The sequence below is a fragment of the Nicotiana tomentosiformis genome, chromosome 4 (assembly GCF_000390325.3).
Source record: "Nicotiana tomentosiformis chromosome 4, ASM39032v3, whole genome shotgun sequence".
Classification (NCBI taxonomy): Eukaryota; Viridiplantae; Streptophyta; class Magnoliopsida; order Solanales; family Solanaceae; genus Nicotiana; species Nicotiana tomentosiformis.
The window spans coordinates 131,776,600-131,848,688 of record NC_090815.1 but is presented as its reverse complement, the minus strand read 5'-3'; the positions used below and the strand labels follow the sequence as shown (position 1 = coordinate 131,848,688).

General features: G+C 38.7%; 1 protein-coding gene across 1 annotated transcript; it reads left to right on the top strand.

The window, feature by feature from the left end:
• Positions 1-25,920: 25,920 nt before the first annotated feature.
• Positions 25,921-26,673, top strand: LOC138910533 (uncharacterized). The gene is made up of 2 exons (XM_070201776.1): positions 25,921-26,439; positions 26,491-26,673. The coding sequence occupies exons 1-2, from the start codon at positions 25,921-25,923 to the stop codon at positions 26,671-26,673; spliced, it is 702 nt and encodes a 233-aa protein (XP_070057877.1).
• Positions 26,674-72,089: the final 45,416 nt, after the last annotated feature.

Here is a 72,089-nt window from a genome sequence, read left to right as displayed (position 1 = left end):
AAAGGTTTTGGCACCTGGAGGTGCGATTGGTGTGAAAAAACACAAAGGAAAGTTCTATCATTGCAAGCAACCTGGGCATCATAAAAAATAATGCCCTGCCTATCTGGCAAAGTTGAATAATCAAGGTAATTAAAATTTAAATATCATTGAAACGTGTTTAGCGGGAGTCTCTACCATGTTTTGGTATGTAGATTCAGGAGCCACTAATCATATCTACACTACTTTACAGGGGGTTCAGGAAACGCGGCGACTAAGTGAGAATGGAGTTTGCATTTTTCAAGCCAATGGCGAGCCAGCACCAGCTTTAGCATTAGGAGATATTAGAGTTTCATTTAGTAGTGATAGAGTTTTAGTTTTGAAAGATATTCTCTATGTACCTTCTATTAGAAGGAATTTGATTTCGGTTTCGAAAATAATGGATGCTGGTTATAATGTTTATTTTGCTAATAACACTGTTGTTATTAAGTTTAATAAACGTTTTATCTACACTGCTGCTAGAGTACATGACCTTTTTATTCTTGATATATCTCCTCATGTGCTACAACAACCAAAAGAATTAAATAACATTAATCTGCCACATAAAAGAAAATATATTTCTGAATTGAGCCAACCTTATTTGTGGCACTTACGTCTAGGTCATATAAATCTAAATAGGATTTCGAGATTGGTCTCTGATGGACCTTTGAGTTCATTGAAAGTGGAGTCACTGCCGACATGCGAATCTTGTTTAGAAGGTAAAATGACCAAGAGACATTTTTCCTCAAAAGGAAATAGAGCCAGTAATAAGTTAGAATTAATTCACTCTGATTTGTGTGGCCCTGTGAATATACAAGCAAGAGGTGGTTTTGAGTATTTTGTGACTTTCACAGATGATTACTCAAAATATGGATACATTTATCTGTTGTGCCGTAAGTCTGAATGCTTTGAGAAATTCAAAGAATTTTAGACGGAAACGGAGAAACGACATGATAAATATATCAAAACATTGCGATCTGGTCGTGGTGGTGAATACCTTTTTGCGAAATTCATTAAATACGTATCTGATTGTGGAATTACATCTCAATTATCTGCTCCAGGAACATCACAACAAAATGGTATGGCAGAAAGAAGAAATAGGACTCTTATGGAAATGGTTAGATCAATGTTAAGTTATTCCGATTTGCCTTCTTCCTTTTGGGGATATGTTTTAGAAACAACAAATTGCATTCTAAATTTGGTTCCTTCAAAGTCAGTACCTTCAAATCCAGTAGAATTGTGGACTGGGCGCAAGCCAAGTTTACGGCACATTCGAGTTTGGGGTTGTCAAGCACATGTGCTGAAAGGGAAAACAGATAAATTGGAATCGAGGACAGAAATATGTATTTTTATTGGATATCAAAAGGAACTAAAGGCGGTTTATTTTACTGTCCCAAAGAAAAGAAGGTAATTGTTACGACAAATACCAGATTTTTAGAAGAGGACTATTTAATGAACCATATTCCTAGAAGTAAACTAGGTTTACAGGAATTAAGTAATGGAGTAACTAATGACTCATCTCTGGATCGTATCCCGAAAGCCAGTATTGACATACCACTGCATTATCGTAGTGGGATAAATGTCAATAGGCAGCAGAACGCACAAGAGCAATTTCCTGACATCTCATTACCCCAAAGTAGTAGGAGTAATGTTGAGCAACCTCAGATTGTTGAGCAACCTGAAATTGTTCTGCAACCTGCACTCCAGGAAGAAGTTAATGATATCCCAGCGTCACAAGGTGTAGAGGATAACATTGACGCTTCAGTTCCTGAAAAGGATGTTGTGATTCAACAACAAAATACTGCACATGTAGTGACTAGTCGTAGTGGGAGAATTATTAGAAAACCTCTCCGTTTTGCACTCTTGGGAGAATCTTATGATGGAATTCCTGAAGAGGCTAACACAGAACCTATTAATTACGACGAAGCACTACAGGATACAGATGCTGATAAATGGGTTACTGCTATGAAATCTGAAATGGAGTCCATGTACTCTAATCAAGTCTGGGATCTTATAGAACCACCTACTGGAGTCAAACCCATTGGTTGTATATGGATCTATAAGAAAAGAGAGGAGTGGATGGAAAAGTGCAAATATTTCAAGCTAGGTTTGTTGCAAAAGGGTTCACTAAAAAAGAAATGATCGATTATGAGGAAACCTTTTCGCCAGTAGCCATGCTTAAATCCATTAGGATTCTCTTATCCATTGCTGCTCATTACGATTTTGAGATTTGGCAAATGGATGTCAAGACTGCTTTTCTTAATGGAAGTCTTGATGAGTGCATCTATATGGCACAACCAGTTGGTTTCATAAAAAGTGGTAATGAGCACATGTTGTGTAAATTAAAGAAATCCATTTATGGATTGAAACAAGCTTCTAGAGCATGGAATACTTGTTTTGACGCATCGATTAAAACCTTCGGTTTTGATCAATGTGAAAATGAGTCTTGTGTCTATAAAAAGTGGGATGGAGATACAGTTATATTTTTGGTTTTGTACGTAGATGATATTTTCCTCATAGGAAATAATGTGAGCATGTTGAATTCAGTAAAGGAATGGTTGTTCACACATTTCGATATGAAAGACTTGGGACAGGCGGCACATATCCTTGGGATCAAGCTTATGCGAGATCGCAAGCGAAGGATATTAGGATTATCCCAATCACTTTATATTGATACTATTCTCACCAGGTTTAGCATGTAAGATTCCAAGAAAGGCTTTCTCTCTTTTAGACATGAAATCTCTCTATCGAAAGATCAGTCCCCAAAAATGACTGATGAGATAGAAAAGATGAAGGCGGTCCCTTATGCTTCTGCTGTAGGGAGTCTCAGGTATGCTATGTTATGTACTAGACCTGATATCTGCTTTGTTGTTGGCATGGTTAGTAGATTTTAGTCTAACCCTGGACGAGAACACTGGACTACCATTAAACATATAATTAAGTACTTGAAAAGGACTAGGGATTATATATTGGTTTATCACTCAGGCGATCTTCCACCTATTGGCTATACTGATTCAGATTTTCAGTCAGATAGGGATTCTAAAAAATCTACCTCAGGATATGTTTTTACCCTAGGAGGTGGAGCCATAAGTTGGAGGAGCATCAAGCAAACATGTGTTGCTGATTCCACCATGGAAGCTGAATATGTGGCTGCATCTGAGGCAGTTAAAGAGGCTGTTTGGCTCGGAAACTTTCTAAAAGAGCTTAATGTAGTTCCTTCGGCTCAAGCACCGATTGTACTTTATTGTGACAATAGTGGTGCAGTTGCAAACTCGAAAGAACCAAGAAGCCATAAAATGAGTAAGTATATTGAGCGTAAATATCACTTAATTCGGGACATAATTCAGAGAGGTGATGCAAGAGTGTTGAAGATTGCGGCAGAGGAAAAGTTGGCAGACCCGTTTACAAAGAGCTTGCCCCAGAAGATTTTTGACAAGCATGTAGAAGGAATGGGTGTTAGAGTTGTAGACGCATGGTTATGAGTCTAAGTGGGAGATTGTTGGGATATACTATTAACCATGAGGTTTAGACATAGTATTTTATTTAATTCTTTATGGAATAATTATTTATTTAATTTATTCAATAAAGTACCTTTTCAAATAGATCATTTGTTACATGTGTGTCCTTTTAGTTATGTAGTAGACAATTTAGTATATGGAGTCTTTGCTCATGCACATAAGATTAAATTGTCGGTTCACATAATTAATAAACTATATTCATAATCGAAGATATTATTGGACAAAATATCTTGATGATTGTAGAACAAGATTATAGTATAATATTTCTTGATTATGGGAGTGGTTTTACTTCAACTTCTTGTGCTAGTATACTTAGTGTATATTGAACGGACCAAGTAGAGAAAATGTTTTTGTACGGAATATATATAAAATATTTTCTCTAATTCATTAAAATGAGCTTATACTCTTAATCTTGATAAAATTATTATGATCAATGTGATTTGTTTATTATTTTAATTTATCAAAAGGTACAACTCTATTCAGAGTTAGTGTATGCCTAATAGATTAGACAATAACGAATAACATTTGTGAAATAATAATTAGTAGATAGAATCCAAGATTCGGTTTTGAGTTTGATGATACCCCTTTCATGTAAGCTTATAAGTTTTCATGTGAAAACACGACCGATGAATTTTGTATCCGTCACATGAAATAGTTTAAGAAGAATTATAAAGAATTTAATTAGTTGATTAAATTAAATTTTCAGTGATTTAATTTAATTAACTGATATTTGGCATCTTAACATGGGGAGCTAAAATAAGTGTTAGTGAATTTTCGAAATTCATATTGAGGAGTTTGCAGTTTTTTAGTGGAATAAACTGCAATTAATTATACTAAGAATTAATTCATGCAAAATTTCGAATTAATACTATAATTAGTAGCCTCTTATTATTTCTGTGGTTCCTGCTATGCCTAGTAAAAACTTGGATTGACTTGGGAGAAAAGTCCTCCGGTAGAGTTAGATTAGGATTCTACTTGTGCAAATAGAATCCTACACGTTTTTGAGAGCCTTATTTTTTGCTGAAAACGTGCCTACTTAAGGAAGACAATTTTTACCCAATAACTCACTTTTAGAGTTGTATTATTTTTGCCCACTCATAGCAAATTCGTCCAAGGTCTTACTAGGACCATAGAAGAAGACTGCATCCCTGGATTCTTGCTCTGTGGAGGATTTGTGCAACGATTTTAAGAGGTTAGTGCTTCTAATCGAGTAATTATATCATTGTCTAGTTTATATGTATTTGATGCCTGATTTTTATGCTTGCTTCCGCTGCGCATGTTCTAACAGGAAGGACAATATGTTTACCATAATTGATTTTTTCTTTTACGAAAAGGAAATTATAATTCTTCCATGTTTGGCTAGTCCTTTTCTTGTAGGAAAATATTTTAGACTTCTATAAATTTAGAATTCTTCCTTCTCATGCAGTAACATCCATAATGTAGTCATTATGGAGTTTGAGAGTCGTGTTTAGGGGGAGAACTTTACGGGACAAGTGTTACTGTGTCACTTGTGTTTGCCTCTTCGTGAGATTGTTCTCTCGATATTTTGTACTTTCTTTTATATATTGGATTGCTCATCTCCGCTGTGGACGTAGGTCAATTGATCGAACTACGTAAATGTTTGTGTCTCTTTTGATATATTTCTCTTTTGTTGTCTGATTTATCGTCGTTGAGGGTTTGTTTTACTAGCTTTCGCATGACACCTGATTATTTCGGTCCTAACATGGCGAGAGGAAGAGTCGTTAGTTTACAATTGAAGAATAGACTACTCAAGGAAGATCGAAATTTGCAAGAAAGAAAATATAGAGAATCGAAATAAGATCTAGCGAAAAATGAAGGTAAAGAAATAAATAATGAAAATGTGAAAAAAGTTAGAGAATCAAGGCGGAGGATACCAATGAAGCATCTGAAGAAGTTTTTGAAATGACCAACAATCAGTAAACAAATACTCCTTCCATCCCAAAAAGACTGTCTGAATTCGATACGAAGGTCAAACTAACTAATGTTCAGTGTGAATTGAGATATATAATTTTTAATTTTTTTTAAAAAATAAAAATTATATATTTTAAAACTACACAAAAGTACTACAAGTCACAATAGTTTACAATTTTAAATATTTAGTAAGTATCCGAAAAAATTATGATAAAAGAAAATATATTTTGAGTGTCCAAATAGTAACTAAGACAGTCTGTTTGAAACGGAGGGAGTAATATATACTGAGGCTCGGACAAGGTCTTTCTCCCTTATCAAAGTTTGTATTTTTCGTAAAGAAGTGATTCACTTATTATAATTCAATTTCATACATAATAATTAATTTAATGAATTTTTTAATTGTTTGTGCTTAATCTGCTCATAGAAAATATTACATTTAAAGTATAACTTGATTCCTAAAATAAGAATGTCTTTGTGCAACTTATAACCTTTACTTTCAAGTAACCAAAGAAAGAGACACAAAAAAGTAACTAGAAAACCAAAGAAAGGTCTACTAAAGTGCTACAAAACATTACTATTAAAGAGGAAAAAATGGGAAGGAAAATGAAAAGGAAAAAATGAAAATATTGTGAAGAAAAGAAGAATGGCCAGATTTATTTGTTTCGTACTTTTGTTTTCTTTGTATATCACTTTTTTTGTTTGTTTGTTATTTTTTCAAAATATGGTAAACATCATAGAATACTTTAGAAATATGCATACACAATTTTTAGAGATATATATAGAAGATTTAGTTTATCTTTTCTATTTAAAGATTTTTGCAAGAGGGTCATTTCGTATATTTACTAAGTATCATTTTTATTTCGTGCGGACAAATTTACTAGTCCAATTATATTAGCAGAGGTCAGGGCTGTTGGCCGGGAAGATTGCTGCAACGGTAATGGCTTTCCGTCTCGTAGGGTGAGTTTGGTTGCCTAAAATTTGTTGATTTATTCTTAAGAGGCTTTCGTTTGATTTATCCTTAAGAGGCTTTTGTTTGATTTTGGTTTAATTATTGTTTTTTATGGGTTTCTTTAGAAGACAAATGGCTGCCGGTGCTGGTAGGGCTTTGCTTGGAGCACCACCAACACAAATCAGGTTTATAAATCGTCAGAAAAATCTCATATACGGTAGAATTTAAAAAAAAAAAAAAATTTGATTTTTGATTCAGCAGGCGATATTGCCAGAAAGTCTCCTCCAATTCCGAATACTCAACTGATCGTACTGGTATATTTAATCACCCACTAAATTGTTTAATTCAAGTTTCTCTTATTATGTTAATAATAATAATAACTCAACTCACTCACGTCTGGTCCCTCACCTTTGCAGTTGCAGTTTTTGTTGCTGGAGCTGTATCATCTCTTACATTCTTTCATCTCTGGTATTGTACCCCTCAACTTTTTGTACTTTTATCGTAGAAATATCCCCACTTTTTGCTTGAAAATCAACTCTTTTTAATTAGTAAAGGGTAAGATGAAACATCAATAAGTAGGTGTAAGTCATATTCAGAATTGAATCTGATCTTGTTTCTTGGCACATTTATATTTCTAACTGTTAATTTCCTCTAAGACTAGTTCATTTGCAGAAATTTTTTCTTTCCTCTGGCGCTAATATCTGAATCTAATTTGGCTAATTTCTGAATTTATCTTGGCTGGCTTGGCACACAGCTGAATGAATTCAAGGCGAAGTAAGTTGTAAATTTGTCACTTTTGCTTTATTCCCATTATTAGATGTGGGTATAACATATTAGGTTATCAACCTTCAGTGCCTCGGGGGCATGTGACTTCTTAGTCCAGAATTCATGGTGCTACACTAAGCTTGAGCTGAGCTACCCATGCTGATCTCGGCATTGCTTGAATAAGCTTCACGAGCATCTTCATGTCTTATTTATACCTCATAATATCCCGCCCATATAACAAATCTGTGTAATAGATGTATATCTCTCTATCTTCATGTACTGTTGCGTGAAAATAGCACCTTTGCCACCAAACCTGTAAAACATTTAGCTTGGTAGGTGCACTATTTTTCCATATTGTTCTCCACTTGTTCCAATAATGACTTCGTGGCTGCATATAAAGATGTCGCAGGCTGTAACTGAAACAACACCCATGCTGTTCCGTTTCCAAATTAGTATACCATGCGTGTCTCAAAATAGTAAAGGAATCAATTAGCCGGATGAGATTGCAAATTCTTCCACGGCCTAATCATTTGGAATACTTCTCAACATCATGACCAATCCGTCCATTGTGTAGTACTCAGTGATTTGTAGCCATTTGGTTGATGCATAAGTAAAGATGTTTGGTAACCTGTGTTTTAGAGGGAAATGACCCAGCCCCAAGTATCCTGCAAGAACTAAATTCTCCTTCCATTCAAAATGTCTTAAGAGTCATTTTGTTTGATGTAAGAATTAGCAAAAATTCCCCTTATCCAACTTAAAAGAAATTAACACCTCATCCAAATCTGTTACACTGCATTATGTATCATTTTACTGAGGCCTTCCATCATCAGGATAAAAAGTTGGGCCCCCCATCTAAGTTCCCTTTGTGAAGGGAAAAAACCATTGGAGTCCATTAATCAGTAGTGAAAATTTTACTATGGAATCACAAAACTTTACCCACTTGTTCCACTTTGCTCCAAGTCCCATTTCTTTCAAGATTCCCAGAAGGTAGTTCCATGTGACGTGATCATACCTCTATGTCCAACTTCACCAAAATACCATCTTTTCACTGTCTTAAGTTTGGAATCCACAGCTTCATTAACCATAGGATTCTTTGTCGGCGAGCAATTGCTTGACTCTCAGTACGGATTTCCCCATCTTCTCTTCGCGGAATTGAGCATGGTTCTAGTGAATTGATGGAAGATGAAAATATAGAAGTATAGAACAATACTTTTTAGGAGGATGATTTGGTGGAAACGTTTTCCTCAAGGGTTCAATGGGTTCTAAGTTTCCCCTGGGTACCATTAGCGGGAGTTTATAAGCTGTATCTTTGAAAGTGAAAGACATGAATCTTGCTTTTGTGGAGTCTAGAATTCATGTGTAAAGGATGTACACGTAGGGGTAAAGTCTACGTACACACTACCCTCCCTAGACCACACTCATAGGATTACACTGGTTTTTTGTTGTTGTTGCAAGGAGTTTTTGTTTTCAAATTGACTTGTCTTTTGCAGCTTGTTATTTTTTTTTGGTAATTAATTATCAATTTTATTACCAGAGGGAAATTTACAAGCAAGTACAAAACAAAAAATCAAAACCCTACCAGCCAGCGTTGGACATTAAGCCCTAACTCTAGGCTACATCTGGATCAACTAGGCTTAGTAAAAGTATTAAAAGTAAGCACCTACCCATTTTGAACTTCTACCCATACACAACTAAGGATACCAGTTCAGACTAGATATTTTGCTCGCTAGCTTTGGTTTCCCGTAACATCTGGAGAAGATATCCTGTATAACTTGCCTAACAACCATCTCGTTACTTCGTTTTTGCCTTGAAACACCATACTATTTCTATCTTGCCACACAGAGTACAAACATCCTGCAATAGTCATTCTGTATATGAGAGCTTTGGGACTTTTTCCTTTCATATGTACAGCTGCCCAATCCATCTCCTCTTGCCATTTTTTTTTGATAAGGTAAATTGTATTAATCAAAAGGGAGAGAACTCCCGTGTACACAAAGTATACCAAAGACGTAGAGAATTTATATCAGAACATGATTCTCTACAAAGGACGCCCAATCTTCTATACAAGTAGGGGCTAAGTGAGTGCACCAAAAAGCGATCAAAGATAAAAGACTATTCTTAAGATGTGAAAAAGGAGACTCAATCTCCTTAAAAACTCTCCTATTTCTCTCCCCCCATACTACCCACATGAGAGCTAACGGAGCGAATTTCCATGCCTTTTGCTTTCTTCTTCTACGAAAACCGCCCCAGCTATATAACATTTCCTTTACAGTGCTTGGCATCACCCATTGAACACCAAAGAGATTCAGGATTGCCCTCCACAAAGCTGAGGACACAGGGCAATGCAACATAAGGTGATCAACTTCTTCTCCTGAGCTTTTACACATGTAGCACCAACTAACAAGTGTAATTCCCCTTTTTCGGAGATTTTCAGCAGTCAAGATCACTCCCCTTGCCGCTAGCCATGCAAAAAAGCACACCTTCGTGGGCGCCCTAGGAATCCAGATCGAGGAGTATGGAAAAGTGGTCTCCTCTCTCACCAACATACTCTGGTAAAAAGACTTTACGGTGAACAAACCATCGCCACGCAAGCCCCATCTCCAAGAGTCGCAGGATGGCTGGAGCATGTCTTGCCCGTATAGCAGTGCCAACAAAACTTGAAGCTCCGCAATCTCCCAATCTTGCATGTTCCTCCTGAATGAGAGGTCCCATACTACCCTCCCTTCATGCTCCTTGCGAATCTGTTGGACCATCAGTTCCTTCTGGTTTGAAACTCTGAAGACGTGGGGGAAGGAGACCCTCAAAGAGTCCTCTCCACACCACCTATGATTCCAAAAGCTGATTCTCCTTCCATCTCCCACCCTGTAAGTGATGTTGCCACTGAATGCTTCCCAATTCTTCATGATACTCCTCCACATGCCACACCCGAAAGGTGTTGTAATCGCCTTGGTCCTCCATCCCCCTCCCGTTGAATCATACTTTTCTACTATGACCTCCCTCCATAGAGCATGCTCTTCTACCCCGAATCTCCACAGCCACTTTCCCATTAAAGCTCTGTTAAATACCCTAAGGTCTTTCACTCCAAGTCCACCCCACTTCTTTGGGGAAGTGACTGTTTGCCAATTCACTAGATGAAACTTTCTAGTTCCATCCGCCGCATCCCATAGAAAGTTCCTTTGAAGTCTCTCCAGTTTTTCTGTGATGCTCACCGGTGCTTGCAGCAGGGACAAGTAATAGGTTGGCATACTCGATAAAGTGCTTTTGACAAGCACTTCCTTACCTCCTTTTGACAAATACCGTTTCTGCCACCCTGCTAATCTTTTTTCAACCCGCTCGATCACTGGATTCCAAACCGTAGTATCCTTATATGAAGCGCCCAAAGGGAGGCCCAGGTAAGTAGTGGGAAGGGAGCCCACCTTGCATCTGAGAACACCAGACAAGGCATCAAAATTAGTAACCTCACCTACCGGAAAAATCTCACACTTGCCGATGTTGATTTTGAGTCCTGATACTAACTGAAACCACTGCAGGACCTGCTTCAGGTAGGTCAACTGATCCATATCGGCATCACAGAAAACCAGTGTGTCATCCGCAAAAAGCAAATGTGAGACTCTTCGGGCACTGAGCATCCATCTCCTCTTGCCATTTCATTGCCTTTTTGTTGATTCCCTGCCAGTAGAGCAATTTATCCCATATTCCTGCAGAGATACTACAACTAAAGAACAAGTGGTCCCCATTCTCAGGTTCCATAGCACACAGGACACATCTGGTTGTCAATAACTCCCCATTTGATCAACTTCTCCTTTGTATTCAATTCCTATTTGTTGTAGGTTTAAGATGAACAACCATTTAGACTGTCCTTGGTTATTACATATCAGTTTTCTCCAAGCCACTTTAGTATAGGAATCCCTCATTTGATGATACATCTTCTAATTGAAAAAGTTTTCATTTGCTGCATGTCAAGCATAGTAACTCCAACATCTTCCACAGCTTTCCTTACTTTAATTATCTTCTTAAGCATCCAAGAATCCTGGCTAGGATTGATTTCCCATATGTTTTTGCAGCTTCTTATTATCAAGGACAGCTTGATATGACAGCTTTGGGACTTTTTCCTTTCATATGTACTGCTGCCCAATCCATCTCCTCTTGCCATTTCATTGCCTTTCTGTTGATTCCCTGCCAGTAGAGCAATTTATCCCATATTCCTGCAAAGATACTACAACTAAAGAACAAGTGGTCCTCATTCTCAGGTTTCCATAGCACACAGAGGACACACCTGGTTGTCAATAACTCCGTTTGATCAACTTCTCCTTTGTATTCAGTTTCTTATTTGCTGCCAGGTTTAAGATGAACAACCGTTTAGGTTGTCCTTGGTTATTATATATCAGTTTTCTCCAAGCTACTTTGGTATAGGAGCCCCTCATTTGATGATACATTCTTCTGATTGAGAAAGTTTTCATTTGCTGCATGTCAAGCATAGTAACCCCAGCATCTTCCACAGCTTTCCTTACTTTAATTATCTTCTTACGCATCCAAGAATACTGGCTAGGATTGATTTCCCAAATGTTTTTGCAGCTTGTTATTATCAAGGATTGTTCTTAAGAAATCCATTTCATCACATCTTATTGTGTCTTGAAAATGGATATAGTGTGTTGTTATCTATATATCTTTGCTATGTCCTTTGGTTCAGACTGCGTATTTGTTTTTTATCGAATTACTCTAGCTTCAAGAATTCCAATTCACTTTTATATTTTCTTATCAGGGAACGTGCTCGGGGTTTCTGAATCACTGTTACTAGTGTAATTATTTAGGAGGATGCTTTGTTGTTCTTGTGCTAATGTAATCCTAACATGGAAATGAAAGAGAGACAGTTTTGTGGTTATCACAAATATGTTTAGTTTTATCGTCGATGTTGTAGTTTTTCAATTGTACTATCTACAAACAACAGCACTAATATCGCACAATCTTTCTACCTGATAATCTAATGAAATTTTTTCTTTTTTATGTAGTTATTCTTATGCACGGGAAAATGCTTTAAGTTATTTAGTAGCTGGTGTGTAGAGAAATTGGATTGAGTTTCTGCGGGGCATATATTCTGTGACTTGAACTTTTATGCTGGATGCATAAAAGTTCATTGAGTGCATAACGTTGTTCTTGCTATGTGAATGAAAACACATATAAATCACTTTCTGCTCTTTAGAATGGTATTTGATTACTTGAACTCAGATATTAATTTTGAGTTGAGCAGCAAACATTCAATATATATATTGTGAAATGTATATATATATTGTGAAATGCGGCTGTGGCCAGCTCCGGCATTGTCGAAGTAGGCAACCTATACCTCCATGTATTCACATTCAATTGTTCCAACAACAGCTCCATATCACCTTCACCGTCTCCATCGCCCTTTCTCACCAGGATCTCTGTTACTCTTGGATGAGTCGCGGCATGTGTGGCTGTGTCTTCGGGTGTTCAAACCGAACCGGAAAATCGTATTAAATCGAAAAATCAAACTAAACCGATTAAAAAGCCCGACTAGGTTTGGTTTGATTTGATTTGGTATTGAGTAAAAAAACTCGAACCAAACCGACATATAAATATTTAATTTATATATATATTTTTAAGACTTTATATTGAATTTTCTTTAAAAAATCTAGAAATATTTGGGATCCTATCACGTGTTAACGTTGAAAGCGTACATTAACAAAAAATTATTGTTAGACGACTAGGAAAATAACTATCATGTGTTACTAAAAACTTCTCCCATTAGAATATTTTAATAGATCATATGTTTGTCAATTTTTTCAATATTTACTAAACATATATTCACTTATCAAAACTATATCTATAACTGTAACAAAGTAGGATTGGAATAATATTCATGTAACAAAAAAACTCGAAAACTCGAAAAATCTGACAAAATCGAATCAATCCAAACCGATATAGTTGGTTTAGTTTGGTTTTGGTAAAAACCGAACTAACCCGGTCCATGTACACCCCTAGTCCTCACTTGTTCAGTGCGAGCCTTTTCCAAAATTTTTCCTTCTCTTTTACTATCTCTTCCGCGTCAGAATGGAACAGTAATTCCACGACGTTAAATCTGCGATGCATTTTTCGGAGTTTCTTCACGGTGTTTCCTCCCATTACGGGAAGGATTTGTCAGGGGATGATTTAGGCTTGAATATATGGGTTCGACTGAACCGTAGCTGTGGCCACCTTGTATATGTGTTGTGTTAAAAATTTATTAAATATGTACAAAAATTTAATTCAGAACTGATTATTAACCCTTGAGGTCATTGTCCTAGAATCTAGAACTAGAACCCATAAGTTCAAGTTATAGATCCAACTTTCTTTGTTTGTTGTTCTGAATTAGATGACTAAAAATTCGTATCAGTTCCTTCACGAAGGGCAATGTTTCGTTTCATGGATATAGCTACTCATAATCCAAATAGTTTGCTTATAAAATCAATTTCAATACCTAAAAGTGTTTTTCAATTATCGACTACTTTTGGGAGTTTACAAGCTGTATCTTTGAAAGTGAAAGACATGAATCTTGCCTTTGTGGATCTAGAATTCGTGTGTAAAGGATGTACTCGTAGGAGATTTTGTTATAGTGCATTATGTTTTGCAGCTTGTTATATTCAAGGAATCTTTGCAATTAATTTTTCAAACCAAAGAATGGTAATACCTGAATCCAAGTAATGGTAATATTGTTTTGCATGTTTGCTACTCAAACCTAAAAGTTAATATCTAAATCCAAGTTATCAAAAACCATTCTGAAGAGCAGAACGTAGTATATTTGCTTCTTAACAATGAACGTAGTATATTTGGATTCAGGTATTACCGTTACTTGGTTTGTAAAATAAAATTACCATTACTTGGATTCAAACCAATATAAGTTGATTTTTTTTTTCAATTTTAGGTTTTATCAGTTTTTCCATTTTGTGGTTTTCTTTCGGGTTTTTTCCTATCAACCATTTAAATCGATATAACAATTTAAAGGAAACATGTTCTAGCTGAGCCCTTGCACGAACACTAATAATATGGGTCTTCTTTAACAAGATCCTACCCTGATATGAATATGGAGAGAATTTTCATAAACCGAAAATCTATAAATGTAATTTGATAAACGACCAGCAAATGATTTGAAGTATTGACTGTTGTTCACATCTCTAACTGTAACGACCCGACCAGTCGTTTTGAGAGTTGTAGCCTCGTTCCCCCATTTACTGCTCATTTAGTACTTTATAGCTGTTATATGACTTGCCGGGGTAGTCAATTCGGGTCCGGAGAGATTTCGGAATAAATTAATACACTTAGTCTCAAGGTTGAAAGCTTAAGTTGAAATGGTTGACCGGATGTTGACTTATATGTAAACGACACCGGAATAGAGTTTTGACGATTTCAATAGTTCCGTATGGTGATTTTGGACTTAGGAGCGTGCCCGAAAAATAATTTGGAAGTTCGTAGTTAAATTAGGCTTGAAATGACTAAAATAGAAATTTAAGTTTGAAAGTTTGACCGGGGAGTTGACTTTTTGATATCGGGGTCGGAATCCGATTCTGAAAATTTGAATAGGTCTGTCATTTATGACTTGTGTGCAAAGTTTGAGGTCAATCGGACTTGATTTGATAGGTTTCGGCATCGAATGTAGGAGTTAGAATTTCTTAGTTTCATTAGGCTTGAATTGGGGTATGATTCGTGGTTTTAGCGTTGTTTGATGTAATTTGAAGTTTCGACTACGTTCGTATGATGTTTTAGGGTTGGTTGGTGTATTTGGTTGAGGTCCTAAGGGCCTCAAGTGAGTTTCGGATGGTTAACAGATCAAATTTGGACTTAGAACAAAGCTGGAGTTTTCTGCTTTCTGGTACAATCGCACCTGCAGAACTATTCACGCAGGTGCGCTGCCGCAGGTGCGGCTAGAAAGGCACAAAAGCGGAAAGTGGCTTGGCCTGGGGCTAGGTCGCAGGTGCGTGAAGGTCTTCGCATCTATGAGCCCGCAGGTGCGAGCCATGCTCCGCAAATGCAGAGTGAAGGGGGCAATTGGAGACCGCAGAAGCGGTTTGGACGACTGCAGAATCGAGGTCGTAGAAGCTGACCTCTTGTCCACAGAAGCGAACGAAACTGTAGAAGCGGACGGGACCTCGCATCTGCGAGACCGCAGAAGCGGTTAAGTATCCGCAGGAGCGGAACCTCTGGCAGTGTACAAAATCAGAGGGGTTCTGAGCTTCTGCCATTTTTGGACATTTCCAATACGGTTTTGGGCAATTTCTCATAGAGAATTCACGGGGAAACTTGAGGTAAGTCACTTATGATCATTGTTAGTCAATAATATTGAAGTATCATTGAGTATTTCGACTAGATTACGTATTTTTGAGGTGAAATTGGAGGATTTGGGCCTAGGGATTTGAAAATGAGATTTGGGAATTTGAAGGTCGAGTTGATGTCGGAATTTAGTAATTTTGGTATAGTTGGACTCGTGGTTACATGGACATTCATATTCTATAACTTTTGTCAGGTTCTGAGATGTGGGCCCACAGGCGATTTTTGAGTTAAATTTCGGATTTTGTTGGAAAATTAGTATTTTCATGTGGAACTTATTTTCAATATATTGTATTGATTAAATCGAATTAATTGTGACTAGATACGAGACTTTCGGAGGTCAACCCGCGAGGCAAAGGCATAGCAGAGTAAAGAATTTCCCAGTTCGAGGTAAGTAACTTGTCTAACCTTGTGTGGGGGAAATTTTTCTTAGGATTAGTATTGGTATGATAATTGTGATGTGTTGAAAGTCGTGTAAGCGAAGTGACGAGTGTGTACACTGGCCAAATGTGAAATATTATGTCTTTTAGTTGTGTATAGCACTGTTGCATATTAATTAAATTATTTTATTCTGTTATATTCATCATCCTTAATATATTTTCGTATCTTAAATTTGCCTGACCTGTTCCTGCTAAGTGTGTTACCTGTTTAGTTGAAACTCTATTTCTTGTGACTTATTTCTACCCGATTTTGTAAAGAACCGGTCATTCATTTTAAAAGTTGTAGCCCCGTTCCCCCATTTACTGCTCATTCTGTACTTTATAACTGTTATGTGACTTGCCGGGGTAGTCGGTTCGGGTCCGATGAGACTTTTTGGAATGAATTGAAACACTTAGTTCCAAAGTTTAAAAACTTAAGTTGAAAAAGTTGGTTGGATGTCTACCTATATGTAAACGACCCCAGAATAGAATTTTGATGATTCCAATAGCTCTGTATGGTAATTTTGTACTTAGGAGCGTATCCAAAAAATTATTTGGAAGTCCGTAGTGGAATTAGGCTTGAAATGACGAAAGTTGAATTTTTGGGAAGTTTGACCGGGGAGTTGACCTTTTGAAATCGGGGTAGAAATCCAATTCTGAAAATTTTCATTGTTCCGTCATATCATTTATGACTTGTGCAAATTTTGAGGTCAATCGATCTTGATTTGATAGGTTTCGGCATCGAATGTAGAAGTTAAAAATTCTTAAGTTCCTTAAGCTTGAATTAGGGTATGGTTCGTGGTTTTAGCGTTGTTTGATGTGATTTGAGGTTTCGACTAAGTTCGTATGATGTTTTAGGACTTGTTGGTATGTTTGGTTGAGGTCCCGAGGGCCTATGAAAGTTTCTGCCATCTGATGTACTCGCACCTGCGGGCAAAGGAGTGCAGAAGCGAGCTCGCATGTGCGAGCTGGGTTGCACAGAAGCGAAGGGCGCAGGTGCGGACTCACACCTGCGCGTGGAGGATCGCAAAAGCCGCATTTGGCTTGGAAGCCACTGGTCCATAGAAGCGGATATTTTCGCGCAAATGCGCACCCGCAGAAGCGAATTAATGAGCCGTAGGTACGAAAGCACTGATCAGAATGTTAAAAACAGAGGGGTCCGAGATTTTTGTCATTTCTAACATTTCCAATGCAGGTTGAGGCGATTTTTGAGCGAGAAATCACGGGAAAACTTAAGGTAAGTCACATGTGATCATTGTTAGTCAATAATATAGGATTATCATTGAGTATTTCGACTAGATTACACATTTTTGAGGTGGAATTAGAGGATTTGGGCCTAGGGATTTCAAAATGAGAATTTGAGATTTGGAGGTCGAGTTGATGTCGGATTTTAGTAAAAATTGTATGGTTGGACTCGTGGTTGAATGGACATTCATATTTTGTAACTTTTGTCGGGTTCCGAGACGTGGGCCCCACGAGCAAATTTTGGGTTAAATTTTGGATTTTGTTAGAAAATTTATATTTTCATATGGAATTTATTCCTATAATTTGTATTGATTGATTCGAATTAATTATGATTAGATTCGAGCTGATTAGTGTCAGAAAATCGAGGAAAATGCATACTACTTAACCGATTGAGCACGGTTTGAAGTAAGTGACTTGTCTAACCTTGTGTGAAAAAAATTCCCCTTAGGATTAGTATTGATATGAAAATGTTGACGTATTGAAAGTCGTGTACACGAGGTGACGAGTGTGTACACGGGCTAAATATGGAAGATTATGTCTTTTAATTGTGTAGAGCACTGTTGCATATTAATTAAATTATTTTATTCTGTTATAGTCATCATCCTTTATATATTTTCGTATCTTAAATTTGTGTGACCTGTTCCTACTAAGTGTGTTACCTGTTTAGTTGAAACTCTATTTCTTTTATTCTGTGCATTATTTGAAGGATGAATTTCTTAAATTTAAATATTATTAAAAATGAAGTATTTTACATTTAAAATTTTGATATTTAGATAAGGTGTTAAATTTGTGAAATATTATTTTTGCTGAATATTTTGTGAGATTTTTGTACTCATTGTGATTGAGCCGTGAGCTCCTTATTGTGAAAAAATATTGTTGTTGATTTATTTTGGCATGAGCCGTGAGCTCTTTATTGTGAAAAAATATTATTGTTTTTGATTTATTTTGGCATGAGCTGTGAGGTCCTTATTGTGGAAAATATTGTTGTTGTTGATTTATTTTGGTAAGTTAAAATATTTGGGCACTTGAGGTGCAAATTATGATATATTGTGATATTGATACGCATGCAGTGGTATAAGGTCGGGGTGTTGAAACGCATGCGGTGAGATAAGGGTGGCTTGATACACGTAGCTAGTAGGGAAATTACTAGAAGTCATGCGGTGTGATAAGGGGGGCTAAAACGCGGGATGCTATTTCGGAAAAAATATATTATTTAAAATTAAATGTGAAGGCTCCTGCGGTGATATAAGAAAATGAAAAATTGTAAATTTATTTATGATTTGGGACTACAAGGCGGTACCTCGGGAGTGCCATTGTTGATATTTCTTTATGGCTGCATAGCCTTTGGTTATTTTTGGTGTTTTTCTTAAAGTTGTAAATTTAAGTTTCCTTTCCGCGAGGTGTTAATTGCCCTTATTCTATGTAGGTAAATTGTGATATACTACTTACTTGATTTATACCCATTGTCAATATTGTTATAATATTGTTAAACTTTTCTCCCTGTCTTTTATTATTCCAGTAGGGCCAAATCTGACCTCGTCACTACTCTACAGAGATTAGGCTTGGCACTTACTGGGTACCGGTGTGGTGTACTCATACTACGCTTCTGCACATCGTTTTGTTCAAATTTAGGTACATCTTATCACACCAGGCGTCAGTGAATTAGCCGTACGAGGAGGCGTCGAGGTATATCTGCCAGCGTCCGCAGACTCCGGAGTCCCCTTATATCCTTATTATCTTGCTTCCTTATTTTCTTTAGACTCTGATATATATATATATATATATATATATATATATATATATATATATATATATGAGAGAGAGAGAGAGAGAGAGAGAGAGAGAGAGAGAGAGAGAGAGAGAGAGAGAGAGAGATTGAGGATAAATCCTTAGAAGCTTGTGACTTATTTTTACCGGGTTTTGGGAGTTGTAATTATGTGAATTGCAGATTTATTTATTTCAGATTTCTATGATTATTCCGCATTGATAGGCTTACCTAGTCTTAGAGACTAGGTGCCATCACGACATCCTACGAAGGGAATTTGGGTTCGAGACAAGTTGATATCAGAGCTCTAGATTCATAGGTGTTATGAGTCACAAGCAGGTTTAGTAGAGTCTCGCGGGTCAGTACAGAGACGTCTGTACTTATCTTCGGGAAGCTATGTAACTGTTAGGAAAATGTTCACTTCTTTGATTCCTTATCGTGGGCATTTGTTGACTTCGAAGTTCTAAACCATTGTCTTTATATTCTCTCACAGATGGTGAGGACACGCACAATTGGATCCGATGATCAGACACCTGCGCCCCCTATTGGAACCGCAAGAGGCCAGGGCCGGGGCAGAGGCCTAGGAAGACCATGTGGTGCAGCCAGAGCACCCGCACGAGCTGCTGTAGAGGAACCACCAGTAGCTCCAGTTGGAGAACAGGCACCTGAGACGCCTGTTACTACTCCTGCACTTCCAGAGACTCTTGCTCAGACTTTGAGCATGTTTGGCACTCTAGCTTAGGCAGGGTTAATTTCACTTGCTCCTGCCACATCTCAGGCCGGGGGAGGAGCACAGACTCCCGCCGCCCGTACCCTAGAGCCACGGCCCCAGGTTGACCATATCCCAGAGGTTATACCAGTGCAGCTAGTTGTCCCAGTTCGTCTTGAGGTTAGGGCAGCTGTTTCAGAGGGGGAGCAGCTCAAGCTCGAGAGGTACAAAAAGTAAAACCCTTCCACATTCAGCGGTTTAGCTTCAGAGTATGCTCAGGGTTTCCTTGAGGAATATCATCGTATCCTTCGTACTATGGGTATTGTGGATTCTAGTGGGGGTTTCTTTCACGACATTCAAGCTTAGAGGAGCGGCCTACCAATGGTGGCGGGCATACGAGTTGGATAGTACGGCTGAGGCAGCTTCACTCACTTGGACTCAAGTTTTAGATATGTTCTTGAGGGAGTATGTTCCTCAGAGTCTTATAGATGCATGGCGCGCATAATTTGAGCAGCTGTGCCAGGGTTCTATGACCGTGTCAGAATATGTGGTCCGATTCAGTGATTTGGCTAGGTATGCACCAGCCTTAGTTGCTACTATTCGAGAGCGGGTTCGTCGATTTATTGAGGGGCTCCACCCTAGTATTAGATTCAGTATGGCCCGAGAACTGGAGATGGATATCACATACCAACATGTGGTGTCAATTGCTAGGAGATTGGAGGGTATACAAACTCGGGAGAGAGAAGAGAGGGAAGCTAAGAGACCTCGGGATTATGGCACGTATAACAGTTCTCGCTCCCCATCTACAACCCGTCATGGTAGAGGTTATGTGAGCCGTCCTATTCATTTAGTACTTCCAGCTTCCAGCGGTATTTCGGCTACTCCCAGACCTCAGGTTCCATATTATGCACCGCCAGTGTCTACTGTACCTCCTGTACGGGGTGCTTTCAGCGGGCAGTCCAGTCGATCAGGCCCAAGCCAGTTCCAGCAGCCACGTCCTCCGAGGGCTTGTTTTGAGTATGGTGACACTCGTCATATCATGAGGGATTGCCCCAGACTTAGGAGGGTTGTACCTCCACAGAGTTCTCAGGCCCTAGCTATTCCACAGGGTCACCAGGCTTCTCAGGCCATGATCACTGCACCAGTTGCTACTCCACCTGCACAGCCAGCTAGAGGTGGAGGTCGGACATGTAGAGGTTTCCCTAGAGGGGGAGGCCATACCAGATATTATGCCCTTCATGCTAGGATGGAGGCAGTTGCATCTGATTCTATTATCACATGTATTATTCTGGTCTATCATAGAGATGCATCAGTCTTATTTGATCTAGGTTTCACTTATTATTATGTGTCATCTTATTTTGCCACGTATTTGGGCGTATCCATGATTCTTTGAGTTATTATGTTTATGTATCTACACCCGTGGGTGAATCTATTATTGTTGACCGCGTGTATCGGTCGTGTTTGATTGTTATCAGTGGTTTTGAGACTAGATCTGATTTATTATTGCTCAGTATGGTGGATTTTAATATTATGTTAGGCATGGACTGGTTGTCGCCCTATCACGCTATCCTTGATTGTCACGCCAAGACGGTGACGTTGGCTATGCCAGGTCTACCACAACTAGAGTGGAGAGATACCTTGGATCATGTTCCTAGAAGTGTTGTTTTATTTCTTAAGGCACAATGAATGGTTGAGAAGGGGTGTGATACATATCTGGCCTATGTGAGAGATGTTAGTGTTAATACTCCTACCGCGGAGTCAGTTTTTATAGTAAGGGATTTTCCTGATATATTTCCAGCGGATCTTTCGGGTATGCCACCCGACAGGGATATTGACATTGGCATTGATTTGTTACCGGGAACTCAACCCATTTCTATTCCACCATATCGTATGGCCCCAACAGAATTGAAAGAATTAAAAGAGCAGTTACATGAGTTACTTGCTAAAGGCTTCATTCGGCCTAGTGTATTACTTTGGGGGTGCTCCTTTCTTATTTGTGAAAAATAAAGATGGTTCTATGCGGATGTGTATTGACTACCGCCAGTTGAACAAGGTTACAGTGAAGAATAGGTACCCATTACCTCGTATTGATGACCTATTTGATCAGCTTCAAGGCGCCTGAGTGTTCTCGAAAATTGATTTGCGGTCAAGATATCATCACTTGAAGATTCGAGAACCAGATATTCCAAAGACTGCCTTCAGGACTCGGTATGGTCATTACGAGTTCTTTCTAATGTCATTTGGGCTGACTAACGCCCCAACAACATTTATGCATTTGATGAATAATTAATTTCAGTCATATCTTGACTCCTTCGTCATTGTGTTTAATGACTACATTCTGGTGTACTCCCAGAACCGGGTGGATCATGAACAACACTTGAGGACTGTGCTTCAGTCTTTGAGAGAAAAATTTGTATGCAAAATTTTCAAACTTTGAATTCTGGCTTGATTCGGTAGGAGTTTTGGGTCATGTGGTAACGAACAAAGGGATCCAGGTAGATCCGAAGAAAATTGAAGCAGTACAGAGTTGGCACAGACCATCATCAGCTATTGAGATCCAGATGTTTCTTGGCTTGGCAGGGTATTATCGCCGATTTGTAGAGGGTTTCTCTTCTATTACTGCACCTATGACCAAATTAACCAAGAAGGGTGCTCCGTTCAGGTGGACCGAGGAATGTGAGGAGAGCTTTCAAAATCTCAAGACATCTTTGACTACAACCCCAGTATTGATATTGCCTACAGGTTCAGGGTCTTATACTGTGTATTGTGATGCATCGCGCATTGGTCTCGGCGCAGTGTTGATGCAAGACGGAAGGGTGATTGCCTACGCGTCCAGATAGTTGAAGGTACATGAGAAGAATTATTCGGTCCACGACCTTGAGTTAGCAGCTATTGTTCATGCCTTGAAGATTTGGCAGCATTATTTGTACGGTGTCGATTGTGAGGTCTACACCGATCACCGGAGTCTACAATATCTGTTTAAACAGAAGGATCTTAACTTGCAACAACGGAGGTGGTTAGAGTTGCATAAGGATTATGATATCACCATTCTCTATCATCCCGGGAAGGCCAATGTAGTTGCCGATGCCTTGAGTCGTAAGGCGGAGAGTTTGGGCAGCTTAGCATATTTACTGACAGTAGAGAGGCCTTTAGTCTTGGATGTTCAGGCCTTGCCCAACCAGTTTGTTAGATTGTATATTTCCGAGCCGAGCTGAGTTTTGGCTTGTGTGGTTTCCCAGTCTTCTCTTTATGATCGTATCAAAGAGCGTCAGTATGATGACCCTCATCTACTTGTCTTTAAGGACACGGTTCAGCATGGTGATGCCAAGGAAGTCACTATTGGAGATGACAGTGTATTACGGATGCAGGGCAGGCTATGTGTGCCCAATATAGATGATTTGGATGATTTGATTCTCCAGGAAGCTCATAATTCGCGGTACTCCATTTATCCGGGTGCTACAAAGATGTATCAGGACTTGAGACAATACTATTGATGGAGGCGGATGAAGAAAGACATAGTGGAATATGTAGCTCGGTGCCTAAATTTCTAGCATGTGAAGTATGAGCATCAACGACCAGGTGGATTACTTCAGAAGTTAGAGATTCCATAATGGAAATGTGAGCGGATCACTATGGATTTTGTTGTTGGGCTCCCACAGACTCATAGGAAGTTTGATGCAGTTTGGACGATTGTGGATAGATTGAGCAAGTCATCCCATTTCATTCATGTGGTTACTACTTACTCTTCGGAGCAGTTGGCTCAGGTTTACATTCGCGAGATTGTTATGCTTCATGGAGTACCGGTATCTATCATCTCTGATCGGGGTACGCAGTTTACATCACGGTTCTGGAGAACAGTACAATGAGAGTTGGGTACTCGGGTAGCGTTGAGTACAACATTTCACCCTCAAACGGATGGGCAGTCCGAACGCACTATTCAGATACTGGAGGACATGCTTCGTGCGTGTGTGATGGATTTTGGGGGTGCTTGGGATCAGTTCTTTCCACTTGCGAAGTTTGATTACAACAACGGTTATCGGTCGAGCATTCAGATGGCGCCGTATTAGGCCTTATATGGTAGGCGGTGCCGGTCTCCAGTGGGTTGGTTCGAGATGGGTGAAGCTAGGCTATTGGGTACGGACTTGGTTCAAGATGCTTTGGAAAAGGTTAAATTAATTCAGGATCGACTTCGTACAGCCCAATCTAGACAAAAGAGTTATGCAGATCAGAAGGTTCGTGATGTTGCATTCATGGTTGGTGAGCGGGTCTTGCTCCGGGTTTTGCCCATGAAGGGTGTTACGAGATTTGGGAAGAATGGAAAGTTGAGCCCTAGGTATATTGGGCCTTTTGAGATTCTTGAAAGAATTAGAGAGGTGACTTATAGATTTGCACTACCTCCTAATCTCTCTGCAGTTCATCCAGTGTTCCATGTTTCCATGCTCCGAAAGTATCACGGCGATCCATCTCATGTGTTAGACTTCAGCTCAGTCCAGTTGGATAAGGATCTATCTTATGTTGAAGAGCCAGTGGCCATTTTGGACAAACAGGTTAGAAAGCTAAGATCGAAGAGCATTGCTTCAGTAAAAGTACAGTGGAGGGGTCATCCGGTCGAGGAGGCGACTTGGGAGGCTGAGCATGATATGCGCAACTGTTATCCTCATCTTTTCACCACTCCAGGTATAATTCTAAACCCGTTCGAGAACGAACGTTTGTTTAAGAGAGGGAGGATGTAACGACTCGACCAATAGTTTTAAAAGTTGTAGCCCCGTTCCCCCATTTACTGCTCATTCTATACTTTATAACTGTTATGTGACTTGCCAGGGTAGTCGGTTCGGGTCCGGTGAGGTTTTTGGAATGAATTGGAACACTTACTTCCAAAGTTTTAAAACTTAAGTTGAAAAGGTTGGCTGGATGTCGACCTATGTGTAAACGACCCCGGAATACAATTTTGATGATTCCAATAGCTCTGTATAGTGATTTTAGACTTAGGAGCATGTCCGAAAAATTATTTGGAAGTCCGTAGTGGAATTTGGCTTGAAATAGCGAAAGTTGAATTTTTGGAAAGTTTGACCGGGGAGTTGACTTTTTGATATCGGGGTCGAAATCTAGTTCTGAAAATTTTTATAGCTCTGTTATATCATTTATGACTTGTATGCAAAGTTTGAGGTCAATCGGACTTGATTTGATAGGTTTCGGCATCGAATATAGAAGTTGAAAATTCTTAAGTTCCTTAAACTTGAATTGGGATATGATTCGTGGTTTTAGCGTTCTTTGATATCATTTGAGGTTTCGACTAAGTTCATATGCTATTTAAGGACTTGTTGGTATGATTGGTTGAGGTCCCGAGGGGCCTCAGGTGAGTTTTCGATGGTTAACGGATCGAATTCGGACTTAGAAGAAAATCTAAAAGTTCCTGCCATCTGATGTAATCGCACATGCGGGCAAAGGAGTGTAGAAGCGAGCTCGCATGTGCGAGATGGGATGCGCAGAAGCGAAGGGCGCAGGTGCGGACTCGTACCTGCGCGTGGAGGATTGCAGAAGCGGCATTTCGCTTTTGGGTCGCTGGTCCGCAGAAGCGGATATTTTCGCGCAGATGCGTACCCGCATGAGCAGGATTATTTTCGCAGAAGCGGCAGCATGTCCGCAGAAGCGGAAACCGTATAAGTAGCTTAATGAGCCGCAAGTGCGAAAGCACTGATCAGAATGTTAAAAATAGAGGAGTCCGAGATTTTTATCATTTCTAACATTTCCAACACGGGTTGAGGCAATTATTGAGCGAGAAATCATGGGGAAACTTGAGGTAAGTCACATGTGATCATTGTTAGTCAATAATATTGGATTATCATTGAGTATTTCGACTAAATTACACGTTTTTGAGGTGAAATTAGAGGATTTGGGCCTGCAGATTTCAAAATGAGAATTTGTAATTTGGAGGTCGAGTTGATGTCAGATTTTAGTAAAAATTATATGGTTGGACTCGTGGTTGAATGGGCATTCGTATTTTGTAACTTTTGTCGGGTTCCGAGATACATGCGATGTTTGAGTTAAATTTTGGATTTTGTTAGAAAATTTATATTTTCATATGGAATGTATTCCTATAATTTGTATTTATTAGTTTATTCTCATCAATTATTCATGTACTTGGAGTTCTTGCAATCGAGAGTTCAAATTATCATGAGAGATCAATGGAAAAAAGTCTAGTGGATGACGTAAGATCTTTTGAGTTTGTGTATATGTTCCATTGAATGTTGAAAGTGTTGGAAATTACATATGATTTGAATATGGCTTTACAAAAAAAAGCTCAACATATTGTTAGTGCGATGAAGCTTTATGGTTTCGCAAAGAGACAATTTCAAGATATGAGAGATTCTAGAAGGGGTACTTTGGTAGAAGATGTCTCTTTATTTTGTGTCAAGCATGGTATTGTGATCCCCGAAATGGATATGAATTATGTTCATGGAAAGTTGAAGCATAAGAAATCAAGTGTTACATATTATTATCATTTGCGTGTAGAGGTTTTCTATGCTTTTATTGATTTGCAACTTTCGGAGCTTAACAATCGTTTCAGTGAAGTGAATATTGATATACTTCTTGGCATGGCTAGTTTGAGTCCAGAAAATTCTTGTGCAAGTTATGATAAAGATATTGTTATGAAACTTGCTACACACTATCCGAATGAGTTCACTGATTCTATGCTTGAGGATCTTGATTTTGAGCTTGACATCTATATTGGCTATGTGCGAGAGGCGGGCAATGAATTTTCTAACTTGAAAAGACTTGGTGATCTTTTAGAGACGTTGGTTAAAACAAATTTTCACATAACTTGGTAACTTATTTATTTGCTTGTGAAGTTAAGTTTGATATTGCCTGTCGCTACAACAATGGTAGAAAGAGATTTTTCTTCGATGAAGTACGTTAAGAATGACTTGCAAAGCAGAATTGGTGATGAATATTTGAATGATTGTTTAGTTTGTTATATAAAGGATGAAGTATTTCAAAGTGTACCTAATGATGCTATCATTGATCATTTTTAAAACATGATAAGTCGCCGAGTACAATTGTAATGATAATGTTTATATTCATATGTTATCTTTAAGTATTTTGTTATTTTAAAATTTATGTTGAATATCGATACTCGTTCCTTAGTTTGTTATTATGATATATTGACTTGAAATTGCGGTAGGAACCCATACACTTCATTCCTAGATCCGCCTCTGTCACGACCCAATTTTCCATCCGTTGGGTATCGTGATGGCACCTAGTCTTAGGGACTAAGTAAGCCTAAAATTTACTGAATAACAATAATAATTAAATAATATCTAACAGTTTTTGAAATGAAAATCTCTATAAAACTTACAATTTCCAAAACCGGTAGTACGAGTCATACGCTTTATAGAGTTTGCCATAATTTTTCTAAATACATCTGTTTGAAATAAAGTAACAGTATGAATACAAATCAGAAGGTGACTCCGAAGCCTACGAAGGCAGCAACATGTTTACCTTGAGTCTCCATAGCAACAGTCCGCACAACTAGCTAATGATCAACTGACATCGAAATACCTGGATCTGCACAAAAATGTATAGAAATGTAGCATGAGTACACCACGGTGGTACCCAGCAAGTATCAAGACTAACCTCAGTGGAGTAGTGGCGAGGAACAGTTAAGACACCTACAAGACTAAATAACCAGAACAAGTATAAGTATAGAGACAACAGAGTATGATATCTACATAAAGACTATGCGAAGTGGCAATTAATACGGTAATTGCAATAAGGAAGAAAAACAACAACTGTTAGCAGAACACCATAATAATGACATAGAAGAATGAACGGAAACACAGCCTAAGTCCGATAATCATAGACAAAGAAAGGACAAGTAATAACTCAACAATACGACAACTTTCATACCGGGTTTTAATCAATAAATTCCACGAGCTACCGAACCTCATACTATTCACAACTCACGGGTTCCAATACCTGAACCCTAACACTTAGCATCCTGTGCCCTCATTACACCTCATAGCCGCACTGACGACTCACGTGCCAAAAAGAGCCATTCCCACATATAAGGCAAGTAAACACGGGTGTTCATCTATACTCAACAATATCAAGAAAACTTCTTAACCGATAAGAGTGCTCAATTATGTGTATTCTTGTGAAAGTGTCCTAACATAGTTCATGCCATCTAGTAAGTACAGGAAAAGAAATGGACGGCACATAGAATGTTTTCACACAACTTTCCACAAGATAAAGCTCACATAGGTAAGTGTACCACTAAACAATTACAGAAGAGATAATAATAATTTCAAATAAAGATAAGCAGTTAGAGAAATGATAACATGGAAATAGAAATGTAACAATTTCAGTTAAGGCACATATGAATCAAATAAGCAATAAGAGTGAATCATGAAGCAATTAATTCTAATTAAGCAGGTATAGGTGAAACTAGTAATTAAGAAGCATAATCATAACAAGAACAACTGCATATTCAGTGAATACAAGGGCCTAAGAACCCTAAAAGGCAATTTTTCCACAAATAAGTCTGAGCACGTACTCGTCACCTCACGTACACGGACTACTATTAGCATAGAAGACTCAAATCCTAAGGGGTAGTTCCCCCCCCACAAGGTCAGGCAAGATACTTACCTCAAACCAAGCTCAATCAATCGGTAACAATGCCTTTTCACGTATATCCGACTCCGAATGGCCCAAATCTAGCCAACATACCATAATCTAGCCAAAATCAATTACATACCATAAATACAACTATAAGAAACTAATCTAATTAATGAAATCAAAGCTAAAGAAAGAATTTAGAAAATCGCCCCAAAACGTGTCCCCGGGCCCATGTCTCCGAATCTGGTAAAAGTCACAAAATACGAACACTCATTCACTAAAGAGCCCAACTATACAAGAATTTCTCAAATCCGACCTCAAATCGCCTTCCAAATCTCAAACACTTAGTCTAGGAAGTTTATACCATTTTTACCCAATTTCCAACTCAAATCCTTAATTAAAGGGTGGGATCAACTATAGATTAATGAGATATAACCACAAAAGAGTTAAGAATCGTTACCCACAAGCTTTCTCTGAAAATCCCTTAAAATTTTGCCTCAATCCGAGATCTCTAGGTCCAAAAATGGAGAATTAAATCACACCCTCGCACTTGGCCCTTTTTCTGCCCAATGATTTCTCACATGCGGACCAAGAATCGCACCTGCATCACCGCACCTGCGGAATTCCCATCGCAGCTGAGGATTCCACTTAAAAACTCAGCATCCGCTTCTGCGATCAAAGGGTCGCACTTACGTGTGAGCACCTGTGGACTCATGTCCGTTTCTGCGGTTTTCTTCCGCTCTTGCGGGTCGTTGAGCGCTTCTGTGGGCATTGCACATGTGGCACATCCTTCGAACCTGCGACCCCAGGAGGCTCCTCTCCTCTCCACATATGTGCTTGCCTCTCCGCACTTGCGATCCCGTACCTGCGGTCTCCCCACCGCAGGTATGAAAAACCAGAACTCAATAATCTTCAGCAATTGCATAAGTCCAAAACTCATTCCATTAAGCATCCGAAATACACCCGAGGCCCCCTGGACCTCAACCAAACATACCAATTAGTCCTAAATCACCATACGGACTTAGTCGAGACCTCAAATCACATCCAACAACGCTAAAAACACGAATCACCCTCCAATTCAATCTTAATGAACTTGAAACTTCTAATTTCTACAATCAATGCCGAAACCTATCAAACCACGTCCGATTGACCCCAAAATTTGCACACAAGTCATATTCAACATTACAGACCTACTCCAACTTCCAAAATCGGATTCCGACACCGATATCAAAATGTCCACTACAGGTCAAAATCTCCAAAAAATTCGACTTTTGCTATTTCAAGCCTAAATGAGCTACAGACCTCTAAAAAATAATTCCGGACACGCCCCTATGTCCAAAATCACCCAACGGAGCAAACAGAACAGACAAAACTCCATTCTCGTGCGTCTTCACACAGTTCGTACTACGATCAAAATCCTAAGGTTTAAGTTTCTTTTTTAGGGACTAAGTGTCGCAAATCACTCCGAATCATCCAGTAACTGAATTCAACAACACACGCAAGTCAATACACATAATACGAAGCTGTTCAGGGCCTTATGCCGCCGAACGAGACTTAAATTCTCAAAACCACCGGCTGAGTCGTTGCTTCCTTCCCCTCTTAAACAAACGTTCATCCTCGAACGTGCCAAGAATCGCCTCGAAGTCTTCAAATCACTGAAAGCACATATCCAACATACACCCGCAGGTGACCCCACATCACCCCAATCCATATAAGCCTGACGACACCATTGCAACTGTAATTTATCCTTTCTACCAACACCGATAAGCTTTAGAGTCAAAATTCTCACCTTCCGTTCATCTCCAAAGGACCCAATTCTAAATCCATGCCCGGTATCAGTCTCAACCATCTGCAACAACTCATGCCTACACCCACAAGGTACGACCACTCAACATGACACGCCACACATAATCCCATAATAACATTTTTGATCACAATAGCTTCCCGTAATCAAAACCAACACCAACAATTAGCCTCATATCCGTTAGAACCCTATTTAAAACCTCCATAACACTGTCAACGATTCAAAAAACATGAAGACCTCTTAACTATACACCCGAATCAACAAGTCACAACTAACACCACCGGGTATACACCCCACAAGCTAAAACTCAAGAAGCACAGGATGAAAAATGACTGAATATGTAAAGAGAAATACATAAGAGAAATATCAAACAAGCCCAACAGGTACAACTCTCTATCAGTACCATCCTACTAATCAATTTAAAAGGAAAAACCAAAGTATATGAACAAATTACAAGAATCGCATCCTAATATAACCTCCACCGCGGCACACAGCTCAGCTCAAACATATCATATCATATGGAATCGCGAGGGTCTCACCCTCATCTCTAAATCACAAGCCGAATACACATTATACCAATTTAAATCTTTCACTAACTCAATTCTGCCAATAAAATCACAACACTTATTGAACTCTCACCTGATAGAGTATTAAATCACAAATCGTAACCAAATTACTCAGGAATCACATCAAACCTGCCATAATAGACAGCATGAATTCACTTCTAGTCTCATAACTTTCAATAATGAATTAAAACAATGATAGACACGTCTATCACTCATAGAATCTCTCAACAAGGGAAAACACATAAACATAATACTAGGTCATGAACTCCACCATAGGTAGGACAACAAATAGGGGAACTCGCCCCGATAAGCAGAACCGAATCAAAATATGAATGGTGACCCTCTATAGCAAATCAAAAGCATACCTATATGACATCATCTGGCGCAGTGGCCTCAAGCCTACTATATGAAACACATTAACGGGTCGGGCCTTCCCCTCTTGGGCACCTTCTACTCGCCTGAATACTCCGCTGTGACACACCTGTCCGGAGTCTAGGACAATATCTCACCCTGTGGCTGGTATCTCTATACTCGAAGCAACCTCTTTGCTAGCGTGGCTGTGGGAACTGTGCGGTATGGGTATTCTGAGACCCATGAGCACCTGAAACACTATGCGAAGCCTGAAGTGCAATAGAGGTGCATGGCTGGCCAAATCACTAAATCTAATGGCATACTCTGACACTGACATGGTGCCTTGGCGCAACTTCTCAAACTCCACGCGCCATGCATCTCGAAGGGACTAAGGTACAAACTTTCTCAGGAACATCTCCGAAAACTGAACCCATGTAAGTGAAGCTGACTCGACTGGGCTACCTAACTCATACGCTCGCCACCACTGATAAGCCGCTCCCCTGATCTGGAACATAGTAAAATCAACCTCTCTCGTCTCCACAATACCCATAGTATGGAGAATGCGGTGACACTCCTCCAGAAAACCCTGGGCATCATCTGTCACCAATCCACTGAAGGTAGGAGGGTGGTACTTCTTGTACCTCTCAAGTCTAAGCTGTTCTTCCTTAGATGTTGCTGCCCTAACCACGGGCTAAACTAGGACCACAGGCTGTGTCGCCATGACACCTGGAACCCGACCAACATGAACTCGCTATTGTAGAGTGTGGGCGGCGGGAGTCTGAGCTCCTCCCCATGTCTGTGAAATTGCTGGTACAACCAGAATCAACCCCGCCTGAGTCAATATACCAAACATGCTCAGGAACTATGCTAAGGTCTCCTAAAGTCCAGGGGTAACAACAGGCGCCTCCGGTACCTGCCCCCCCAACTGGAACTACTGGTGGCTCCTCAACTGCTGCTATGGTAGGTGCCCTAACTGTGGCACATGATCCTCGTCGGCCTCTGCCTCTACCCCTAGCGACATCTACTCCGGGGATAACGTCATCAACTACTGCAGCTCGTGTCCTCACCATCTGTGAGATAATGGTATGATAAAAGTTCAACTTCGAGACCAATGAACTCGCACTATAGGAATGAAGGAAGTGAAACTGTCCTAATAGTTCCATAGCCTCTCGAAGATAAGTACAGACGTCTCTGTACCGATCCGCAAGACTCTACTAAGCTCGCTTATGACTCGTAGCACCTATGAACCTAGAGCTCTGATACCAACTTGTCACAACCCAATTTTCTCTCCGTTGGATATCGATGACACCTAGTCTTAGGGACTAGGTAAGCCTAACATTTACGGAATAACAACAATAAATAACATCTAACTATTTTTGAAATGGAAATCTCTATAAAACTTATAATTCCCAAAACAGGTAGTACAAGTCATAAGCTCTACAGAGTTTGCCACATTTTTTCTAAACACAACTATTTGAAAAAAAGTAACAATATGAATATAAATAACAAGGTGACTCCGAAGCCTGCGAACGCAGCAACAGGTTTACCTTGAGTCTCCACAACAACAGTCCGTACAGCTAGCTAATAATCAACTAACCTCGAAATACCTGGATCTGCACAAATAAGTGCAGAAGTGTAGTATGAGTACACCACGATAGTACCCAGCAAGTATCAAGACTAACCTCAGTGGAGTAGTGACGAGCGACAGTCAAGACACCTACAGGACTAAATAACCTGAACAAGTATAAGTATAGAAACAACAGAGTATGATATCTACATAAAGACTACGCGAAGTGGCAGTTAATACGGCAATTGCAATAAGGAATGAAAACAACAACTATCTGCAGAACACCATAATAATGACATAGAAGAATGAACGGAAACACAACCTAAGTCCGATAATCATAGACAAAGAAATGACAAGTAATAACTCAACAATACGATAACTTTCACACTGGGTTTTAGTCAATAAATTCCACGAGGTACCGAACCTCATACTATTCACAACTCACGGGTTCCAATACCTGAACCCTAACACTTGGCATCATGTGCCCTCATTACACCTCATAACTGCACTGACGACTCACGTGCCAAATAGAGCCATTCCCACATAGAAGGCAAGTAAACACGGGTGTTCATCTATAATCAACAATATCAAGAAAACTTCTTAACGAATAAGAGTGCTCAACTATGTGTATGCTTGTTAAAGTGTCCTAACATAGTTCATGCCATCTAGTAAGTACAAGAAAAGAAATGGACAACACGTAGAATGTTTTCACACAACTTTCCACAAGATAAAGCTCACATAGGTAAGTGTACCACTAAACAATTACAGAAGAGATAATAATAATTTCAAATAAAGATAAGCAGTTAGGGAAATGATAACATGGAAATAGAAATGTAACAATTTCATTTAAGGCACGTATGAATCAAATAAGCAATAAGAGTGAATCATGAAGCAATTAATTCTAATTAAGCAGGTAGAGGTGAAACTAGTAATTAAGAAGTGTAATCATAACAAGAACAATTGCATATTCAGTGAATATAAGGGCCTAAGAACCCTAAAAGTCCAATTTTCCATAAATAAGTCTGAGCACGTGCTTTTCACCTCGCGTACACGGACTACTATTAGCACAGAAGACTCAAATCCTAAGGGGTAGTTCCCCCACACAAGGTTTGACAAGATACTTACCTCGAACCAAGCTCAATCAATTGGTAACGATGCCTTTCCACGAATATCCGACTTCGGATGGCCCAAATCTACCCAAAATCAATTATATACCATAGATACAACTATAATAAACTAATCTCATTAATGAAATCAAAGCTAAAGCAAGAATTTAGAAAATCGCCCCAAAAGGTCTCCCAGGGCCCATGTCTTGGAATCGGATAAAAGTCATAAAATACGAACACCCATTCACTCACGAGCCCAACCATATAAGAATTTATCAAATCCCACCTCAAATCGCCTTCCAAATCTCAAAAACTTAGTCTAGGAAGTTTCTACCATTTTTACCCAATTTTCAACTCAAATCCTTAATTAAAGGGTGGAATCAACTATAGATTAATGTGATATAATCTTAAAAGAGTTAAGAATAGTTACCCACAAGCTTTCTCAGAATATCCCTCGAAATTACGCCTCAATCTGAGCTCTCTAGGTCCAGAAATGGAGAATGAAATCAAACCCTCGCACTTAGCCCTTTTACTGCCCAACGATTTCCCACCTGCAGACCAAGAATCGCACCTGCGAAATTCCCATCGCAGGTGCAGATTCCACTTAAAAACTCAGCGTCCGCTTATGCGATCTTCTTCCGCTTCTGCGGGTCGTTGAGCGTTTCTGTGGGCATCGCATATGCGGCACCTCCGTCGTACCTGTGACCCTAGGCAACTCCTCTTCTCTACACTTCTGCACTTGCCTCTCCGCACTTGCGATCCCGCACCTACACCTGTGGTCTCCCCACCGCAGGTGCAAAAACACCAGAACTTAGATAGCTTCAACAATTGCATAAGTCCAAAACTCAATCCGTTAAGCATCCGAAACACACCCGAGGACCCCGGGACCTCAACCAAACTTACCAACTAGTCCTAAATCACCATACGAACTTAGTCAAGCCGTCAAATCACATCCAATAGTGCTAAAAACATGAGTCACCCTCCAATTATAACTTAATGAACTTGAAACTTCAAATTTATACAACCGATGCCGAAAACTATCAAATCACATCCTATTGACCCCAAATTTTGCACACACGTAATATTCATCATTACGAACCTATTCCAACTTTCGGAATCAGATTCTAACCCCGATATCAAAAAGTCCACTACCGATCAAAATCTCCAAAATATTCGACTTTTGCCATTTCAAGCCTAAATGACCTACATACCTCCAAAATACAATCCGGACACGCCCCTAAGTCCAGAATGACCCAACAGAAGTTAATACACATAATACGAAGCTGCTTAGGGCCTTATGCCGCCGAACGGGACTTAAATTCTCAAAATGACCGGCCGGGTCGTTATAGCCTCTGGTTCCCTTGTACTTGTTATTTGATTATGGAAAACCTTGGTAGAATGTAAATATTGCAAAGCAACAAAGTTGGACGAGAGTTAATTTCTATGAAGTTGGATAATTGTTTTTTATAACTAATTCTCAAGGGCAAGTTTACTATCTCTAAGATTTATTATGTAGATTACACTCTCCTCTTTAATTGATGATGCTAAGGAAAAGTAATATCATTCTAGTTGATTTATGGTCTTCAATCTGAGAAAGGTGAAATCCACCCGTAAATGAGGTGGAATATGTACAAGAGATCATGAATTACAGCTTTAGAACATTACAATCAATCATCATTTTAGTGAATGCAGATAATCGTAAAGCTTATAAGATATGGACTAGAGTCGTGAAAAATATGAGAAATATTGTAAATGGAAGGGAAAATATTTATCACTAGGTGGCATGCTTCAATTATTTAATGTAACGACCTGGCCGGTCATTTTGAGTATTAAAGTCTCGTTCCTTAATTTACTACTCATTTTGTACTTTATAGTTGTTATGTGACTTGCCGGGATAGTGGTTCGGGTACGGTGAGACATCGGAATGAATTGAGACCCTTAGTCTCAAGGATGAAAATTTAAGTTGAAAAGATTGACTAGATATTGACTTATGTGTAAACGATCCCAGAATAGTGTTTTGATTATTTAAATAGCTCCGTATGGTGATTTTAGACTTTGAAGTGTGTCCGGAAAAAATATTTGGAAGTCTATAGTTAAATTAGGCTTGAAATGACGAAAACAAAAAAATTGAAAGCTTGTGAGTTTGACCGGGAGTTAACTTTTTGATATCGGGGTCGGAATTCGATTCTAGAAATTTGAATAGGTTCGTTATGTCATTTAGGACTTGTGTGAAAATTTGAGGTCAATCAGACTTGATTTGATAGGTTTCATCATCAAATGTAGAAGTTGGAATTCATTAGTTTTTATTAAGCTTGAATTGGGGTGTGATTTGTGGTTTTAGCGTTGTTTGATTTGATTTGAGGCCTCAAATAAGTTTGTATGATGTTTTATGACTTCTTTGTATATTTGGTCGAGGTCCCGTGGGCCTCGGGTGAGTCTCGGATGGTTAACAAATCAAAATTTGGGCTTAAACAGCTGCTGGAAAATTTTGCCTTCTCGTGCAATTGCACATGCAGAATGTTGCTCGTAGGTGTGAGCACGCAGAAGCGAGCTTGGCAATCGCAGAAGAGAGCAAGGGTATGGTTATGTCGTGGTCACAGGTGTGAGGGAATTTCTACTCCTGTGTGAGTGCAATTGCGGATGGGGAATCGCAGAAGCGCAAAGTTCGCAGAAGCGGTCCGGGTCTCGCAGAAGCGAGCCCGTAGAAGCGACATCAAGGTTGCAGAAGCAGAGGCAGTGGAAGCCTTGGAAAACCGCATAAGCTGTTGGTTTCTCGCACCCGCGAGACCGCAGAAGCCGCTAAGTGAGTCGCAGGTGCGGAACCTTTCGGCAGTATACATTTCGAAGGAGTTCCGTATGTTTTGCCTTTTTTGGACCTTTCAAGCACGGTTTGGGGTGATTAATCATAGAGAATTCATGGGAAATCTTGAGGTAAGTCACTTGTGATCATTGTTAGTCAATAATATTAAATTTTCATAGAGTATTACGACTAAATTATGTGTTTTTGCGGTGTAATTCGAGAAATTGGGCCTAAAGATTTGAAAATAAGATTTGAGATTGGGTGGTCGACTTGATGTCAGAATTTGGTAAATTTGGTATGGTTGGACTCGTGGTTGAATGGGTGTTCATATTTTATAACTTTTGTCGTGTTCCGAGATGTGGGCCCCACTGACGATTTTTGAGTTGAATTTCGGATTTTTGTTGGAAATTTTAGTATTTTCATATGGAATTGATTCCTATAATTTGTGTTGACTGTATCGAATTAATTGTGACTAGATACGAGGTATTAAAAGACAAATTCACGAGGCAAAGGCTTATTGGAATACAAAATTTCACGGTTTGAGGTAAGCAACATTGTTAAACTTGGTTCTGAGGGTATGAATCCCTGAATTACATGTTATATGAATTGTTTGTAGGTGACGCACATGCTAGGTGACGTGCGTGTGGACGTGCACTATAGAAATTGCGACTTAATTGTTTTTCTATGGAGTTTCATAATCAATTAATGATCATTATCCCCATATCCTCCACGTGTTAGAGGAATCGAGTTAAGACTCGTATTAAAGATCACGTTTAGGCTACGTGCCGATATTGTTTTGACCCACAGAGGTCGTATTGTTGTTGAATTAAATGTTTAAAAATGTAAATTTCATACTGTGTCACATCTATTATTTGCACATCATATCTCAGTTTCTCTTGTCATTCATTGATACATCATATCATCATGTTAGGTTGATTTTTATGTCATTGTGAGCCCGAGAAACTGGATATTGTGAGTAATATTGTAACGACTCAGCCGGTCATTTTGAGAGTACTAGCCATGAACCCCTATTTACTGCTTTCTCTATTTCATTTTGTGGTTATGTGACTCATCTGGAGGATTTGTTTTTGGTTTCGGAGTGAATTGGGACACTTAGTTCCTAAAATGGAAGCTTAAGTTCTAGGAATTTGACCGTAGTTGAATCGTGTGAACACGACTCCAGAATGGTATTTTGACGGTTCCACTAGCTTCGTAGGGTGATTTTGGTCTTAAGAGTGTATTCAAATGTTGAATTGGAGGCCCGCAGGTCATTTTAGCGTCAATTGGCAAAAGTTGGAAAGTTGGGTGAATTTTGAAAAGTTTGAACATGAGTGGACTTTTGATATCAGGGTCGGATTCCAAATCTGAAAGTTGGAGTAGGTCCTTAATGTCAATTGTGACGTGTGTGCAAAATTTGGGGTCAATCGGACTTGATTTGATACGTTTCGGCATATGATGTAGAAGTTTGAAGTTTTAAAGTTCATTAGGCTTGAATCGATTCTCAATTCGTGCTTTTAGTGTTATTTGATGTGATAAAAAGACTCGACTAAGTTTGTATGATGGTTTAGGACTTGTTGGTATGTTCGGTTGAGTTCTTAGGGGCCTCGGGTAGATTTTTGATGGTTAACTGATCAAGTTGAGGTTAAAGAATAGCTGAAGTACACCAGTTCTGGTGCAACTGCACTTGCACAAGATTGACTGTAGGTGCGGGGCCACAAAAGTGTGAGGATAAGCGTAGAAGAGGAACTGGAGAAGGTGGAAAATGGTCGCAGGTGCGACATGAAGGCCGCAGAAGCGGAGTCACTTTTGCGGAGGAATGAGTGTAGAAGCGAAAAGGCCTGGGAGGCCTGTTGATCGCAGAAGCGGATCAAGGGCCGCAAAAGCTCGTCCGCAGGTACAGAACCTGGATCATAGGTGCGGGACCTGGGGAACTTAAGTGATTCCACAGAAGCAGAGGTTTTTGCCGCAAAAGTGGCATCACAGGAGCGATTCTTGGGCCGCAGATACGGTTTGACTAGGCAGAAAGAGGGGAAAAAATGATGTTTTGATCTCATTTTTATTTTAGCACGTAGAGAGCTCGGATTGAGGAAACATTTTGAGCGATGTTCAAAGGAAACATTTGGGTATGGATTATACACTCATTTTTGATTAATATCCACTAATCTATCATTAATTTCTTCATTTAATTAATGATTTGGGTTGAGAAATTGGGGGAAAAGGTGGAAGATCCTTAGGTCGAATTTTGAGATTTTAATCAAGGTTTTGGTATCGAATTTGTATAATTTTTATATGGGTGAACTCGATATTGAATAGATGTTCGTAATTTGTAACTTTTACCCGATTCTGAGACGTGTTCCAAGGTCAACTGTTTGGGGAGATTTTTTTATTCTTTGCTAACGTCGTAGATTTATTATTTAAATTAGTTTCTTGTAGTTGTATTCATGGTATGTAATTGCTTTTGGCTAGATTTGGGCCATTTGGAGTCGGAAAATTGAGGGAAAGACATCCTTATCGATTGATTGAGCGAGATTTGAGGTAAGTGACTTGGCTAACCTTGTGTGGGGGAAATCCCCTTAGGTTTTGGTATTGTTGTAACAATTTGTGATATGTGAGCGCCGTGTACGTGAGGTGGCGAGTGCGTACACTTGCTAATTGTAAAAATTTCAGTTCTTGTTGAGTTGCCTTCTTCTAAATTCTTTAACTAAGCTGCTTTAACATATGTAGTGATCGTGATTAGCCTAGTATCGTATGTCTACGTGCCTTAACTCTTACTTTCAATTTGTGCAACATGCTTAGTTGAATTACCTGCTTCTCTTGATTTGCATTAAACCTTTAACTGTATGATTCTTGCTATAAATGCGTTGTTCCTTCAGTTCGGTTATCTGTTGCGTATTTACTTTGGGACTTTGAGGCGGTACCTCGGGAGATCCCCATGTCTTTCATATTTACTTTGGGACTACGAGGCATTTACTCGGGAGATCCCCTGATCTTGCATATTTACTTTGGGACTACGAGGCGGTACCTCGAGAGATCCCCAGTCTTGCATATTTAATTTTTGGACTACGATGCATATCATCTTCGGGAGTCTATGAAACTGTTAGGAAAAGATTCACTTCTTTGATTCTTTATCGTGCAAAATTTGGGTTTCAGATTCTAAATTCCTTTCTTTCTATTCTCTCATAGATGATGAGGGCATGTACAGCTGGATCAGATGACCAGACACCCACGTCCCCTGCTAGAGCCGCGAGACGCCGGGGCCGGAATAGAGGCCGAAGACGTCCATGTGGTGCAACCAAAGTACCCACACGAGCTGCTATAGAGGAGCCACTAGTAGCACCAGTTGGAGGGCATGCACCTGAGACGCCTGTTACGGCACCAGCCCTCCAGGAGACTCTAGCCCAGTTTCTGAGCATGTTCAGCACCTTGGCTCAGGTAGGATTGATACCACTTGCTCTTGCTACACATCAGGCAGGGGGAGGAGCATAAACTCCCATCTCTGGTACCCCAGAGAAGCAGGTTTAGGTCGACCAGGTTCCAGAGATCATACCAATGCAGTCGGTAGCTCCAGTTCAGCCCGAGGTTAAGGTAGCAGTTTTTGAGGCGGAATAGCTCAGGCTCGAGAGGTACAAGAAGTACCACCCTTCTACTTTCAGTGGCTTGGCGTTAGAGGATACCTAGGGTTTTCTTTAGGAGTGCCACCTTATCCTCCGTACTATGAGTGTTGCGTTGACTAGTGGGGTTTCTTTCACTACGTTCTAGCTTAGTGGAGCGGCCTCTTAGTGGTGGCATACATACGAGTTGGATAGTTCGGGTAAGGCAGCTTCACTCATTTGGAATCAGTTTTTAGATATATTCTTGAGGGAGTATGTTCTCTAGAGTCTCAAAGATGATTAGCGCGCAGAGTTTAAGCAATTGCGCTAGGGTGCTATGACCGTGTCAAAGTATACGACCCGATTCAGTGATTTGGGTTCAGGGTGATGACCTATTTGATCAGCTTCAGGCTGCCAAAGTTTTATCTAAGATCGACTTGCGTTCAAGCTATCATTAGTTAAAGATTCGGGAGCCAGATATCCCGAAGACTACTTTTAAGACTCGGTATGGTCATTACGAGTTCCTTGTGATGGATTTTGGGCTGACCAACGCCCCAACAACATTCATGCACTTGATGAACAATGTATTCCAGTCCTATATTGACTCTTTCGTCATTGTGTTTATTGATGACATTCTGGTGTGCTCCCGGAGCTGGGAGGATCATGAGCAGTACCTGAGGAATGTGCTTCAGACCTTGAGACAAAAGAAGTTGTATGCAAACTTTTCAAAATGTGAATTCTGGCTAGATTCAGTGGCATTTTTGGGTGATATGGTATCGAATAAGGGGATCAAGTTAGACTCGAAGAAGATTGAAGCGGTGCAGAGTTTGCCCAAACCATGCTCAGCTACAGAGATTCAGAGTTTTCTTGGCTTGGCGGGGTATTACAGTCGATTTATAGAGGATTTCTTGTCTATTGCAGCAGCTATGACCGGATAAACCCAGAAGGGTGTTTCGTTCAGGTAGACCGATGAGTGTGAGGAGAGCTTTCAAAATCTCACAACTGCTTGGACTACAACCCCAGTATTAGTGTTGCCTATCGAATTAGGGTCCTATACGGTATATTGTGATGCGTCGCACATCGGTCTCGGCACGGTGTTGATGCATGATGGTAGGGTGATGGACTACGCATCTAGATAGCTGAAGGTACAAGAGAAGAACTATCCTGTCCATAACCTAAGTTAGCAGCTATTGTTCATCCCTTGAAGATCTAGCGGCACTATTTGTATGGTGTTCCTTGTGAGGTTTTCACCGATCACCGGAGCCTACAACATCTGTTTAAACAGAAGGATCTTAACTTGCGGCAGCGGAGATGGTTGGAGTTTCTGAAGGATTTTTGACATCACCATTCTCTATCATCTTGGGAAGGCCAATGTGGTGGCCGCTGCCTTGAGTCGCAAGGCAAAATGTTTGGGTAGTTTAGCATATCTACCAGTAGTAGAGAGGCCTTAAGCCTTGGATGTTCAGGCCTTGGCCAACCAATTTGTCAGATTGGATGTTTCCTAGCCGAGAAGAGTTTTGGCTTATGTGGTTTCTCAGTCTTCTCTTTATGATCGTATTAGGGAGCGACAATATGATGACCCACATCTACTTTTCCTTAAGGACACAGTTTATCACGGTGATCGCAAGGAAGTCACTATTGGAGATAACGGTGTATTACGGATGCATGACAGGCTATGGGTGCCTAATACGAAGATGTATCAGGATTTGAGACAGCACTATTGGCGGAGGCAGATGAACAAGGACAAAGTGAAATATGTAGCTCAGTGCCTAAATTGTCAGTAGGTGAAGTATGAGCATCAGTGACCGGGTGTATTGCTTCAGAAGTTAGAGATTCCGGAGTGGAAATGGGAGTGGATCACTATGGATTTCTTTGTTGGGCTCCCACAAACTCAAAGGAAGTTCGACGTAGTTTGGGTGATTATGGATAGATTGACCAAGTCAGCTCATTTCATTCTTGTGGTTACTACTTATTCTTTAGAATAGCTAGCTCAGGTTTACATCCGCGAGATTGTCAGGCTTCATGGAGTACCAATATCTATCATCTCTGACGGGGGTACACATTTTACATCATAGTTTTGGAGAGCCATACAACGTGAGTTGGGTACTTGGGTAGAGTTGAGTACATCATTTCACCCTCAGAAGGACGAACAGTCTGATTGTACTATTCATATATTGGAGGATATGCTTCGTATGTGTGTGCAATGGACTTTGGGGATGCTTGGGATTAGTTCTTGCCACTTGCAGAGTTTACCTACAACAACATTTATCAGTCGCACATTCAGTGATGTTGTATGAGGCTTTGTATGATAGATAATGTCGGCCTCCAGTGGGTTGGTTCGAGCCTTGGAGAAAGTTAAATTGATTGCCTTGGGTACATACTTGGTTCAGGATGCCTTGGAGAAAGTTAAATTGATACCAGGCAGAAGAGTTATGTGTATTGGAAGGTTCACGACGTTGCATTCATGGTTGGGGAGCGTGTTTTGCTCCGGGTTTTGACAATGAAGGGTGTTATGAAGTTCATAAGGAAGGGCAAGTTGATCCCTAGGTATATCAGGACTTTTTAGATTCTTGAGAGGGTTGGAGAGGTAGCTTACAAACTTGCACTAGCACCTAATCTCACTGTAGTTCATCTAATATTCTATGTTTCTATGCTCCGGAAGTATCACAATGATCCGTCTCATTTGTTAGACTTCAGCTCAGTCCATTTATACAAGGATCTATCTTATGTTGAGGAGCCAGCGGCCATTTTGTAATGAAAAGTTTGAAAGTTGAGGTTAAAGGACACCGCTTCAGTGAATGTGCAGTGGAGGGGTCATCCGGTCGAGGAGGTGACTTGGGGGACCGAGCATGATATGCGCAGCCGTTATCCTCATCTTTTCACCACTTAAGAGGGGGAGGATGTAACGACCCGGTCGGTCGTTATGAGAGTATTAGCCCCGAACCCCTATTTATTGCTTCCTCTATTTCATTTTGTGGTTACGTGACTCGCCGGGAGGATTTGTTTTCGGTTTCGGAGTGAGTTGAGACACTTAGTCCCGAAAATGGAAGCTTAAGTTCTAGGAATTTGACCGTAGTTGAATTGTGTGAAGATGACTCCGGAATGGAGTTTTGACGGCTCCACTAGCTCTGTAGGTTGATTTTGGTCTTAGGATCATGTTCGTATGTTGAATTGTAGGTCCGTAGGTCATTTTAGCGTCAATTGGCAAAAGTTGAAAAGTTAGGTGAATTTTGGAAAGTTTGACCAGGAGTGGACTTTTTGTTATCAGGGTTGGATTCCGATTCCAAAAGCTGGAGTAGGTCCGTAATGTCAATTGTGAAGTGTGTGTAAAATTTGGGGTCAATCGGACTTGATTTGATTGGTTTCAGCATCAGATGTAGAAGTTTGAAGTTTTAAAGTTCATTAGGCTTGAATCGATGCGCAATTCGTGTTTTTAGCGTTGTTTGATATAATTTATAGGCTCGAATAAGTTCGTATGATGTTTTAGAACTTGTTGGTATGTTCGATTGAGGTCCCGGGGGCCTCGAGTTGATTTTGGATGGTTAACGGATCAAGTTGAGGTTAAAGAATGGCTAAAGTGCACCAGTTCTACACTCAATGTTTTATTAAATATCCACTAATCTATCATTAGTTTCTTCATTTAATTAAAGGATTTGGGTTGAGAAATTGGGAAAAAAGGGTGGAAGATCCTTAGGCCGAATTTTAAAATTTTAATCGAGGTTTTGGTATTAGATTTGGGTAATTTTGGTGTGGGTGAATTCGATATCGAATGTGTGTTCGTATTTTGTGACTTTTACTCGATTTCGAGACGTGTTCCCGGGTCGACCGTTTGGGATGATTTTTTGATTCTTTGCTAACGTCGTAGATTTATTATTTAAAGTAGATTATTGTAGTTGTATTCATGGCATATAATTGATTTTGGCTAGATTTGGGCCATTTGAAGTCAGAAAATCGAGGGAAAGGCATCCTTATCGATTGATTGAGCGAGATTTGAGGTAAGTGACTTGTCTAACCTTGTGTGGGAGAAATCTGCTTAGGTTTTGGTATTGTTGTAACAATTTGTGATATGTGAGCTCCGTGTACGCGAGGTGACGAGTGAGTACACAGACTAATTGTGGAACTTTTGGTTCTTGCTGAGTTGTCTTCTTCTAAATTCCTTAACTGGGCTGCCTTAGCATATGTAGTGATCATGATTAGCCTAGTACATGTCTACATGCCTTAACTCTTACTTGAAATTTGTGCAACATGCTTAGTTGAATTACCCGCTTCCCTTGATTTGCATTAAACCTTTAACTGTAAGATTCTTGTTGTAAATTCGTTGTTCCTTCGATTCGGTTATTTGTTACATATTTACTTTGGGACTATGAGGTGGTACCTCGGGAGATCCCCCTTTCTTGCATATTTACTTTGGGATTACGAAATATTTACTTGGGAGATCCCCTTTTCTTGCATATTTACTTTGGGACTACGAGGCGGTACCTCGGGAGATCCCTTTGTCTTGCATATTTACTTTTGGGACTATGAGGCGGTACCTCTGGAGATCCCCCATGTTGAGCATTTAATTTTGGGTTGCGAAGTGATACCTCAGGAGTGCCCCTGTTGTTTACCTCTATTTGTTGTGCTATTATTTTATGAAGTTTCTCATTGTTTAAATTCTTAGTCATTTCAAATATTATTATATCTTCTGCCTTACTTTTCTTTTAAACCAACAGGGCCCTGACTTGACCTCGTCACTACTTTACCGAGGTTAGACTGTGCACTTACTATGTACAGTTGTGGTGTACTCATACTACACTTTTCTATATAGTTTTGTGCAGTTCCACGTCCTTCATACCATACCAGATTCCAGTGAGTTGGACCGCACGTGGAGACTTGAAGGTATATCTGCCAGCATCCTCAGACCTCGGAGTCCCTCCTCGACCCTTATTATGTTATTTCCCTTATTCTCTTTAGATTTGATGTATAAAGACACTTAGTATTTAATCTTAGAAGATTATGACTTATTTCTACCAGGTTTTGGGAGATGTATCTAGTTTAAATCGCAGTTTGATTTATGTTATATGTTGAGATTCGAGCTTCAATTTTATTATTCAGTTATTCCGCAAATTATTAGGCTTACCTAGTCATAGAGATTAGGTGCCATCACGACATCCTACGAAGGAAAAATGAGGTCAATACAGATATTTATGGGATCAGGCTTGTTACATCCCGTATTTTTGTACGATAAAGTTTCGTCGTAAGTTAATTGACGCAAGTTTGGGAATGAAATTATTTCGTGATTATATGCATTATGCTATTTTAAACAAGTGATGAGTAAATTGGTGAAGGTGAGAGGGTAAGCAAATCGAAGAAAATGAATTTCGTCGAAGTTTGACATTTTGGGATAAAATATGGCCCGAGCTAAAATATCCGGTATTTATGGACTAGTACCATACAAGGTACCGCATGGCCATGATAGTGAGGTGTATAAGGTATGCTAAAAATGTGCAATATTTTAAGTAATTTGGGATAATTCTTAATTATGTGTTTAATTGGTTAATTATCGGGTAGCGGGATAATACCTAATTAATTATTAATTATAGGATAAGATTAAAAAATCCCTCCCCCACCTTATGTGGCAGCAAGCCACCACCCAAACCAAATGACTCATTAGTCATGTTGGGTAGATGGCAATTTAAGGTGTTAATTACAATACACCTCATGCTAACATTTTCAATGCAAAAATACTACAATCAGACATTATCTCAAAGAGATTTCTTACAAAATCTTCAACTAATCCTTACAATCAGAACGCTAAGAATTCCTACAAGTTTAAACAATTCCATCGAGAATTTTTACACATTAACCAACGTGATTCTTCAACCAATCCATCGAAAATTTTTAGAACTGTAGCAACGTAAAATTTTGCGATTCTAAAGGAGTACGGTGCAACCTTTTCAAAGAACATCATACGGATTTTTCTCTACTCCAGGTATGTTAAGGCTAAGTTGTTCTTTCATTTTGACATGATCTCGTAATTACACGAGTTTGATAACGAAGCATAAAGAAAAATTCATATCCCGAAATTTACGTATATTTTTCTAGTTTTGTAAGTTACAATATTCTCTTTATCGGGACTTCATATTCATTTGAGTATTTCCTTTTTCCAGTCAAGAGAGCAGAGAGTCTATATATACAGTATTACAGTAATTTCATTACCATCGAGCTATAATCGATGGGCAGGCCCCTATTGGGCAACCTCTGATCAGATGGTAAGTTATATACCGAGCCTACTGTGGCCGAGCGCCTATGAGCGAGCCCAGTTAGCCGAGATACAGAGCCTAGTATGGCCGAGCGCCTATGAGTGAGCCTACTACGGCAGAGCAGTTATATATATACCGAGTCTTATAAGGTCAGACAACTATTTTACTTACTATATTGAGAGAGTTGAGTCAGTATCAGCAGGTAAGCATATCTTCAGATTATCATTGACTTCCAGTTGCTTTCAGTTATTATATTATCAGTTCAGTTTCAGCTTTCAGTATAGTGCCTTACATACTTGGTACATTATTTCGTACTGACGTCCCTTTTCTGGGGGCACTGCATTTCATGCGTGCAGGTTCAGACAGACAGACGGGTATACCTCCTCATTAAGTGTTGCCCGAGTTCAGTTTGATCGGTAAGCTCCATGCCTTTCGGAGTTGCCGGGTCTAGAGCTTTATGTACATATTATGTATAAATGTATATATGTTATGAGTAGGTCGGGAAGCTGTTCTGATCACAGTATATCCACCAGTAGAGGCTTGTAGACATATCTTGTCAGTTAGTGCAGCATGTTAGGCTAGTAGGCCTTGTATGTATATTTGGTTGGTTTGTCAGCTGTAGTAATTATGACGACCTTGTCGGCCCAGTTTTATATTGATATTTATTCAGCATTCGCAGTTGTCTTGCAATGTGGCCCATGGCCAAAGTATGACATCATATGTTCAGAGTCCCTTAATCGCAAGTTGGTACGTAAGGATAAGTGAGGCACCGAGTGCCGGTCTCGTCCCCTGGTTCGGGGCGTGACAAAAGTGGTATCAGAGCAGTTCTGTCCTAGGGAGTTTACAAGCCGTGTCTAGTAGAGTCTTGTTTATGGGTGTGTCGTGCACCACACTTATAAGCAGGAAGCTATAGGGCATTTAAGACTGTCACTCTTTCTTCTTACTCTAGATCGTGTGGTAGAGCTCCGTTGTAAGAACTCAATTTCCTAAACTCTATCTTATTCATAATACGACGATACCTACATCCAGAAAGATGGTTGGTAGAGATATAGTTGTGGAAGAGTTGAGTTAGAGAAACTCGAGTTTGCATTATTCCTATGATGGATAAATGTGAGGTCTTCAGCAGAACATTTGTGTACCTTACGTGTAAGCTTCTTGATAAGGAGCCTTAAGGCAAGAATATCTATCCACCTCTATGGTGAAAGGCAATGAGAGGTTCAGAAGATAGATACAAGCTTCAACAAGTAAAAGGAGCAAGATGAGAAGGGTACGAGGTACCCAGTTAATGAAGATTACCGATATTTTCAACTCCGGCAGAAAGGTATAAGCATTGTGACTTACCTTCAACAGTAATAGACGTATGTAGAATTGGCCACACCCATCTCAGTTATACCTTATTGGGGGCTAACATGTGTAGTTTAAGAAAAGGACGTGATATTAGGATCTGACTGGGGTTAGAGTAACCCAAAATGGTAAATGGATTGTTTGTGTTAGTTGGCATTTCATAAGGATATTACAAAGGTGCTAATAGATCTCCTTGTGAGGCACCCAGACAGTGCACTCTAGAATATTACAATTAGATTTGAATAATGCATGGAAGGGATAAATATTACCTTAGTGTAGCTCGCATCCCTAGTAGAGCGAGAATGTTAAGAAACCCCAATAGCCACTGGATGGAGCAAGGGGAGCTAAAAGCAAAAGAATGTCTTGTTTGAGTTTTCAGAATAAAATGATAGACATAAATGTTAGCGGGAAATAAGAAAAGGGTTAATGAAGCATTATGAGTAAGATATGATACATGGATGACAACGGTGGATCAAAAAAATGACAGTATTACAGAGTCTATAGTCAATTGAAGGAAAAGACGAGAAGTGATAAGCCTTGAGACAACAAAAGAGTATAGGCCATAAAGTCATATTCTCATTTCAAGAAATAAGTTCGTAACTCCAACACGACTACCGGAAGGAAAAGCTAGACTCCAGAACAATAGAAATCAGTATGGGCTGGTGAACGAGATAAATTAAACATGAATTAGGGACTGAGTGATTGGATAATAGTCAGCATCATGAGAATTTCAGATTTTATTCCGGCGATAATAGAGTGGACAACAAAAGAAGGTTCATGAGAAATTCAGAGAATGGTCATTCAGGAAGACGCTTCCCTAAAGCAAGCAAGTTGAGTAAAGTTAAGCTTAAGGGGCTATATGTGCTAGTTACACTAAGTGTCACCCTCGCGAGTGAGGAATTTCGTTATCCTTGGTACTGAAGGATTACCGCGAGGCGAGTAAAGATTATCGATGATGTAAAAAGATGCCAAAGATGAGAGGATAAAATATCTATACGTAGATCATCGTAGCACTAAATCTTAGTGCTCCCCTAAAGGAGGGAATATGGTGTTATGTGATTAGGTTAGAATAAAGTGGTTCTAGTAACTATGAAAATGGTAAAGGAAAAATGTGATAAGAATGAGAAAGGGATAAGATTGCACTTATTCAAGTCCTGCAAATTTGCTACGATTCCAGAACATTATGCAAACACGACGTCAAGGAGAGGAGGTAAGGGTTCCTGCCTAAGATGTTATTGATAGATAAGGAGCCAGTGCGGGACGTAAGTTAAGATAAAGGAAATGACCCATGAAAGATTACGCAGAATATTGACATGAGAATGAGCCAACGAGTAGTTAGTAGTTGATTCAGGAAGAGTCTAGTTATGGCTAGACAAGAGGATACAGACAAATCAATAGATCGTGCAAGATAAACAGAGTGAACCCCAACATGGGGAATTCAGTCTCGCAGATATGACATCGTGACCTTGAGAAATATTCGGATAGGAGTTGGGGTAGTTAAAGATACCATATGAGTGTTAAGGGAAGACAGTCAAAACTTTAGTTCGGGAGAAACCGTACAGGAATATAAGTATGGAGGTAAGTAATTAAGGAATTTTATATACGAGTACGAACATCAAAAATTCCGTCGAGTATACGATGTAATTAGCTCGCAGCCTTGCAAGAATCAGAGGGTCCTCCCTAAGTATTACAATGAAAGATTAGCGAAGGAAATAAAGAAGAAGGCTTTAACCAAGCACAGTCACCTAAAGAGGAAATAGTCATGTAACAACAGTCTTACAACAACATTGTATGCACTCCATCAGCAGGTGGCACCTATCGTGGCTAATGAACGGGAAGAAGAAAAATATATATATATATATATATATATATATATATATATATATATATATATATCAAAATCAAAAGGTGATATTCAAGATCATATGGGTTGTATATAATTCCAATATGTGTGGGCACTAAAATAAGCTAAGTATGCGCGCAACAAGGAGGCAGAATGACCAGAAAAAGCAATTGCTTGCATTTAAAGAAAGTTGAGAAGGAATGAAAGGAATTATTCATTCAATGATCCTGAGATAATTACATAATGAATGTACCTAATATTTTGGAGTATTATACATGCGGCATATATGTTGACAATCATACAGCCGTAGAATATTCCGGTATAGGTTAAAAGAAAGAATTGAGCCTAGGTCATAGACAAAAGATTGAATTGTTATAAGATTGTATCATGGATATTCCATAGCGTCCATGAAGGGCTAAAGTAATAACTACTGCCATGAGCCGCATATCGGAAGATAGCTTTAGCCTACATAAAGGTTGATCAGAAGGAAGAGGAAACTAAAGAGTTACAACAACGAATTAAATTAGGAGTCTAATTATTGGACCTAGAAATTATAGAAATTGCGCTTGAGAACATGGAAGAATCACTCTTAATATCAGAGGTGCAAGAGATATAATGCAATAACCATATTCTATAATGGCTCTATAAGGAAGCCAGTTAGAAGAAGTTCGAACCTTATAAGAAGTCGGTATGAAGCTCTCACCATATTGTGTATACACCAGAGGTGCAAATATTATAATAGAGCTTTAAGTTGTGAATATGAATTATACCTTTGTGGAAAGGAGGTCATGAAAGAGATAGAATATGTGATGAGAGATTTTAAGGTAAGTAAGGTAAAAGTGAACAACATACAAGATACTCAGATGCAGAAGGTTAGGGAATAGTCCATACTTCGGATAGAAGGCTAAAACCGTGGGGATTCAATATCCAGGAATGATAGCGCCATCGTCAGTGGCATATCTTATAGCCTATGGTTTCTTGGTATCGAGAGGTCTAGTTAAGAAAGTAAAAGAAGAGTTAGAGATGATATGATATCTTACTTGATGTTCCAGAATAATACAAGGAAATATATGGTGCAAGAAAGTTGAAGGAAGGCTGTGAGTAGTATAAATGGATATGTATGGGTCGCAAGCTAAAGTATGGTAGAGCGACAAGATTGTAGGAAGACAGGAGTAAGGATAAAAAAAGGGCGTGTGAGAAGGTGACGAGAATGGATAAGCCCTCAGGATTAAGCCCACGAAAATGAGATAGAGCTGATGGGTGCCTGAATAAGCTCAAAGGAGTCTATGTCTAGTAGCATTTAGAAGAGATTGAATGCTGTCCTGGTAGTGAAATAAGGGTGTGATTGCGATAGATAAAGGATGACGTTTAGGCCTTCGAGTGAGTAATGATTTGAAGAGGATTTCATGGATTGTACGAGATTAAAATACCCACGTAAGTGAATCACATTGGGATGCTATAAAATACGATCATTGAAGTACAATATCACCCCTAAGTGGATTAAGAAAGTCACTTCAAATGTTCCCCGATGAGACGTGAGCCCTAGCGGTAGTGTTACATAAGAGGCCAAGTTATCGGTATTAAGATGAATCAATAATGGATGGACAAAGGTCACAAAGTATGAGATGAAATTAGGCCGTCATTATTAAGGCGAACAGTAATGAGGGGGCATTAAAGGACTTAGCTTATTGCATATAGGATAAGCAACGAAAGTAACCAGGAGTTCGGTAGCAGCCCTCAATAACGATAAATCAAAGTAAGTGTTATGGCAGTAAAGTCATACGGATGGATAAATGGATCTATGGCAGAAGGTAGCAACAGTTACTAGATTAGAAGGATTCTGACTACAAGTCGTGGTGTGAGAAAGAAGCTTAAAGGGGGGAATGCACTGGCACTTAAAATTATTCACAGAACAATTGTTTAGATAGCAAGGAAAGTACTAAAGTATTCAGAGGACATAAGTTATGAAAATGATAAGTATATCAGTCAACATTCGAGGACGAATATTCTAAAGGGGGAATGATGTTACATCCCGCATTTTTATACGATAAAGTTTCGTCGTAAGTTAATTGACGCAAGTTCGGGAATGAAATTATTTCGTGATTATATGCATTATGCTATTTTAAACAAGTGATGAGTAAATTGGTGAAGGTGAGAGGGTAAGCAAATCGAAGAAAATGAATTTCGTCGAAGTTTGATATTTTGGGATAAAATATGGTCCGAGCTAAAATACCCGGTATTTATGGACTAGTACCATATAAGGTACCGCATGGCCATGATAGTGAGGTGTATAAGGTATGCTAAAAATGTGCAATATTTTAAGTAATTAGGGATAATTCTTAATTATGTGTTTAATTGGTTAATTATCGGGTAGCGGGATAATACCTAATTAATTATTAATTATAGGATAAGATTAAAAAATCCCTCCCCCACCTACCTTATGTGGCAGCAAGCCACCACCCAAACTAAATGACTCATTAGTCATGTTGGGTAGGTGGCAATTTAAGGTGTTAATTACAATACACCCCATGCTAACATTTTCAATGCAAAAATACTACAATCAGACATTATCTCAAAGAGATTTCTTACAAAATCTTCAACTAATCCTTACAATCAGAACGCTAAGAATTCCTACAAGTTTAAACAATTCCATCGAGAATTTTTACACATTAACCAACGTGATTCTTCAACCAATCCATCGAAATTTTTTAGAACTGTAGCAACGTAAAATTTTGCGATTCTAAAGGAGTACGTTGCAACCTTTTCCAAGAACATCATACGGATTTTTCTCTACTCCAGGTATGTTAAGGCTAAGTTGTTCTTTCATTTTGGCATGATCTCGTAATTACACGAGTTTGATAACGAAGCATAAAGAAAAATTCATATCCCGGAATTTACGTATATTTTTCTAGTTTTGTAAGTTACAATATTCTCTTTATCGGGACTTCATATTCATTTGAGTATTTTCTTTTTCCAGTCAAGAGAGCAGAGAGTCTATATATACAGTATTACAGTAATTTCATTACCATCGAGCTATAATCGATGGGCAGGCCCCTATTGGGCAACCTCTGATCAGATGGTAAGTTATATACCGAGCCTACTGTGGCCGAGCGCCTATGAGCGAGCCCAGTTAGCCGAGATACAGAGCTTAGTATGGCCGAGCGCCTATGAGCGAGCCTACTACGGCAGAGCAGTTATATATATACCGAGTCTTATAAGGCCGGACAACTATTTTACTTACTATATTGAGAGAGTTGAGTCAGTATCAGCAGGTAAGCATATCTTCAGATTATCATTGACTTCCAGTTGCTTTCAGTTATTATATTATCAGTTCAGTTTCAGCTTTCAGTATAGTGCCTTACATACTCGGTACATTATTTCGTACTGACGTCCCTTTTCTGGGGGCGCTGCATTTCAGGCGTGCAGGTTCAGACAGACAGACGGGTATACCTCCTCATTAAGTGTTGCCCGAGTTCAGTTTGATCGGTAAGCTCCATGCCTTTCGGAGTTGCCGGGTCTAGAGCTTTATGTACATATTATGTATAAATGTATATATGTTATGAGTAGGTCGGGAAGCTGTTCTGATCACAGTATATCCACCAGTAGAGGCTTGTAGACATATCCTGTCAGTTAGTGCAGCATGTTAGGCTTGTAGGCCTTGTATGTATATTTGGTTGGTTTGTCAGCTGTAGTAATTATGACGACCTTGTCGGCCCAGTTTTATATTGATATTTATTCAGCATTCGCAGTTGTCTTGCAATGTGGCCCATGGCCAAAGTATGACATCATATGTTCAGAGTCCCTTAGTCGCAAGTTGGTACGCAAGGATAGGTGAGGCACCGAGTGCCGGTCTCGTCCCCTGGTTCGGGGCGTGACAAGGCTGCACGCCGTATCATGTTTTACTTATTTATGCCTGGATCTATCTATTATAGCGCTTGGTCTGAAAGAGCCTCTCCAGAGTCTGCACCTCCCATAGAGAGCGCGGTTGATTTTTATATTGAGCAATGGATCTTCCCTAGGCATGGATCTTGCCGAATTATTTATATTTTGGGATAGATTTTCCCTAGGCATGGATCTTGTCCAAATCGTTTATACTTTGGGATGGATTTTCCCTGGCATGGATCTTGCCTAATTATATATATTGAGGGATGGATCTTCCCTGAGTTGGATTGGCCTTATATAGTACTGAGTGACTGACTGGTTTTTTCAGTGATATATATTTGGGGATGGATCTTCCCTGGGCTTGATTGGCCATATACAATACTAAGTGATTGATTATTCTGAGAGTGTGAGTGCACATGGTTTACATTGTGATACATCACACACATCATATATTTTGGCATGTAGATATAGAGATGTCATATTCCTCATATCAACAACAACATACCCAGTAATATCCCACACCGTGGGGTCTGAGGAAGGTAGTGTGTACGCAAACCTTACCCCTACCTTATGAGGATGGAGAGGCTATTTTCAATAGACCCTCGGCTTAGGGAAGCATAAGCACCACATTAATTAAAATATAGACAAAAAGGGACAGTACCAAGAATTCATATAAAAGCAGAATAAAAACAACCAGATAGTAAGGTGATCAACAATGAAAGAAAATAACAGTTAGTCATAAAAACCTACTACCAATAGAAAGCAAGACTGCGTGCCAATACTACTATTATGAACACTCTAGACTACCTACTACCCTAATCCTCAACCTCCATACCTTCATATCAAGGGTCATGTCCTCGGTCAGCTGAATTGCACCATGTCTTGCCTAATCACCTCTCCCCACCTCTTCTTTGGCCTACATGTACCTCTCTGTAGGCCCTCCAATGTCAACCTATCACACCTACTCAATGGGGAGTCTGTGCTCCTCCTCCTCACATGACCAAACCACCTAAGTCGCGCTTCCCACATCTTGTCCTCAATAGGGGCCACACCCACATTGTAGCGAATAACCTTATTTATGATCCTATCTAACATGGTGTGCCCACACATCCATCTCAACATTCTCATCTCTGCTACCTTCATCTTCTGGACATGAGCAATCTTGACTAGCCAACACTCAGCCCTATATAACATCGTTGGTATGACTACCACTCTGTAGAACTTACCCTTAAGTTTCGGTGGCACGTTCTTATCACACAAATCACCGAAAGCAAGTATCCATTTCATCCATCCTGCCCAAATACGATGTGTGACATCTTCATCAATCTCCCCATCTCCCTGAATAATAGACTCAAGGTACTTAAAACTCCCTCTCCTAGGGATGACCTGCGAGTCCAGCCTCACCTACCCTTCCCCTCCTTGAGTCTCGCCACTGAACTTACATTCCAAGTATTCTATCTTGGTCCTGCTCAACTTGCAACCTTTAGATTCTAGGGTCTTCCTCCATACCTCTAATTGCGCGTTCACACCATCTCGTGTCTCGTCAATCAATACAATATCATATGCAAATAGCAAGCACCACGAAACCTCCCATTGGATGTGGCGCGTCAGTACATTCATCACCAGAGAAAACAAAAAAATGGCTGAGTGTTCTAATGACTCGGTCGGTCTTTTTGAGTATTACAGCCTCGTTCCCCTATTTACTGCTCAATTTATGCATTATAACTGTTATATGACTTGTCGGGGTAATTGGTTCGGGTCCAGTGAGGTTTTGAAATGAATTGAGACACTTAGCATCCAAGATGAAAACTTAAGTTGAACAAATATTGACACGATGTTGACTTATGTGTAAACGACCCCGAAAAAGAATTTTGATGATTTCAATAGGTCAGTATGGTGATTTTGGACTTAGGAGCGTGTCCGGAAAAGTATTTGGAAGTCTGTAGTTAAATTAGGCTTGAAATGGCTAAAACATAAATTTTAGCTTGGAAGTTGATTGGGGAGTTAACATTTTGATATTTGGGTTAGAATCCGATTATGAAAATTGGAATAAGTCCGTTATGTCATTTACTTGTATTCAAAATTTGAGGTCAATCAGACTTGATTTGATAGGTTAGAACATCGAATGTAGAAGTTGGAAATTCTTAGATTCATTAAGCTTGAATTGGGTATGATTCATGGTTTTGGAGATGTTTGATGTGATTTGAGGTTTGGACTAAGTTTGTATGATGTTTACGGACTTGTTGGTGTATTTGGTTGAGGTTCCGAGGGTCTCAGGTGGGTTTCGGATGGATAACGGATCAAATTCGGACTTAGAACAAAATTAGAAAACTTCTACCATTTGATGCAATCACACCTGCAGATATTGGTTTGCAAGTGCGAATATGGAATTGTGAAAGTGTGTGGTCTGCAGAAAAGAACGAAATGTCGCAGAAGCACGACCATAGAAGCGACAACATGGTCGCAGATGCGGCCTGGGCTAGGAGTGCACTGGACCGCAGAAGCGGATGCGTCTTCGCAGAAGTGAGTTCGCAAAAGTAGAATCTTGTACGGAGAAGCGAGAATGGCGCAAAAGCGGGAGAAAAACCGCAGAAGAGGAATTAGGGTACTCAGTCAAAAACAGAGGGGTTCAAGATTTTCTCATTTTTGGACATTCCATACACGGGTTGAGGTGATTTTTCAGAGAGAATTCACTAGAAAACTTGAGGTAATTCACTTATGGTCATTGTTAGTCAATAATATTGGATTATCATTGAGTATTTCGACTAGATTACGTGTTTTTGTGGTGAAATAAAGAGGAATTGGGCATAGGAATTGAGTATAACATTTCACCCTCAAACGGACGGATAGTGCAAGCGCACTATTCATATATTGGAGGATATGCTACGTGCTTGTGTCGTTGATTTTGGGTGTTCTTGGGATCAAGTTCTACCACTTGCAGAGTTTGTTTACAAAAACAACTACCAATCGAGCATTTAGATGGCTCAGTATGAGGCTTTATATGGGAGAATGGTGTCGGTCTCCGGTAGGTTGATTTGAGTCGGGTGAGACTAGGATATTGGGTACTGATTTGGTTCAGGATGCTTTGGAGAAGGTTAGATTGATTCAGGAGCGGTTTTGTACGACACAGTCTAGACAGAAGAGTTATGCCGATTGCTTACATGGTATGGGAGAAGGTACTACTCTGAGTTTCGCCTATGAAGGGTGTTATGAGGTTTGGGAAGAAAGGCAAGTTGAGTCCTAGGTATATTGGGCCTTTTGAAATACTTAAGAAGATTGGAGAGGTGGCTTATGAACTTGCATTGCCGCCTAATCTATTGGATGTTCATCCAATTTTCATGTCATATGTCGGAGATCTATCTCATATTTTGGATTTCAGCAGTGTTGTTGGATGGTAGTTTGACTAATGATGTGGAGCCGGTGGCCATTTTAGACTGACAGGTTCGAAAGTTGAGATCAAAGAGTGTAACTTCAGTGAAGCTACAATGGAGAGGCCATCCAGTCAGAGAAGCTACTTGGGAGACTGAGCGGGAGATGAGGAGCAAGTATCCACACCTATTTGAGACTCCAGGTATGATTCTAAACCCGTTCGAGGACGAACGTTTGTTTAAGAGGGTTTTGAGTATTACAACCCTGTTCCCCCATTTACTGCTCAATATATGCTTTACAGTTGTTATATGACTTGCTGGGGTAATTAGTTCTGGTTCGGTGAGGTTTTGAAATGAATTGAGACACTTAGTCTCCAAGATGAAAACTTAAGTTGAAAAAAATATTGATCGAATGTTGACTTATGTGTAAATGACCCGGAATAGAATTTTTATGATTACAATAGCTCTGTATGGTGATTTTGGACTTAAGAGCGTGTTCGGAAAATTACTTGGAAGTCCGTAGTTAAATTAGGCTGGAAATGGCTAAAACAAATATTTATGCTTGGAAGTTGACCGGGGAGTTAAATTTTTGTTATCAAGGTCAGAATCTGATTCTGGAAATTGAAATAGGTATGTTATGTCATTTATGACTTGTGTGCAAAATTTGAGGTCACTCGGACTTGATTTGATAGGTTTCGGCATCGAATATAGAAGTTGGGATTTCTTAGATTCATTAAGCTTCAATTGGGGTATGATTCATGGTTTTGACATTGTTTGATGTGATTTGAGGATTTGACTAAGTTCGTATGATGTTTTAAAACTTGGTGGTGTATTTGGTTAAGGTTCTGAGGGTCTCAGGTGAGTTTCGGATGGTTAACGGATCAAATTCGGACTTAGAATAAAATTGGAAACCTTCTGCTATCTGATGCAACCGCACCTGCAGAAATTGGCTCACAAAAGCGAACCTGGAATCGCAGAAGCGTGTGGTCCGCAGAAGAGAACGAAATGTCACAAAAACGCGACCACATAAGCGAAAACATGGTCGCAGATGCGGCCTGGGTTAGGAGTGCATTGGACCGCAGAAGCGGACGCGTCTTCGCAGAAGCGAGTTCGTAGAAGCAGAATCTTATCCGGAGAAGCGAGAATGGCACAAAAGTGGGAGAAAAACCGCAGAAGCAATTGCGCAGAAGCGGTTAAAAATCCACAGGTGCGGAACCTCTAGGCAGTGTACAAAAACAGAGGGGTCCGAGAGTTTCCCATTTTTGGAAATTCCAAACATGGGTTGAGGAGATATTTCAGAGAGAATTCACGGGAAAACTTGAGGTAAGTCACTTATGATCATTGTTAGTCAATAATATTAGCTTATCATTGAGTATTTCGACTAGATTACGTGTTTTTTGTGGTGAAATTAGAGGAATTGGGCCTAGGAATTTCAAAATAAGAATTTATAATTTGGAGGTCGCGTTGATGTTGGAATTTAATAATTTTGGAATGGTTGGACTTGTGGTTGAATGTGCGTTCATATTTTATAACTTCTGCCAGTTTTGGAGATGTGGGCTCTGCAGGAAATATTTTAGTGCAATTTCGAATTTTATTGGAAAATTAGTATTTTCATATGGAATTAATTCCTATAATTTCTATTGACTGAATCGAATTATTTGTGATTAGATTCGAGGCGTTTGGAGGCCGATTCGCGAGGCAAAGGCATAGCAAAGTAAAGAATTACACGGTTTGAGGTAAGTAACAGTTCTAAATCTGGTTCTGAGGGTATGAAACCCCAGATTATGTGTCATGTGATCGGTTTTGAGGTGGTGCACATACTAGGTGACGGGTGTGTGGGCGGGCCTTGTAGAAATTGTGACTTGGTCAAATTCTATGGAACTGTGTAGTTGAATAATCTGTTGTTATCTGTACATTCTCCATGTAGTAGAGAAGTTGAACCACAAATCATGTTTAGATTTTGTGTTGGCATTGTAGGGACCTACAGAGGTCGTGTACATGTTGAATTATCTGCTAAATTACTGTTTTGTACTCAGTCACAGTTTACTTGTTTATTTTATCTCAGTTTTTATATTTCCTTGTTGATACATTATATCATTTTTGTTGGGGCTGATTTTCATGACTACTGAGAGCCCGAGAGACAAGAGAGATTTATGACTTAGTGAGGGCCTGATTGTGAGATATTATACTATAGCATGTGAGTTGTCTGTGCATCACGTGAGTTGTCTGTGCGGATTCAGATATTATAACATAGCATGTGAGTTGTTTGTGCATCACGTGAGTTATCTGTGCGGATCAAGATATTATACTATAGCACGTGAGTTATCCGTACGGATCCAGATATTGATATTATAGCACATGAGTTATCCATACAGCACGTGAGTTGTCCGTGCGGATTATAGTTCTTGGGCTGAAGGAGCCCCTCCGGAGTCTATACACATGCTAGTGAGCGCATGTACCTACTGAGTGCGAGTGTCGAGTGATGAGCGAGTTGGAGGACTGAGTGACTGGTGCTTTGAGAGGATGCACTGATTTCATTATTGTTGTACTCCAATTGTCATATATCACTGTTTTTGGAATTTTTGAGAGACATTATCTCCTGTTTCAGTCGAACTTGATATGAAATTACTGTTTGGGCCTTAATTTTTGAACTTGAAAGCATGTCTACTTTCTCATGTTGGAAATTACTGTAATTGGACTTAACTGTGATGCTCGTCACTACTTTCAGTTCTTTATTTACTATTGTTACTTGCTGAGTTGGTTGCACTCATACTACACCTTGCACCTCGTGTGCAGATCCTGATGCTTCCGGATACGACGACTGTTAGATCTCAGAGTGTTATCAATTGTAGACTATCAAGGTAGCTGCTTGGCGTCCACTGACCTTGACTCTATTCCTTTTAGTTATTGTACTTTTCTATATTTTTAGACAGTATTTTTATCAGTTGACTTTATAATCATTTAGATGCTTATGTACTCAAGGACACCGGGTTTTGGGAATGTATTTTTTATGTCAGTAATTTTTGACATTTTCTATGAAATTCAAATATTCTGTTTTCAAATTTTAAATAAATTACGGTTTATTGATGTTGCCGGCTTGCCTAGTATTGAAATAGGCACCATCACGACAGGTTAGGAATTTGGATCGTGACAAGTGCCGACCCCTGATGTAACCCCATCATCACCGAAAAATAGTCTAAGTCCCCACCCACCGTCCTCATTTGGGTCTTTACTCCATCATACATGTCCTTAATCAACCTAACGTAGGCTACAAGTACACCTCTAGCCTCCAAACATCTCCACAAAACCTCCCTCGGAATTTTATCGTATGCCTTTTCCAAGTCGATGAACACCATATGCAAGTTCTTCTTTCTCTCCCTATACTGCTCCATCAATCTCCTAACAAGGTGGATGATTTCTGTAGTCGAATGCCCCAGCATAAATACAAACTGGTTCTCAGAAATAGACACACTCCTCCCGACCCTTAGCTCTACCACTCTCTCCTAGACTTTGATGTATGGCTAAGTAGCTTGATACCCCGATAGTTATTGCAATATTCCTCATATCATGCAGAATTTATCTATTTTACTGGTATTGGGATTATTTATTGAACTTGAAAATATACCTACATTTTCGTACTGTTAATTATATATTGGACTGTACCTGTTGAGCTCGTCACTACTTTTAGCCCAAAGGTTAGTCTTGTTACTTATTAAGTACATGGGGTCCGTTGTACTCATACAACACTTTGCACTTCGTGTGCAGATCCAGGTACTTCCGGATACGGCAGATGCTAGATTTTGGAGTTTTATCTGTCTGAGACTATCGAGGTAGTTGTTTGGCGTCCGTAGACCTTGACTCTCTTTCCTTTCAATTATTTGTAATGTTCTATATTTTCAGACATTGTTTTATCAGTCAGACGATGTTATCATTTAGATGCTCATGTACTCAGTGACACCAGATTTTGGGAGTGTATTTATATCAGTAGTTGTGGAATTTTCTATTAAATTTAAATATTATATTTTCAAACTTAATAGATTATAATATTTTATTTAGGTTATCGGCTTGTCAAGTAATAAGATAGGCGCCATCACGACATGTGAATTTTGGGCCGTGACATTTAATGGTACAACGGATGCACTAAAGTGGAGAATATAATTGATAAGCTAAATAAAGAATGTCTATGGCGAGGAAACTAAGAAAAGAAAACTTGCAATCTAATGTTGGATTTTTTAAAGAGATGGAGCAACAAGAAAATATATAAAATGATTGAAATGGTCTCTCATAATTTTATTAAGCATAGAAGGCTTAAAATAGCCAACTGAAAAAGAGAATATATGCAGAAAATCTACAAAATAGATTTCGAATACCTAAAATATCTCAATTAAACTTATCTAACTAAATTTAAAATTTAAACAAAGTCTCTTCCAATAACTAAGCTACTTATGCTTCTACTAATTAGCAGTAACATATGCAAAATTCAATACTTTTCCTTGCTTCTGTTGCTGCAATCTGAAAATATTTACTTCTCCACAAAACACGTAGTACATACGGAACAACTACTTTTTAATCTTGAGTAAAATGCTCATTCCAAAGGCTAAGAAGTTGTATGATTTTGAATCATCATCAAATTTAATGATTGAATTTATCCGCGTGATAGTGAAAACTTATAAGATTTGGTTTGTAAAGGTGAAATCTTACTTTGAAACCTATGATTTATGAATATTGTAATGAAAAAAACGACTCTTACAATAACTCCCTGCAAATTTTATGATTACCCAAACTGAAAACTCATTTGAAAGCACCTTCAAACTAGACAAAATTGATGATATTGCTTTTTATGCTTTGATACCATTGTTGAGTTTCTTTTGAAAAAGATAAGTAGTAAGTAGATTTAAGGAATGATTGAAATTATCTCTTGTAATTTTATTAAACATAGAAGGCATTAAATAGCCAATTAGAAAATAGAATATCTACAAAATAAAATTTAAATACCTAAAATATTTCAACTAAACTTATCTAACTAAATTTAATATTTAAATAGAGACTCCTACAATTAAGCTATTTATTGTTCTAGTAAATAATTAGTATTATATGCAAAATCCAACACTCCCTTTTGTTTTTTTTGCTGCAATCTAAGGAAATTGCTCCTCAATATATGACCGTTAACAACCAAGAATGACTATTTTTTCCACCCTAGCCCCTAACACCATCTTACCCCCAAATTTATTTTTTAACCTCTAAGTTTGTTAAAATACATTTTGTCCCTATTTTAAAACTATAAATACCCCCATTTTATTCATTTAATTTTCACAAAAACTCTCCTATCTCTCTAATTACCTATTTCTCTCTATCTCTAATTGCAAATGAAAATTATTCTATGGATTGAACTCACAAATCCTATAAGACCCATTAGGCTCTGATACCACTACTGGATTTTTTTTAAAGAGATAGAACAACAAGAAAATTTAAAGAATGGTTGAAATTATCTCTCATACTTTTATTAAGCATAGTAGAGTTTAAATGGCCAATTAAAAAATAAATATTGGTAGAAAACTTATCGAATAAAATTTAAATGCCTAAAAATATCTCAACTGAACTTATTTAACTAAATTTAAAATTTAGAATGAGACTCCTCCTACAACTAAGTGACTACTTCATTTGAGTGTCACTTACACCTACCTAACTCTTTGACCCGGAATGTGAGAAAATACTTTATCAAAAGATCTCTAATTCTTCGGCCTTTGATTTCAACCTTGGGCTCTTCTTCTTCCTTCACTATTGTAATGTTGCTTTAAGACTGCTTTAAACTAAGTTGTGTTGGTGGAATGCATAACTATCTAGGCCGGCGAGCTCCAAGCTATTTTCTAGTATGTTACACACCATACACAATTTTGCTACTTTTTTGCACTGTCATCCTATAAATCAAGTAGATATACTAATTAGAAAATAATTCAACATTTTAAGATTTGAAAGATATAATCAAATATACATTTGATTAATGATCCTTAATGATTTGGTGCCTTAGGTTGATCTAAATCACCTTTCTATTTAGTATATAGGTTCGCTTTTTTGCATTTAATACAGCCCGTGATTGCAATAATCTCTCAAAATATTGAATCAGACTATATGTTGATGTCACTAGGATACAATAAGTGTCAACTAGAACGTGATTGATCTTTACATCAATGTTATCCTCAACAAGAACATCTTTCGTTGTCGAGCAAGCTTTTGAATGACTTTTCGAGCTCTTTACTTTGTGTATCCTCACCAAGTTTGGACTCATCTTCAGATGTATCATGATATTTCTTTCCTTTATAATCTAGCAGATATTGCACTACATATTCATCTATATCATTTGTGATGAGTATGACTTAGAAAATGGGAAAAGAGAATGAATTTTAAATATGTTATTTCAAGACCTTGTATAAAATCTACACCAACAGAAAGTTATACCTCATAGTATATTTTACGTTTAATATGATCTATAAATACAAATAAGTTTCTTAATGTATAGAGCATACATAAAGATATTGAGGTAACTCGTTGCTTTTATATCTATACAGATCACCAATGGCGACTTAACAAAGTTTGTGGACTAACGCCAAATTTAAATAAGAGGGTTTTCCTTTTTCATATATTTTTTGTAGCATAGTACTTTTAGAAGATATAAAGCCTTCAAATTCACAATAAACATCTAATAGTAATATTAAATTTATTTTATGAGTTAATTCAAATTAATAAGATGTAAGCCATGTGTTTGCAATATGTTAACTTGGATCTTGTTGTAAAATATTATTTACTCATATGAATATTTTAGTAGTTTAATTTAATGTTCTAAAATATTTTTACTATTAATAAGTACGAGTGTTTTTATCTTTCTTAATAATTTTTCTTTTACGAATTTTAATATTGTAATGACTCAACCGGTCGTTTTGACTGTTAGAACCTCGTTTCCCTAAATAAGACTCCCCGTACGTACTTTTACTAATTTATGACTTGAGGGGGTGGTTGGTTCGGGATTTGGAAGTGTTCGGGTTGAAATCGAAACACTTAGTTCCTTAGTTTAGTTTTAAAAAGGGCAAGTTTGACTTCGGCCAACATTTTTAGAAAACGACCCTGGAATCGGGATTTGACGGTTCCAATAGATTCGTATGATAATTTTGGACTTGGGCGTATATTCGAATCGGGTTTTGGACAACCCGGGAGTGTTTCAGCGTTTAATAGTAAAAATTAACTATTTAAAGGTTTAAGGTTCTTTAAATTTGGTTGGGAGTAGGTTTTGGAGTAATCGAGGTCCGTTTGGAATTCCGAGCCTAGGAATAGCTCTGTATGGTGATTTAAGACTTGCACGCAAAATTTGGTATCGTTTCTAGTAGTTTAAGTATGTTTCGGCTTGTTCGGAGTAAGTTTGAAAATTTTGAATATTCTAAGTTGAATAAATTTGGTTTGAGGTATGATTCTTAGTTTTGATATTGTTTTACACGTTCCGAGGGTTCGACCGAGTCCGTTTGATGATTTCAAACTCATTGGTATGTTCGGGCGAGGCCCCGGGTGTTAATCGGACGAGGCTCGGACCAAGATTGGACTTTTGAAGAACTGTTGAAGCTTCCAGCTTCTGGTGTAACCGCACCTGCGCATTGGGAGCCGCAGGTGCGAGCTCGCAGAAACGAGCCACGAGCCGCAGAAGTGGCCAAGAAGGGAGCTGCCAGGTACCGCAAAAGCAGGAATTGGATCGCACCTCTGAATGCACAGGTGTTAAGGAAGCAACGCAGAAGCGAACGAGGGATGCAGGTGCGGCGCATGATAGCAGAAGCGGTCTCGCAGGTGCGAGCCGCTGACCGCAGAAGCGAACGAGGCAGCTAAGGGGGAAGCTACATCTGCGAAGTCTTTTCCGCAGATGCGGAGCCGCAGAAGCAGAAGGCCTGTTTGGGCAGATTATTAAAAAGAACGGGAAATAACCATTTAAACCCATTTTCCTCCATTCTTGGACGATTTTGGAGCTTTTTGAGAGGAGATTTCAACTAGCAACTTGAAGGTAAGTTAATTCTACACACTTTGAGTTAAATACATAGATTATGGGTACATTATAACCTTTAAATCGTAGAAATCAAGGGTTTTGATGAAAAACCTAGATTTTTATAAAAATGAGATTTTAACCACGAAAATGGTTATAGAATTGGATAAAAATTGTATATTTGAGTTCTTGAGATTATGGGTAATATTTTCCTCCAAATATTTCCAGAATCCGGGCATGTGGGCCCGGGGTGAATTTTAGAAATTTTATCATTTTGGGTTGGGTAACTAATTTAATAGTCTAATTTTGAATTATTGAGCATGTATTAATTATTTTGTATAACATTTGGATAGTTTTGAATTTTTCGGTATCGAATTGAGACTTTAACGCGACATTGTGATTGGGAAGTGGGCTTTGAGACAAGGTAAGTCTCTTGTCTAACCTTGTAAGAGAGAATTTACTCCATCGGTGATTCAAATTAATAATTGTTGCTAGTTGTGGGGGCTACGTACGCACGAGGTGACGAGAGTCCATGCGTAGCTACTAATATTTCTATGTCCGGGTAGTTTAGGACTCAAATCATAAATTTCTTGTGATAATTGTATCCTTCATTTAATTAAAGTACTAGAATTATAATGTAAATTATTAAAGGAAATAGTAAAAGACCAAAATTTCACCTACTTAAATTTTTGTGCAAATTACTTGACTGTTAATAGAAATTGTACATCCTTATGTGTTAACCTTATAATATCTTCTCATTCCGGAGGTTCATAAGAAAATGTCCTCATTTCTTGTGGAATGGGCCGAACGCCTCGGCTGTATATATGCATCTATGGATCGTGCCGCACGTCCCTCGGTAGTGTACATGACACTCTGGATCGGGCCGAACGACCTCGGCAGAAATCGTGCCTAATAATAATAATTACACGATACCTTGACATTGTATTACAGCCTGTTAAGTTAATTGATAAATTTGAAATTATTCAAATTGAAAGAATTAATTATTCTGCTTGTTAAAGAAAATTATTGTTGTTCACCTAAATCATGTCTATTTAATTATTTCTAGTTTATTATTATTGACTCTTAGTGAGTGTCAAAGTCGACTTCTCGTCGCTACTTCTTCGAGATTAGACTTGATACTTACTGGGTACACGTTATTTACGTGTTCGTGCTACACTTGCTGCACTTTTTGTGCAGGATCTGAGACAGGGACCTTAGGCGGACTTGCCAGTGCACATCCACGATACCCCGAGGCCTAGTGGTGAGATGCCTATCTGAGTCGTCCTGCAACAACTAGTGCCTTTCCTTATATTTTTATTCTGTCTATTTTATTTCAGACAGTATTTAGAAATATTGTATAATCTAGTAGATGCTCATACAGTTGTAGGATTGTGGTTTTAATTATTTTCTTGATTTTTATTTAAATCAGAACCGTTTATATTTTCTTAAATATAACAAATAAAAAGAGTTTAATTACTCATAAAATTATTAAAGGAATAATATATGTTTAATTCACTAGTTGGCTGGCCTAGCTGTGACGCTGGGCGCCATCACGACCTATAGGTGAAATTGGGTTGTGACAAATATTGTCTAAGCAAATTTTTCCCTCATATTTCTAAAACATATATATATATATATATATATATATATATATATATATATATATATATATATATATATAATTTCAAAATAGTATATTTGCAATATAATTTAGTTTATAAACCTATACAAGCATTTTTCATAATTTTTCATAATTTTTAAAGTCTTTAAATTAATTTCTTTCTGCATTTTATTATATAAATATTTAATAATTATCCATCAAATTAATTTTTATGATGATTTAATCATACAAACTTATTATTTACACTAAAATGTATTTTTTTAAAATATTTTACTTCATTTTTCTTAATTACATTTTCATTTTTAGGCTAATCGTATATTTTGCAATAATAGCCTATATTCATGTATAATTACATTATTTATGCAAAAAATAACTTTTTATATTTTTATAATGTTAAGTAATTATTATTAATCATTTTAGTTCACAAAACATATTTTTGTTATTTATTAATTACTTTTATAAATTATTTTATTACCTATTGGGTATTTAATCAAACTAGCCTAAATTTCTAAACCTATTTTGCGGACCAAATATTGGCCCATAGCACATAATACACTAGCCCTAATAACCCCCAGCCCAAACCTATAACCCTATTACCCACAACCCGGTCGCGACCCATTTGTAATAACCCGACCCAACTCCCCTTTAATCATGGTCGTTGATCTCTGAGACCAACGGCCCATATCAAACCCTCCCCTTTAACTACCCAAACCCCTAACCCTAATATCACCCCCCTTATCCGCCGCCTCTGCATCCCCTCACCTCCCTTCTCCCTCCTATAGAACCCTAGCCGTTGCACCCTAAATCTTCTCCTAATCACACCTAATATGGGATTCCATGGCTATTACTTACCATACTCGACCCCTTTCTAGTACTGGCTACTCTCCTATAGTGCTTGCCTAAACATGGCAAGCAGATCTCATCAAAATCGAACAAAAACGGTTCAAATCCCTGATTTTTGAATGTTATTCCGTCTATGTTCATCCTATGCTACTGTGAGTCCAAATATTTGTTTATATTCTGTTGATTCTTACTTACACTAAATTTAGTGTTTTCAGATCACTTCGAATCGAACCAAAATTGGTTCGATTCTCTGATTTTAAGTGTTATTATGTCTATATTCGTCCTATGCTACTGTTTTTGTGTATATTCCATTGATATTTATTTTCTCTAAAAACTAGGGTTTGGCCCGATTTTCTCCTAAATTGGTTCTAATTGATTCTGCATGCTCTTATTTCCTTATTTTTATGTCTGATTGATTATACTTGTTTTTTTGTTCAATTCCTACTACTATAAAAACCCATTCCCCTTTCCCTTTTTGGAGAACTTCAATCACTATTTTCCCATTAAAACTGAAGCTTCACTCTGTGCTCGTTGAGTATCTTGTTCTGTTTTGGGCTCTTGGACGGCTGAAAGCCAAGGCCACTGGATTTCTATTTTTTTTTACCTATCTTGGGTGTGAGCACTGCCCTCGGTTCTTGAAACCCTTGGGAACTTGACACATTTGAGACTCTGGGTCCTATTTGCTATTCTATCTTGCTTATTGAACAATCACTGGTTAGTTTCTAAACCTTCGCAATGTTTATTCATTATGTTAGCATGTTTTTCTGAAACTGCATGACTTCAATTATTCCATTGACTCTTTTTCTATCTAATTCTGCCTATAATTACTACTCTAATAGTGCCTTTGAACCTAGCTTAGTTAATTTGGACAGATTGAAGCATGTTTAGCTTGGTGATTTCTGATAATCTGGACGTTCTACCTTGATCATATGGCTTAATCCATGTGTTCTGCCTAATTCTGAATCTCTAGTGATCAGTGTTTGTCTTTAATATGCATCAGTTTGTTTAAGACCTTCATAATAAATGTATAGTGTGCCCCTATCAATATGATTATCACTCTATGTGTTCTTTCCATATCAAATTTTGTTCCTCTAATAACTTGTTATCCTTTCTTCCTTGACTGAGGCCCTCTATGGTACCTGATCCTGTTTGTATTACACTATTTAATCCTGAGTTTGGTATAATCTGATCCTTTAAGTTCTAAACTGGTTGCATTAATTGGTTTTACTAGTCAAATGTCCTTGCCTGCTAACTTTGCAATCACATGCTCCTTGTTTCTTATCATATGTAACTCTGCCCCAATGTATTAGTTTGCTTCTCGAGTTCATGTTCATTATGTGATTATCTTAAAGTGTCTGCAAATGCTTTTCCAAACCTATTACTTTATTACTATTTCTTTGATTGTTTCTTGTTATTAGTCTAATTATGGGCCGACTGAAAGCCCAGGCCTCCTAAATTTTCTCTATTAACCTCCCTAGTGTGAGTACTACCCCGGGTTCTTGAAACCATTGAGAAATTGACATATTTGAGACTATGGGTCATATTTGCTGTTCTTTCTTGCTTATTGAACAATCACTGGTTAGTTTCTAAACCTTCGCAATGTCTATTCCATTATGTTAGCATATTTTCTAAAACTACATGACTTCATGTATTCCCTTGACTCTTTTCCTGTCTAATTCTGCCTATAATTACTAGCCTAATAATGCCTTTGCACCTAGCTTAGTTAATTTGGACAGATTGAAGCATGTTTAGCTTGGTGATTGCTGATAATTTGAACGTTCTGCCTTGATCATATGGCTTAATTAATATGTTCTGCCTAATTTTGAATCTCTAGTGATAAGTTTTTATCATTAATATGCCTCAGTTTGTTTAAGACCTTCATTCTAAATGTATAGTGTGCCCCTATGAATATGATTGCCACTCTATGTTCTCTTTCCATATCCAATTTTGTTCCTCTAATAACCTATTATCCCGTCTTCCTTTACTGAGTCCCTCTATGGTACTTGATCCTATTTGTATTACACTGTTTCATCCTGAGTTTGGTATAATCTGATCCTTTAAGTTCTAAACTGGTTGCATTAATTGGTTTTACTTGTCTAATGTCCTTGCCTGTTAACTTTGCAATCCCAGACTCCTTATTTCTTATCATATGTAATTCTGCCTCAATGTATTAGTTTGCTTCTCGAGTTCATGTTCATTATGTGATTATCTTAAAGTGTCTGCAAATGCTTTTCCGAACCTATTACTTTATTACTATTTCTTTGATTATTTCTTGTTATGAGTCTAATTATGGTCCTGCTGAAAGCCCAGGCCCCCTAAATCATCTATATTAACCTCCCTAGTGTGAGCACTACCCTGGGTTTTTGAAACCCTTGGGAACTCTAACACATTAGGGTCTAAGGTTCTATGGCCACTTTGTCCCAACTGCTCAATTCCGGCTCCCTTTTCACCTACTGAATAAACTAATTGGTTTGTGTAAATGGTTGTTGATCAGCTTTGGTTACTAGTTTTTGGCTATTTTGTGTAAATGAAGATTGTTTTCTGGGTTTGATTGGCTATAACCCATGGGCTGTGGTGAAACCTGTATGGATACGAAATTTGAAGGCCTGGCCAGGCTGGGTGTACTTTAGGCCTGTCTTAGGCCCACTTTAGTTGTAATGACCCAATCGGTCATTTTTACTTTTAGAACCCCGTTCCCTAAAATAATACTCCCCGAACATGCTTTTATTGATTTACGGCTTGCGAGGATGGTTGGTTCGGGATTTGGAAGTGTTTGGGTTGAAATCGGAACACTTGGTTCCTTAAGTTGGCTTTAAATGGCCAAGTTTGACTTCGGTCACCATTTTGAGAAAACGACCCCGGAAACGAGATTTGACGGTTCCAATAGGTTCGTATGATAATTTTGGACTTGGGCATATGTTTGAATCGGGTTTTGGATAACCTGGGAGCGTTTTGACTCTTAATAGTGAAAATTTACTATTTGAAGGTTTAAAGTTCTTTAAATTTGGTTTGGAGTAGGTTTTTGAGTAATTGAGATCCGTTTGGAATTTTGAGTTTGGGAATAGTTCTATATATTGATTTATTACTTGCATGCAAACTTTCGTGTCATTCAGAGTAGTTTAAGTATATTTTGGTGCATTGGAAATAAAATCAAGAACTTGAAATTCTTAAGTTTGAATCAATTTGGTTTAGGGTATGATTCTTAGATTTGACATTGTTTTAAGCATTCTGAGAGTTCAAGCGAGTCCGTTTTATGATTTCAAACTTGTTGGTATGTTCGGGTGGGGTTCCGGGGCCCCCGAGTGTCAATCGGACGAGGCTCGGATCAAGTTGGAAGTTGGGAGCCAAAACTGAAGCTCCCAGCTATTGTCAGAATCACACATGCGCTTGGCCAGTCGCAGGTGCGACAGAAGCTCGCAGGAGCGACACTCGCAGATGGGAGATTTCTTCGCAGAAGCGGAAAAGGAATGGGAGGCCTTCCATCGCATGAGCGGAATATTGGGCCGCACCTGCAAACGCGCAGGTGCGAGGCTATACGCGCAGATGCAAGGATTGGTCAGGCGAGATGAACTCTTACATGCGAGGATTTTTCCGCTAGTGCGGAACCACAGGTGCATTCCAACCTCCGTAGGTGCGAAAGGCCTGTTTGGCAAAACGCTTAAAAGAACGGGAATCCACCATTTTTGCCCGTTTTCTCCCCACATTTGGGCGATTTCTGAGCATTTTTAAGAGGAGATTTCAACTAGCATCTTGAAGGTAAGTTAATTCTACATACCTTGAGTTAAATACACAGATTATGAGTAGATTATCACTAGTAAATCTTAGAAATCAAAGGTTTAGATGAAAAACATAGATTTTTATAAAAATGAGATTTTAACCACGAAAATGGTTATGGAATTGGATAAAAATTATATATTTGAGTTCTTGAGATTATGGGTAACGTTTTCATCTGAAAATTTCCAGAATCCGAGCACGTGGGCCCAAGGTGAATTTTATGAATTTTACCATTTTGAATAGGGTAATTTATTTAATATATTAGTTTCGAATTATTGAGCATATATTAATTATTTTGTATAATATTGGATAGTTTCAGTTTTTCGGCGTCGAATCGAGAAGTTTACGCGACGCGATAATCGAAAAGTGGACTTTGAGACAAGGTAAGTCTCTTGTCTAATCTCGTGAGGGGGAAATTACCCCATAGGGATTAAATAAAATAATTGTTGCTAATTGCGGGGGCTTCGTACGCACGAGGTGACGAGAGTCTGCGTGTAGCTACTATTAATGCTAAAGTTCAGGTAGTTTAGGACTCAAAGCATGAATTACTTGTGTAAATTATATTTTTTATTGATTAAATTATTTGATGTATAAATTGTGAATTATTATGAAAGGTAGTAAAAGATGAAATTTCCATATGCTTAAAATTTTGTTTAAATTAATTAATTGTTGAAATAAATTATTTATCCTATCGTATAAATCTTGCCATAAATATTCTCATTCCAGAGGTACATAAGAAAATGTCCTCCTTTCTTGTGGATCGGGTCGAACGCCTCGGCAGGATAGATCCATCTATGGATTGTGTCGCACGTCCCTCGGCTGTGTACACGACACTCTGGATTGGGTCGTACATTCTCGGCAAAAATTGTGCTTAATAATAATAATAATTACACGATAGTTGGACAGTTTATTTCAGCTTGTAAAGCTATTTGATAAATTAGAAATTTAGTGAAATTGAATTGCAGCTTGTAAAGCTATTTGATAAAATGGAATTTTTATTGAAATTGAAGGATTTAATTAATAGATTGGAAATTGTTGCATTTGAAGGATTCTTATTATTTCTGCTTATTGAATAACATTATTATTAACTCTGTGAATCATGCTGATTTGAATAAT

Bases quoted from the DNA above. Each gene is read 5' to 3' on its own strand.
- LOC138910533 (XM_070201776.1), top strand. From the start codon at position 25,921: ATGGCTTTACAAAAAAAAGCTCAACATATTGTTAGTGCGATGAAGCTT. The intron at 26,440-26,490 runs GTTAAAACAAAT...TTGCTTGTGAAG, and splicing joins GTGATCTTTTAGAGACGTTG to TTAAGTTTGATATTGCCTGT.